This window comes from Bidens hawaiensis, unplaced genomic scaffold (genome assembly GCF_021521415.1).
Source record: "Bidens hawaiensis isolate Kalapana, Puna unplaced genomic scaffold, B.hawaiensis_p1.1 tig00004478_1, whole genome shotgun sequence".
In the NCBI taxonomy this organism is placed as follows: domain Eukaryota; kingdom Viridiplantae; phylum Streptophyta; class Magnoliopsida; order Asterales; family Asteraceae; genus Bidens; species Bidens hawaiensis.
The window spans coordinates 6,437-77,280 of NW_027491271.1; the positions used below are offsets into that span (position 1 = coordinate 6,437).

The window sequence follows — 70,844 nt, forward strand, 5'->3', positions numbered from 1 at the left end:
AAGGGCTAGCTTCCTAATCTCATGCAAACTCATAATTAACAATCAATTATCTACTAATCAAGTTGTAACTTGTGATTAATCAATTAAACTATCAAATCTATACATGAAACAATCAGATTATCAATCAATTTATTGATTAAAACAAAAGGAAAAGAATTAATTATTCGGATTGAAATACCTACAATTGACGTGTTAAACAATTGAAATAATCGATGATTATGGTTCAGAACAATTGGTTTGGCATGATCTGCAATTTTCATTCGTTAATTTCTATTGAAGGGAGGTTTGTGTTGAGATCGTTGCACATGGAGGCTGTCAAACAGGGAAGCGTCGATAGTTGTCTTTAATTGGAGGAAATTTACAAATATAACCCTAGAGTTAGGAGTTCTCTAGTTCTCTTCATAAAATAGAGTTCTCTCATGATCATCTCCCTATATATATATGTATATATATGCTCTGCCATTTTGAAATTCAATTGAAGGTGTCAAAGCAACAAGGGCTATTCTCTCATACACCCATACGAAAATAATTTCAACAATATATTCAGGCCATGAATGTTTATGACTTTAAACGATTGTAAGCAACCCAAGCAACAAACTTGACTTGTTAATCATGCCTGCATTTTTTCAAATCTTGTAAATGACTTAGAAGATGCAAAAATATGTTGGTACTCGGAGAATTAGGATTCAAGGTACCACTAACAAGAGCAACATATACACTACTATTTTGAGGCCCGTGTATTACACGGGTAGTTCTTAAAAATACAATATTTAATAAATAATCAGTATACAAGAAACAATAAACCCGTCAAACACTATTAATACAGTTGTTGTACAATAGTCTTTAAAACAATTTTAAAATAAAAGATCATTATAAATATCAAATGTTTAAAAAAAATATGAAGTAAATATTAAATTAACAATTTGTGAAGCATAAATTTTAAGAATGATAACTATTATTTTACCAAAATAAATTTGTTAAAAATGTGGGGTTTAATGTAGGAGTGACAAGTGGCAAAACTTATAGGCTTTTATTAGAGAGTATAGATTGCTCATATGAGACAACTTCAATTGTTGTCCCTTGACATCACCTTCTTTGACACACATCCTCGACATTTCATAACACGACCACTGTTGTCCAGAAAATGATAATATATTACCAGTCCCTGTAATGAACTCATCTTTAATCGACAGCCCCCGCAAGACTTGTACATCTTATAAGGTGGTTGTGGTATCCCCAAACTTGAAGTGAAACATGTGTGTTTCTGTACACCAACTTTCAATAAGCGTGGTTATGAGATGATTTTCAACCAATTTATAACTGCATTCGAGAACATCCCAAAGCTGGACTCGTATGTAGCACATCATGTTCTCTGTTATAAATTTATGTCTAATGCAATCACATAGTTTATGATCACAACCTAAAAGTTTTAGTGGCTATTGACCAAAATGTGTACTATAAAACAATGTTGTAAAAGTAGGTCTACAAGGCCGAGTACTCGCTGCAAGGTATGACGCCGATGAGAGTTTCTTTAACTCCGCCTAATTACTAGCAATCGATCAACGATGCTCAACCTCAACCAAAATTACATCTAGTCGGTCAACTTGGGCCGATTTTGACTTAAAATTTTAAACATAGTTCATATCTATATTATTGAAAAAGAATATCACTTTTTTTTAACTATTAATTAGCAATTATTAGAATAAATTAGTATTAAAAATGTATTTATCTTATTTATATTAATATTCACTTATTTTGTTATAAATATTAGTAAACTTATGATATTTGGCATATATATAATTTCCAAAAAATAATTTTCATTTTATTTACCATTTCCGAGTACTCCGATTACACCCAACTCCTCAGTCGGCCGCCTAGGGTCCGCCTATCGAATTTTGCAACCTTGCTACAAAATGACTAGTAGGCTAGGAGATTCAACTAAAAATAAGAAATAAGAACTGCTTAGACTAGGAAGTACTTGTGGGTCTATTTTATGATCTCACAACACTAGTATGAAACATAAATTTTTATGTAGTATTTGAATGTTGTGTTTATGTACGCACACAAAATATGTATGCCACCAACACATTCCAAAAAACTTGATAACGTGCAGCATTGGAGTATAAAGACCCACCAACACATGATGTATTTGGCAACCACCTTCAACTCAGCCACCTACATTAACCCACAATATAGTCTGCAATAAAACCTACCCACACATGAAAGAAGTATGTAACATTTAAGACTTGTAAAGTACATGTGAAAAAACAAACAAACAAGGCTCACATGCGACAAAGATAAACAAAGCTAGGTTCAATGTCACGGCTCATGGCAACCAACAAACCGTGGTTTAAAATCCCGATTTTTTGTGTACCAGAACCACCAAAAAGATTAAGCATAGTATATTAGGGTTATGGTTTTTAAAGCAAACCTTAACTTATGGTGCATAATGAAGTTTAAATGTACGCTTTTCTTTGAAAGTGTTCTCCACCATGACGTTGAACACCCATTAATTTACTCAATCATTTTGTTTATTATGAAAATTAACAACATTTTTCTTTCTTTCACAAAACGTGGTTTCTATCAACAATGACACCAAAAGTAAATTCTCTGGAAAACCAATGTTTTGAAACCTTGACCAAACGGACTGGACGGTTGGAACATGACACAAGCATAAGGGTGGCTCGGTTTGATATGTTTGAACCGGTTTCAGTTAGTTCAAGTGGTTGGACTAGCGGGCCAGCTTGATGGTCATACCAGTTTTGAGTAATCATTTTTTTAGTCATGCAACCTGTGACCATTTTTTGTTTATTTAGGAAATAACTTACTAACTCATGAAAAAAATGATGCTATATCTCATTATATCTAAACTAAATATATTTATAACTCACTTGTTGGTGTATAAGAATTTATACATCTTTACAACACAAAAATATCTCCAAATAAGCGTAATCTCGATAACTATATTAGAATAAATAACCACTAATGTTTATAATTTCTATCTATAGGTAAATATAGTCCTAAGGAATAAAAAAGCTGAAATACGAAGAAAAACGGAGATACACAATGAAAACTAACTCAACACACCCCATGGTGAATCAAGACATGTCCATGCCTAGATCATACGGAGTAAAGACAAAAATCAGGAAATCAAGACATAACCATGTTAACCTATACACACCCCATGTTATCAAAAGCAATAAGAAAAGACAAAATAGAATGTTCTAAAGAAAAACACGATCATGCCTTCAGTACAAGAGAAAAGGACAAAATAGGAGAAGTTTGAACTATTGTGGAACTCAAAACGTTTGTGCCTTTCTTAGCACGGCCGTCTTACCCTTGAGTTGTACGATCTGACATTGACAGTTAATGCAACATGACAAAAATGGCGACACAGCCATGCCTTGAGGGTCTGATCAGCCTATAAATTGAATACTCTTCTCCTTCATTTAATGGACTTAAACAACCATTGGAGGATCATTAAATACTCTCCAACCACTTCCTTTCATCACCATTGATAAAGGGATCAATTCCATTCATCCAACCCTTAAAAATTAAGGAGATTAAGCTTTTGGGAGAAGTCATTAGCATCAAAGATTAGTCATCCAAATTGGTTAGATTGTTTCAATTTAATCATGTTTGTATCTATTAATTTGATAATTATCATTATGTCTATTAGTGGCTAAAATTTCATAGTATCATCTTGGTTTATAATGAACCTTAATTGAAGTTTAATAATGATTGTAAAACATGTGTTCGGTTTTTAATAACTAATGATTGGGTTGCACTTATCACTTAATGAGGAATGTTAAAATACTCCTAAAAGATACCCCAAGTGCTAAGCTTGACGATAAGCTGACAAATTGCTAGTCTTGTGAAGCCTACAATAGACCCAAGACCCCGAACTTGATGATAAGTCAAGAAACACTATTCTTGTGAGGACTTGGCTGATAAATTAAGAATCCTTAGAATCAACCCCCAAACGCCGAGCTTGACGATAAGTCACAGAACTACCACTCTTGTGAGGGTTTGGGGAATAACTTAAGAAACTTTTAAAGAGCCGCCAAGATTCAGAGCTTGATGATAAGGCGAGAAATCGTCATTCCTGTAAGGGCTTGGTTGGGTAAAAACATGAATCATAATACTTACATGAACCAAATAGAATATTAATAGTGATTTACCATTTTAAAATGAGAATTATCAATAATGTTGTGAAAACGGATTGTTGGTGTTCATCCGCTAAGATCGGTCAATTACTCGTTAAGTGAGTGTGCAACATAAGCGATCTAAAGCAACTCTTGAGTGATTATTACATGAGTTCTATAATTGTTCAAGAGTTGTGCTAGTTAACACTTGGTAATTCAAGGTTAATCCTTTAAGAATCAACTAATAATTGGTATTTTAGGCATAATACAAGGGTTATTTTACTAAAATATCAAGAACAATTCACTCAGGTTCTTTTTGGTTCATTCAGATCTGAATGAGCCTTTGTCCTTGATGTATATAAAATTATACATCTTTTTAGCATCAAATAATCTTAAAAAACTGCAACTTCTATCATATAATATAGTTAAATTAACTACTTATCATGTTAAAATGTATTTTCAGGTGAATCTAAGCCTCAAACGAAGAAACAAATGAAAAGCCAAAGAAAACCAAAGAAAACAGCAAAACACACCCCCATGCTTCAGAGAACATGGGGTTGTGCTTCTTAGAACATGGGGTTGTGCTTCAGGAAACACGGAGTCGTGCTTCTGAGAACATGGGGCTGTGCTTTTGGAAACACGGGGCCGTGCTTCAGGGAACATAGGGTCGTGCTCACCTTTCAGAAAAGACAAAAATCTACAAGAGATATAAAATAGTGGACAGCTTAACACAGGGCCGTGCTTCAAAGGACACGGGGTCGTGGTCACCTTTCATAAACGACAAAAGAAGATATAATAGACACCCAAAAACACGAGGTCGTGCCTCAGGAAGCACGCCCCCGTGCTGAGTCACTATGTACGATCTGACAGAACATTTAATACGACTGGATGCGTAGACACAGAGGCGTGCCTCATGGAGCACGGAGCCGTGCCTGAGTGCCCAGACAGTCTATAAATAGTGTAGCATGTTGCACTCATTTTGTGTACTTGAAGAAAACTTCTATACGAGTTTATCTTATAAAAACACCCACTTTACACTCATATTGAAGGTTTTGTGGAGAGTTTGAAGGCTTGGAGGTTATCATCACCATCATCAAACATCATCATCATCATCATCATCCATCACCATTGAAGAAGGAAGATTCATCCACATTTGGTTAGATTGTTCTAGTTTGATCATGTGTTTGTTATCTTCATCTCTTTTAATGTTCATAACCATGCTCATTATGAGCTAAACTTCATTTATCATCTAATTTCTATGAATAAGCTTTGTTTTACTTGATGATTATGTTGAACATGTGATTTAGGTTGGTAACCATTCAGATGTTTTTCTGTTTGGAACCAAACAGTCTGAATGAATCAGATGTTTACATCTGAATGGTTTCATTCAGATGTAAACAAACAACCCCTCGGTAATTTAAGGGATTGGGTTATCTTTAAAGTGAGTTAACTTATCTTTATCAAAAATCACTTGCTTACATAAAATGATGTTTTAGTAAAATAGGTCAAGAGTTATCTATTTCTTTAATTATCATGGAATAACATGACTAACGATGTTATTCTCACATTTAATCACCATATGAAGTTTAAAATCACATGTCTACTAATAAAATATTAAACAAGTTAAGAGGAGTTTTAACCAAGATGATACACTTTTATCTTTGATCTTCTTTTAACCTTAAAATATAAAAACCCAAAAATATTGTCTTCTAATTTATTTTCCTTAAAACTCATTACTGAAACCAAAACAAAAATCAAAACCAAAATGATCTTTAATCCTGTTAAATAAATACAACGATTAAGTAGTAAAACTCTATAAGTGTGTATGTGAATCGATACTTGGTTTTTACATATACGATATGTACACTTGCCTATTTGTGTGTTGTTTAGTTAAGATGATAATTAATTTTATAAATTTAAAACTTAACACTGTGTAAACAAACATTTGTAGAAATTAATACAATGCGTTTTTCATACTATACCTATTGCACACCACTTATCTATAAAAAAGAAGTATTATTTGTAGTTCACAAGTTTGAATTTGAGACCTCCCATGTCATATATAAACAATAAACTTCTTACAAACTCTTTTAGATAGTATTAACTAATATTTTATTCACTACATATTATATGAATTTAATATCCTATCTAACACTTTAATACTCTTCTTCCCATTAAATTTGTTTTTTTCATTTCTTGTTTTCAAATAAGAAATCTACATTTCTTTAAGTTTATTTAAATATAAGTAAAATAGCTAAATAGTTTTTTAAACTGAGTACTCCGGTTCTATCATCCAGTCATTGTTTTGAAACCCGGCCCGGCTCGACCGGTCGGACCGGGACCCGCTGGTATTCCGGTCCGGTTCGCACTCTAAACCTGTTTTCTAACAACCCGGCCGGGTTGGACGGTTTCCGGTCAGACTGGAACCGGTGAACCGGCGGTTGAACCGGTAAATCCTTGTTTTTAATTAAATCAAAAATGAAATGGAGTTTGGACAAGCCGGGATTTGAACCTGGGAGACTTGAAGTAAGAAAGCCTTGACTAATAACATATTAGCCAACCAACCATGCTTCATTGTTGTCTTTTCAATTGAAAAATTAAATAGTATATACTTAAAAAGCAATGCTTAAAACATAAATGAACATTAAAGTACGCTATTATTAATATTTTTTGTTATAATTATTTTTTTATATGTATATTATCATATAAATATATAAATATTTATTTATATTATTTATTACGTCATCCGGGTCAAACATCGGTCCGCCCTTCCGGGTCGGTCCGACGTTTGACCCGGTAAGACGTCCGAGCCAGGTCTGAAAACATTGATCCAGTATAGCATTTGACCAAGTAAGATGTCCGGTTCGATATCTGATCCGAGTACGAAAACATCCGTAAAAAAACATACCATTTTTAAAAAAGAAATAATAATGGAGGGAGGGAGATCTAAACAATTGACGGCAGATTTCCCGCCATTTGAAGCAGCCACAAAACCAGTTGAATTGATTCATTCATTCTTCTGCTTCTCATCCACAGCAATTAACAATAATAATAATAATAATCTAGTGAGTGAATTAACTCAGGCAAGGAAAGATGAGTGGGAAGATGAGGATAAAGGTTACCAACAAGTGTAAGATGCGTGGTTACACCGTCAAAGTGGAAGCCCTAAAGCTCATCCTTTCATTCATCTCCGACTATCAAGACCAAGACCAAGCCCTTGATCTCATCCTCGACGAGCTTAAACTCCAATCATGTACGTATTTTCCACTTCCATTTACCAATGCCTGGATTTAGGCTAGGGTTTTTTATTATTATTATTATTATTATTATTATTATTATTATAATTTTGGGGCTTTTGTGTAATTGACACTTTTGGTGGAATTGGATAGGGTATTGGTTCGTACGGGTGTTAGTCGTGTCGGGATGACCGGTCAAATTGTTTAAATGACAACCCGAATTCAGTTATGTTTAAATAAAAGGGTTTAATCAAGCTACAAATTACGGGTGTAAACCATCCAAGCTCGAGCTTCGGCTCGTTTTAACTTAAAAATGATTGAGCTCAGTCGCTTATTGTTTATTAAATATTTAATTACTTTATTTATTAGTTTTAAATTTTAATATGATATAATGTATATTAATTAGTTATTTTTATTGTAATTTTTATCTATTGCATAAGTAAAATAAAAAGCTAGGCTTGATTTGTGAAACTCAGGCTCAAGCTCGTTTTAGCTCGGCTTGATTCAAATCTTTAAGGAGCTGATATCGAGTAGCTCATACACAGCTCGGTTGGTTTACACTTCTGTTGTAAATGTGTTAATCAGGTTGGTAGGTTGTAAAAAATGGGTTAAACGAGTCACAAATGCATTAGTGGGTCGATCTGATTTTAAATAGTGCAGGTTGACATTTTAACGAAATAGGTTAAACGGGTCAACCTGAAAACGAGACATACACCAACCCAAACATCATCATCATCATTATTATTATTTTTCAATTTTGATTCAAAGTTGTTGCTTTTTCAAGTCCTAAACTGTTAAGATTTAATATGCATGTAAAATTTATAGCTGTCATTATATATAAAAAACATGATGTAGTTTTTTTTGTTTTTTTGGGGCTCCTTTTTTTAATTTGGAAGTGCGATAATTTTTTGTGGAATTAACTTATTATATTGATAAAATGAGATAGTGGAATCTTCGATTTTGGATAAGGAGCCGGTACAACGTGCTGTAAACAACCTTCAAGCTGCATCTGCATCTGTAGACGATGATGATCTTAGTACAAATATGTCAACGGCTTTCAGTGTAATTGACGCCTTCAACATTCCAAGGTTTCGCTATGATCCCGTCAGAAAGATGTTTAGCGAGTAAGTCTTTTTTTTTGTTGTGGTTGCATTGCATTAATTATACGTTGTTTGTTTTCCTATTAACTTTAAATGGTCAAAGGCTAGGAAACTTGATATTTAAGTTATATGGTAATTAACATGATTGTCACAATTTATTACATAAGTTACACTATACATCCAAGTGTAATATCATTTCTATATATACCATGTTACTCTATTATGCACACAATAAATACCAGTACAGTTTCTGATTTCATCTACTACTATATGTATTAATTACATTTGAATTTGCAATATGATGCAAATGTACTGACTCATTTTTGAGGAACTCTTTTTAAATCCATGGTATTATTTGCTGTATCATGGTGGCCTACAAAAACTCTGTTATATTTTTTAATAGCAAAAACACAAGTCTTGCCGTATTCAATTAAACAACATCAATTCATTTAAGATGGAACTTTAACTGAAAGAAATATGTGCCATTTATATATCTTTTGTTTGATGTAGACACACAGGGGCACTTCCAATTCATGGTGATGCTCTTTCAAAAGCTTGGTTGTATAGGGATCGGTTTCTTTTGCTATCTCAAAGGCTGTCACGTATTCCACAATTCTCTAGGCCTTCATTTAGTAGCGAATTATCTGAATTTGGGAGCTGCGAGGTTTTTTTTTCTCATTTACTCTTTCACACACATGCATATATATGTGTGTGTGTACATGCATGTAAAGCGATTATTTCAGAACCAATAATATGTTGAGACTTGAGAAACACTAGAACCTTAGAACCATATTAAAATTTATATATTTAACTATTTAAGTACTTATTATATAAATTGAATAGAATACACGTAGATTTCAATAATTTTAAGATAGAAAAATATAATATTGATAGTCTTTTATCTGAATGAACATATGCACATGCACATTTATATTCATCGGTTCGCAGATTTATATATTATAAAAAAAGTAATCACGAGAGAGGACATAAATTCAAAGGAACGAAGAGAGATAAATAATATTTGTTTTCCAATTATATTTTTATCGTTGAAGTGAAATGTACACTGTCTACTGCAGGTTTTGCGGTTTTCAACATACTATTGGTTCTAAAATAACGTGCCTCTATATATATAGTTGCAGTTTGTGAATGGAGTGTTTGTCTAAAAGTTTTGCTTATTCACGTATTTTGTAGATATCTCAAATTCAATCTCTGGTGGGACGAACAGGAGTAAGTTGGGTGATGGGTGTTATATCTCAATTTGAAGATGGGGTCTTCTACCTAGAAGACCTTACAGGAGCTGTTCAAGTCAACCTCACCAATGCTATATCCTTAATCATTTGATTTTTGTTGCTTAATAATTATGTTACATTTAATTAACTTCTTAACATGGAATTTGATTATAGTTGGAGACTAGTAATCACTAGGGGTGCTAAACGGGCTATGTTTGTGAACTGACTCGACACGAACCCGAAAGTTTGACCCGAACGCGAAAATCTTGTCAGACTGTGAACTCGAACACGACAAGCATATTCGCGGGTTGACTTGAAAGTCTTTTATTTTTATTGTTTATCTAAATGGGTTTGTGGGTTCGACCTGTTACTGACTCAACTCCGTTTATACCAAATTTTTAACTTTTATTTAAAACAAATATATACATGAAAATTGTACTAAATTTTTTATATTGTTTTATAGCTTACAACGTGTCTTAGTCATTAGTATGGGTATTTGCTACAATACGCGAGATGCACAGTAACATAGCTTTTTCTTAACATTACTTACAAAATAACAACAGGATATTTTACTGAGAACAGTATAGTTTTAGCTCAAGGGGAAATGCAGTTAGATGGTATTTTCCAGGTCAGCATTAACGTATATTTTTTCTGGTAATAAAGTCCACATTCATTAAATGTTCATTGCTAACTTATAGTTATACTTCGATCATCATGCAGGTTCAAACATTTGGTTTTCCTCCATTAGAAGACCGAGAGAAGTCAACCTCATTATTTACCGGGCTTAATTATTTTGGTAGTCAAGCACTTGCAAAAGAAGACACTGTATCCTTTCTGAGTCCCTTAAAGGCTTATAACTGTAATTTATTTGCCACGTCAGCTTGAATTCTAAATTGTTTTGTAAGTTTCCTTAATTGTGTTTCCAGCTCAGACTTGCAGAGATGGAGTCAAGGGCGGTTAATGAAATGTTTGTTATACTGTCTGACGTTTGGTTGGACCATGAGGAGGTATTGAGTTTGTATTAATTGGATGTGACAGTTTGACTCGTTTATCTAATGGGTCGATTTGGGTCGTTTTTTTATCTCAAACAGGTCAATGATAAAAGTTAAAAGGAAACTTATCAAATGGATTTATTGAACCAAAAGTTGCTCAAAATCTATATTAAACTATTAGCGAATTAATATATTTTTTCTGAGCATGTTTGAGACAATATAATCATTTATAAAGAGGTTTAGACTTGTACAAAAGTTTTTAGGGTCAACCCAACCTATGCAAAATATATCAGGGGTGTGAGTTTCTGACATGAGATTGAAACACACCACGAACCTAATACCAAGTTCTGGGTTTGGTTTTAGATAAACGGATTTGGGTAAATCTGCGAACTCGTTTAGGCAACATAGTGGGTTTGTGGGTTGACTTATTCAACCATTTTTTATTATTTTTAAAATTGGTTGGGCATTTTATATCAACATTTAAAACCTAAAAGAGAAATTTAACTGTTTTATATATTTTAAGTGAACCGTTGGGCAGGTAGTTCGTTTATGTTAGGTTATTTAATAAATAGACGGACATGAACAGACTATTTTGTTCAATTAGTTAAACTAACGGACATGAACACAACTCTTGGTTGTTCATATATGTCTGTGGATGCTCGGCTTGTTTACAAGCCTAAAATATCGTATTAAACGGGCCGTCTTCGTCTCAACCTGTGAATATTCATGTCATGCGTGGTTTCATATGCCTGACACGATTTCCAAGATCGTGTCAGGCTGGACCCGCCAACCCGCGAATTCAAATCGTTTAGGATCCCTACTTTGACCAGAATGTTTTACCACCTCTAGCAGTAACCTTTTGCATGCACCATCTAATATCCTGATTATATTTTTTATTAGAAAAGACCATTGCAAAGCTCGAGATCGTGTTAGACGGTTATGAAAATGTTGAAGTCGTTCCTTCTCTCTTTGTGTTTATGGGAAACTTTTGTTCACGCCCTTTTAATGGTGCATTTAATTCTATCTCAAGTATCAGGTGAGTGATTCTCTCTGTATTAACTATAAGTCAACTATTATTATATTTGTTCTGAATTAACTTAAAAGAAACAATTTTGTGACAGATCGAATTTTGCAAAACTTGGGAAAATAATTGGAAGCCATCAACGATTAAAAGAACACAGTAAATTCCTTTTCATTCCGGGACCTGATGATGCAGGTGAAGAACGTTGAATGTGTTATTATTTACTAGTTTTGTTTGTAATTTTGTTGATCAATTGTTTTCTGTTTTTAATTTTAGGGCCTGCAAAAGTTCTACCTCGGTGTGCTTTACCTAAATATATAACTGAGGAGCTTCATAAGCATATCCCGGATGCCATATTTGCAAGCAATCCATGCAGGTTAATCTGCAATTATTTCTCAAAAATTTCGATTAACCGAATTCGTTTAACGTTTTTGAGTTCGGGTTTGTATATATTTATGACTAACATGATTTTCTTTTTGGTTTCAGAATGAAGTTTTGCACCCAAGAAATAGTATTTTTTCGCCACGATCTACTTCACAGAATGAAGAAATCTTGTTTGATTCCTCGTTCAACAGAAGAAACCAGTGATGATTTTGAGCATGTGAGTTACAATTCTCTGACATAATTCAAATACTGTTTCGGGTGGGTAACGGGTCATTTGAGTCAAAATAGGTCAGGCTGCTAGCTCTTTTCTGTGTCTTTTGAAAAATGCTTTTGGAAAACTGCTTTTTAATCCTTTCGAAAAGCTAAAATAAGAAAGTTTTTTGTGATTGCCAAACACATTTAAACTTTTTGGCTTTATGAAAACACCAATAAGTCAATAAGCATTTTTCAAACTCAATTCCAAACATGCTCTAAATATTATTACAAAAACTGCATTATTTTCTATTTACAATGTTGTAAGACCCTGACCTTTTGTTTTGACTAGAATTTTTTTATTTGACCCGTCTGATCAGTTATAAAATTAATGAATCCCGTTTAGGGGTGTAAACGAGAAGTGGCTCGTTTAACTTACAAGAGCTTGAGCTTGGCTTGTGAGTAGCTTTTCAAGCTCGTTTGGGCTTGGCTCGGCTCGTTTATTATTTTATTAATTAGTTTACATACATTTATATTTATTTTATATATATGTTCTGAATATAAGTTTTATACATAACATAGCATATATTATTTAGTTATTTTTTTAGAATGTTGCACATTACAGTAATAATCATGTATTAAATTTATGTTATACAAGTAACAGGGCTCGTTTAGTCTCGTACTCTTGTGAGCCAGCTCGAGCTTAGGCCTGTTTTGTTAAACAAGCTTATTTTACGCTTGAGCTTGTTTAAGCTCGACTATTCGAGCTTTTAGCGAGCTGATCTTGAGTAGCTCTAATCCCAATTGACTGTTTCATATTAAGGGTTGAAAGTGCCATGCCATCATATAATCTTGAACTAATTAAAAAATATCTTTTCTTGCATGCAGCTTGTTGCTACCATAACACATCAAAGTCATTTGTGTCCTCTTCCTTTGAGTGTAGCGCCGATTGTATGGAATTATGATCACTCTCTTCACCTCTATCCAACTCCACATACGGTAAAATTCTAAAATTTATTATGTTATCCGCATGACCATTTATATTTTGCCATGCTTATTGATGATTACAACATTCACATCTAAAATGGAAAGAACGGAGATGAAACATTATATAGTTATTATTGCAAAATTTACCATCATGAAGCCAGTTAAGGTGTGACACTGTGTTTTGACCTATTACAGATTGTATTAGGCGACAATAGCGAGCAAAAGGCCTTCAAGTACACGGGTGTTACTTGCTTCAATCCCGGTTCTTTTTCAAATGACTTCACTTTTGTGGTATATCGGCCTTGCAATCAAGAAGTTGAACTGTCAGCTCTGGAATCTTGAATGTAACATACTCGACCGATCATTATATTCTCAAAGGCCACTGTTTTGTGACAAGAAAAAACTAATTTGTTTTTATCACATAAGTGTTATTGTTAGTAGTGTTTTTGTTTCGTATAGTGATTTTATTTGGGTTGTTACGCACACCTGATATCTAGCTTTTTGTATGGTGTGTTTTCGTTAGACTGTTTATCATTGGTTCATAACTTTAGATCTCTATTTCATGCTAACATTAACGAGTCAAAATGGGATTGAGTCAAAAATTGTAATTTTTGTGTGGGAAAAATCATCCTGATCATAGGTGATTCTTTAATATATGCATGCTACAAGTGGTGTTGTGACAACTAAGATTATATACATTATACATGTACACATGCTAAAAAAATATCACATGGTTTGGTGTGTTATTTGCATCTTTTAGAGGGCTGTGAACAGTTTTCTGTGTAATTATGTCTGATATCAACTTATTTAAGCTCAAGTCTACATGAACTAAAGGTGTTGCGTGGCCTTTGGGACGACCTTAATGTCTATAAGTTAACTTATGCGATGAGCTAGCAATGGAACTAAAGGTGTTGAGGCCTACGGGCTATCGATCTAATTTGACACGATTTTTATGCAAGGAATGCATTACCATATAATAGAAATTAAAAAAAAAAATGCACTACAATTGCAACCTTTTAGTTATGTCTATTTCTTTTTCATGGCAAATACAACTCTTAAGTGCTGGTTGCACCAGGCGGGTTGATCCAACTCAACTTGAGATCCACCTCACCACGTTCCACATGTTGCAATCTGAGACACACATCTTGAACGACCGTGTCGCGTTTCCACATTACATGGCTTTGTTCCACCAATAAATTTGATCGATCAGGCTGTATTTTCTTTAGAACAGTCCCACTCGGGAAGTTTTTTTGCTTCATCTTTAGTGCCTCTAGAAACGGTTTGATGTCAACTTTTGCATCGCCCATCTTGTCATCCTTGCTAAATGTGTCATGGTCGTACACTGTCTGCAATCATGGGTACATACATAGGTTTAACATATCGTGTTTAGGTTGACTTGTTTAACCTATTTATTACAACCAACCAACATGTTTTTGACATGTGAAAAACATACCAACAAAATTGGAAGATCATGTTCTTGAATATTGGTAAGAATCAAATCTTCGTTCCACTCAGGGTTTGAAGAAACACTAAGTGACCCCGGCGGATTACGGATAATCTTAGGGTTAAGTAGATGTTTCCCACGAGGGTTAGGTCCTGCAAAGATGGTTATTCTTCTGATGACCTGCAAAACAGACACCGTGAGCTCGTCACTGAGAAGGGGGGGTTCCTCCTTGTGACCACCCTCCGGCGTGAGAATCAGACTAGATTGCTCTGAATATCAGTGTATATTAAGAGAAATAGCTAGAGATGATAAGATAATATAAGATGATATAAGATGATATAAGATGATGATACCGTTCCAAGGTGTTGGAGTATTTATAGCCGAAGGTAGGTTTCCAAGCAGGTACGGCCAGCTGTATAATATTCCTTTTCCACCAACTGTGGGCTACGTACGTGCCATGCTGGTGGTTGGTGGGTAGGCAGCGGCTGATAGTGACATGGCCGGCTGTGTACTATTCCTTTTCCACCAACTACAGGCTATGTACGTGTCACGATGAGGGTTGGTGGGTAGGCAGCGGCTGATAGTGACATTTTGTACTGGAGCATGCTCCTCCTCGTACTATTGTCGGTGAGCTGTCACCCTGTGATTGGTTCATGGGATGCTTTGCTCAGATTTTGTCTATTTTGTCCATACCTTGGCAGGTATAGTACAAAAGATCTTCCAGAAGCGTACGGACTGGCTCATTTGGGCGGGAATACTCCCGCCTTGCTCATTCCTTCTTCAGGTGACATTACTGAATTATTGAGAGCTAGTGCCTTGTGCGTGTAGCCTTACTATTAGTGCAGGTAGCCTTCCCTGATGGCTTGTATCCGCAGCTGCGGGAACAGGCGGGGTACTTTACCATTGGGAGGCTTTTCCTGCGGGAACAGCTGGCGTACTGCGCGTAAGGTCTTCATCTCTCTGAGCATGGTGGGTCCTGTGGAACCAGTTGGTCTTCGCGCAGACGTCCCTCTTCAAGGTGAGTCTTGCGGGTCCAACTGGGCTCTGCTGGGACCTACCTCTTCAAGCCCCCCCTGTCCATTGTTCTTCTCATGAATTGTCAATAAGTGAGGTGAACTTTTGGACTTAAGCAAGGAGTTTTGAAAAGGGTTTTTAGTTTTAAGGTTCTCCGTGGGGATTCTTCCCGCGGTTTTCCTAATGTCACGTGCAGAAATTCCCGACTTTTCTGCTTGATCTTTGGGTATGATGCGGGTAGGTGTGTAACCTCCTCGTAAGTCAGGAGCGTTGAGTTTCACTTGTGTAGATTCTCCACGAGGTTTTGGTAGTTTTAGACATAGTGATCAATTATGTTAAACAACCAATTCCATCTTGGAGCTTCAAACAATCTAGTTCTCAACATTCCCGCTATGCGGGGATGTTATTTCCCTTTCCACAAGCATGGCCCAGAAGATCCTTCTTGGTTTCAATTCCCTGCAAGTGCTAAGTATGTGAAGGGTTTCGCCTTGACACTGTACCCGCACTCATCTTATAGTTTCTTGATTTCCAAGGTATTCTTGGCTTCAATTCCCTGCAGGTGCTAAGTATGTGAAGGGTTTTGCCTTGACACTGTACCCGCACTTGTCTTATGGTTTCTTGGTTACCAAGGTAAGGGGGTATATTCCCTCTTATTTTTGAATCTTTGAATCTTTTTGAATCTTTTTGACTTGCTTTATAAACGTTATATGACTTGCTCATGCATACTTTAGTTTAACTTAGCAATTTTCCAAGTGTTTTGAATAAGTTAACCTTTCGACGCGTGGTTGTCAATAGGTTAGTGTTTAGTTTCCTCTATCATGATTGTGCGGGTAGGACCGTCACTTTCACTTAGGATGACCAAACTTCACCTGTAACTGACCTGCGTGAAGGTTTTCCTCATCTTTTTAGAAATTGTCTAAGTGTTTTGAATAAGTTAACATTTTGATGCGTGGCTATCAATAGGTTAGTGTTCAGTTTCCTCTATCATGATTGTGCGGGTAGGATCGTCACTTTCATTTAGTGGGATGGCCAAACTTCACCTATAACTGACATGCGTGAAGGTTTCCTCATCTTTTTAGAAATTTTCTAAGTGTTTTGAATAAGTTAACATTTCGACGCGTGGTTGTCAATAGGTTAGTGTTTAGTTTCCTCTATCATGATTGTGCGGGTAGGACCGTCACTTTCATTTAGTGGGATGGCCAAACTTCACCTATAACTGACCTGCGTGAAGGTTTTCCTCATCTTTTTAGAAATTTTCTAAGTGTTTTGAATAAGTTAACCTTTCGACGCGTGGTTGTCAATAGGTTAATGTTCAGTTTCCTCTATCATGATTGTGCGGGTAGGACCGTCACTTTCATTTAGTGGGATGACCAAATTTCACCTATAACTGACCTGCGTGAAGGTTTTCCTCATCTTTTCCTTAGAAATTTTTACCGTTTTTTGTGTTTATGCGGGTTTTGCCGCCTTCCACACGCAACGACTTACTTTCCCACTTATTTATGCGGTGAATACCAGCATATCAGTGTGGTCAGATCATAAGTAAATGTAAGACTATCAGCGTCAATGTGATAAGGAGAATCATTTCCATTAGAAGTGGCTCTAGGCCTTTTCTTTACAAGTTTGGAATTGATCTACATGCAGCCTGTGTAATTGAGCTCCCTTCCATGTTCTTGGGATGGGGGTGCCATCGAGCCTTTCGAGCCGATATGCACCTGGTTCAGAATCTCGTTGTTTACGCAGTATGTAGTCTCCAACATTGAAGCTGCAGTTTCATTCGTGTTTTCCCCAACTGGGGTTCTACACGCATTAGCCTGCTTAGCGTCCATTACGCCACGAGGTGTGTGAGTTTCCCATCTCTGACAAATGCTTCGACGACGTCCTTCAAGGATACGCATTCCTCCGTGGTGTGGCCTTTTGTCCTGTGGAAGTCACAGGATTTGCTTTGATCAGCGTTTAGACGCTGTCGGATTATTGGAGCCTCTGGCCATGGGAGCCTTTCGGTGGCAAATATCTCGGTGACGCTTTTGGTGAGTGGCGTCCATCTGGAGTTCCGGTTCGACGACTGCATGTTATCCCTTCTGCCTAACCGAGGGTGCGAGCCGGATGAGGTGTCAAAGTTTACCCTTGACTGCCAAATACCAAGCTTCCTCTTTTTGTTTTGTCGGGCGGTATGAACGTTATTTTCTCTCGTCCTCTGGGTGTAGAGGTTTGTGCTCTGGGGAAGATCTCTACCCAGTTGCTTCTCCGTTTCCGCAAAGCGTTTAGCTGCTGTCATGATGGCATCCCACGTGGATGGCATGCCATCTTTACCCGTCAAGGTGCGGATGAGCTCTGGGTCTTCCGCGCCCTGGATGAAAGCAGCGCGAACAAGATCTTCGCTAATAGTGCCCAGACTTAGCTTCTTTGAATTGAAGCGCGTGATGAAGTCTAGTAAAGACTCATCCTCCTCTCTAACGCAGTTGAGGATCGTCCACTGCTCTTCAGTATATTTTCTTTGTTGACTGAAGTGCTGGCTGAACTTGTGTTGGAAGTCCGCCCAATCATAGATGTGGTGGACCGGTAAACGATCAAACCACGCCCTGGCCGCTCCAACCAGCGTCATCTGGAACATATAACACCACGTGGGTTCCGTCCAGTTGCTGACGGTTGCCCCCGCTATGAATCTGTTCAAGTGATCGTCTGGGTCGGATATACCATCATAAGTGCCGATGTTGGACATCTGTTTGGCACTCTTCGGGGCGATTGCTTCCGCAATGTCCCTTGCAAACTTGGACGTTCCCGCATTTGCAACAGTTGGTCTAAAGGTTTTGGAGAAGTCACGTGGGTTTCCCCCCGCGTTCCTTGGTTTGAAGGTTTCTCCAAAATTCCTTCTCGGTTGGAAGTCCGTTTCCTTGCGCTTCCCTTTCGCCATATGACGAGGGTTTGCGTCACTGTCGGACTCCTCCCAATCATCGTCCAAGTACTCGCACTCATTGCTCATGTTGAGCTGTTGTCGAGTGCTTCCGAATTCGTCAGCCTGTTGGAGTGAACGTAAGCGTTCATCCAACTCAGCTTGGAATTCCTTCTGACGTGCTTCCGCCCACGCTTTAACTTGATCAAGTGTTTGGCGGGGGAGCCTCGTTTGTTGTTTCTCCAACTGGGTATCAATGAATCCCAGGGGAGGATTGTTTACTGCACTTGCCCCGGCTTGGGTAACCGGGGTAGTGTTCGTAAAAATTGTGTACTCGCCGGTGTTCCCCCCAGTAGCTGGGGTTGTGGTTACCGGAGTTTCTTGGTCACTCGTTGGCCTTGGCATCGGAGTAACCTTAACCATCTTTCCAGTGGTTTTGAAAAAACTGAAAAAGAATTAGTTCTAGCTTTTATGCACGGATGACGCCAATGAAGAAACACTAAGTGACCCCGGCGGATTACGGATAATCTTAGGGTTAAGTAGATGTTTCCCACGAGGGTTAGGTCCTGCAAAGATGGTTATTCTTCTGATGACCTGCAAAACAGACACCGTGAGCTCGTTACTGAGAAGGGGGGGCTTCTGCCCACAGGGTTCACATTCTTCTGGACAATCCGAGTCTTGAGTTTCTATATATATATATACCAACTTAAACAACATTTAATATTAAGATCATTAATTATAAATTCACATGCATATATATTAATTGAACAATATGAAAGATGATGTGACCTGATTACCCATCTTGATGACGACATATGGATCGCTGGATTTGCTATCACGAATGGCGAGATGGACGCCTCTTTTTATCGTGATTCTAAGAGCACCCGCCGGAATATCCATTAATCTTCTTCCTGTTTTTGGAAATTCTCTTGGCTAAAATTGCCCACGCAATGATTGCAGAATCTGAAACGGAACAAAAGAAATGGTGGTGTTGATCATTGAATACATGATGCGATTGTAATGAAATCGTGTCGATTTTGGATCGTGTGTGCAAAAACATTTATTTGTGATATACTAAATTTGCGTTTTATAATCCATGGATGAAATGTATTTCATAATTACTAATCTCTAGGCTTGTATGTGAAAACATAAATTACCATGTTATTGTTATGAGAAAATCACATATATTAACTTTTATGTTAAATTTATATAATTTCACGCATAGGCTGCAAGATCGAGCTTGAGCTTGGCTCATCGAAATTGTGACATGCGAAACTTGTGATCTTTATCATGTAAATGTTTTATACACTTGTAGAGAATATTGTGTTGTTTTATTGTAAGTCCTACATCAGTGTAGATGAATAACGCCCTGATGTAGAGGAATAACGCACTCTTCATTACAAGGGGGTGTAAACCTTCTCCACCAAGGCATGTTTTTGTAATCGACGAGCAATACTTCAGGTTAAAACAAAAACATGAGTTCCTGGATGAGTAATACACCGAGAGCAGATCATGCAATATATTGGCATGGTTTACTTGGCCTATTATATTAATAATAACATTATAAAGTGTTACTCGTATTCACGCATAAATATGAAACATGCTTAATCAAAACGCAACATGATTTTTAATGAGCTCAATACAGCACGACACGACACGACATAAATAACGATAAAATTTAGATTTGGGCCAAAAAAATTAACCCTACAACCAAAACCAACAAGATTAAAATCCCTAGCATCACATTTCATATCATTCCGGGTTAAAACACAAGAAAATGTGACAATGGTCATTCACATGTACAATTAGTGGTCACAAACACATGCACGTGTGATTAACATGCATGAACATCTAATCCCAAAATTCAAATCTCACACACAACATGCATGCATTTCCTTGGATTAACAAAAACAAAAAAAATATCTCAATTTCCGATTAATTGCACCTTCTTTCTTCTCACTTTTATCATATTAACAACAACATAATAATCGTATGGGATTTAAAAATCAGGTTTTGGGGATCTTGTTGTCTAATGGACAATCTGTTGGGTCTTCTTAGAATTAGGGTTAAAAGAGGTATAAATCTCGTTATTCGTGATTTTCGATCCAGCGATCCTTATTGCATTTTGAAACTGGGCGATCAGGTTATTATTATTAATTTTTTCATGAACGTATTCAATTTGATTCGATTACATGCATGCATGGTGATAACTGTTTGTTTGTGTGTTTGATCATGTAGAAATTGAAGACTCGCATTATCTATAAAGAGCTAAATCCCGTGTGGGATGAAGATTTGACTCTTTCAATCGAAAATCCTGATCTTCCGATTGAACTGGTACGTAATATGATATCCTGAACGAAGATATAACCTTGTGTTTATGTTTATATCTTAAATTGTTCATATACACAATAATTATTAATTAGATTCACAAAGCAAAGATTAAAAGAGCTTGAATTAAAAAATTAGCTTGTTTAATAAATGAACCCGATCCGAGTGGGCTAGCGAGCCTAGTGTGTATATATATATATATATATATAACTCTCTTTTTATATTGAAAATATGTTTCTTACAAAAAATATGGTAAAATAACTATACGTTAATATGTTATGAATAAAAAATATATGATTAAAACATATATAAAAATTATTATTCACACATATCATTTTTCTAATGAATAATAAACGAATTGAACCTAACGAAAACAAAATACTCACGAGTTGAGCTTGAGTTTTAGGAATTGACTCGAAACAAGCCGATCACATGCTTGAGTTCTTGTAATTAATGAGGGCCGAGCTCCAGCCTAGTTGGCTTGGGCCCAACTCAACTCATCTACACCCTTAGTCAAGACGTTAGTTCTTTATGCCATTTTAACTTGATATTGATTTCATGACCCTTTGTTTATGAAATTTGTACGAGTTGAGTCAGATTATGCTTTATCTTTAACTGGTAACTTGTGAATTAAAAGATTAGCTATAAACAAGTTAAATTAAAAATAATTTTTTTTAACTAAAAAATATTTCAAGACAACCCAACCTAACATGTTCCATTGTGTAAGAATATTTACCCATTTGACCTTATTTGTTTTGACTGTTACCAAGCCCAGCCTTGTATAACTTCATTATAATCCAATGAGGCATAAGTCACCTAAAATGTATTTTTATATAATCCACTAAGTCATTTAACCAAACACGCATATTATTATTTAGTATTATAAGTTATATCATATTTGACTCAAAGAACTTAAGTATTCGTTAAAAATGTAATGCGACAAGAGAACCCGACTTGTTTCATTGTGTAAGAAACTGTATTCATTTGGCGTGACCCGTCTTGGCTTGTTAGATAACATGTATGACTACTCAATGTAGTTTAACCAGTCATAAGCAACTGAAAATGTATAGTGATATAATCCCACTAAATCATTTCCTAAAAGATAAATTAGATTATTAAACAATTAATAAATTTTCTTATCATTATACATTTCATTAAAGATAAATTAGACTATTATACAGTTTTATTAGTTTTTTTTGGTAAAAAAATGTTTCAAGAATCCGACATTTTTTAATGTGTGCCATGATACAAGCATTAGAACCGAATTTATTTAATTTGTTACTCAACTCGTGTGACCTTACTTTAGTCCAATGACATCTGTGGATCCTTTTAAGACTTATACGCTTCTCACAGGTTTTTTAATTTTACCTAAGCATATGAATCATATTCTTATACGCATGCATATATGTGTTGCAGGAGGTTTATGATCATGACACGTTTAGTAGGGACGATGAAATGGGAGATGCAGATATTGACATCCAACCATTTCTTGAGGCACATAAGATGCACTTGGACCCGCATACGGTCACAAATGGCACTATTCTAAAGAAAGTTGAGCCATCCGAGTCAAATTGCCTATCGGAAGAAAGCTGTGTGACATGGAAAGATGGTATGATCTCTCAAAATATGCTTCTTAAATTACGGAACGCTGAATCTGGAGAAATTGAACTTGAGTTGCATTGGATTGACCTACCGGGAGCCCATCACATTTAGAGTGTGTTTTAGAATGTTCTATATGTTGGTAGGGTTAACCATCAACAACGGATCTAGAAGGGATTAGGGTATTATTTTTTCTATTTTTTTTTTGTAATTTTTGTAGTGTAAAATAAAAATATATAAGTAAAAATAAAATACAAAATATTTGTAATACGTATTTTGAATTACGTTTTTATAACAATGGTGTGTGAAGCATGTTAAATTTTTGATTCGTTAATATTGTTAACGAATCAAAGTGAGCTACAAATGTTCCTTGGTTGCATGGAACTAATATGCTTACAAACCCAACAAGTCCAAAAATAAGAGATCGACCATTTTGAAATGGATCACAAAAAAGGAATGTGTCAAAGAAGCATGATTGATTTGATGATATTTTTGTTGATTCATTTATGTTCCTAAGAAAAATCCAAACAACACTTGATAATATTTGGACAGATAACATTTTACTACCCTTTTAAGATCTTGACAGATTTTGGTTGTCTTCTTATTTAACATTATCTTGAAATAATTTGTATGTTATTTGTATTCTTGTGACTTTTAGCTTAGTTTCATATTCATATGCTCATTGACTTGTTTAAACAATATTTCATTAAGATTTATCATTTTTGAGCTCACTAATTTCTTTTAGGACTATTGGTTTTTATTGGTCCCAAGTATTTCATTTTTGCCGGCGCTGGTCCCAACTATCACTTTAACTGCCAACGGTCCCAACTTTCACACATGTGTCTGCCACCAGTCCACGACTAACCGAGTACTAACTCCGTTATGTTTTAGATGACGTGTCCATCCTACGTGTTAAAAAACCTTGACGTGGCTGCCTGCGTGTATATTAATAACAAAAAACCCTTCTCCTCCTTCACAAATCTGCAAATTAAAGTCAAAATCAAAACCAATGGGGTTAGGGTTACTAGCTTCCAAAGCTCTCCGATCCAAACTCATACCAACAAACCCTAGACTCCTCCGTACCATCACCTCAACACCGGACCTCCACAAACCCGAATCCGCAGCCGAACCGGATCTCCCGAAGCGGACACCGATTGCCGGAGCCAGGGTTCATTTCCCCAACCCGGATGACGTCATCGAGGTCTTTGTGGACGGCTATCCGGTTAAGATCCCGAAAGGTATGACGGTGTTGCAGGCGTGTTCGGTTGCTGGTGTGGACATACCGAGGTTTTGTTACCATGACCGCTTGTCGATTGCCGGGAACTGTCGGATGTGTTTTCACTAAACTTTAGTAACCCTAACCCCATTGGTTTTGATTTTGACTTTAATTTGCAGATTTGTGAAGGAGGAGAAGGGTTTTTTGTTATTAATATACACGCAGGCAGCCACGTCAAGGTTTTTTAACACGTAGGATGGACACGTCATCTAAAACATAACGGAGTTAGTACTCGGTTAGTCGTGGACTGGTGGCAGACACATGTGTGAAAGTTGGGACCGTTGGCAGTTAAAGTGATAGTTGGGACCAGCGCCGGCAAAAATGAAATACTTGGGACCAATAAAACCAATAGTCCTTTCTTTTAAGGTCTTTCTTATCATTTTTTGAAATATTAATCTCATTATATAATTCTGAGTGAAAAACACACAAATAATTATATTTGTATTATATAACTCATCATAATTTACATGTGAGTTGGTATTTTAACTTATCATAATTGATATGCGAGTTATTTTTATCAAGAGGAATTGCTATTCGAAGGCTATGAAATAAATTCCTATCATTTGCGTCATCCTCAATCTTCAAATACTATTACTTTATTTTATTCAAGATATCTGTAATTATTCTATAGATGTAATACCTTAAAAATATCATGTATAAAATGTCTCTCTTAAAAAGTGTAGGGACCTAACGGTATTTCCAGACAAAAATAATTTGAAGTTTTACAATGAAAAAAATTGAAAATTTGCTAGTAGTCGACCACTACCCAAGCCATAATAGTTCGCTATGACATGGCTAAGGAATCAATCTCATGTTGACACATGACAGATGATGAAGTGTTAACGTTGACGCGTGCTAGGTGAGCCAGCATGATGGCAACCACAACGAAAGCCGCAAACGGTCCGCCAAACATAAATATCTTCTGAGTAGCTAGATGCTAGCGCGTGCCTAGTGACACAACTGTCAAAGTTCAGTGGCAGATTCCACCGATACGTTTAGCTGTCCACTAAGGGTCCCGGTAAGAACCTAAAATAGTGGGGTTTAGAAGTTAGTTTCTCATTCTAAAATGATGGATGATCTTACTAAGATTGTGGTCATGATGTATACACAGTATTAGACAAACGAGTATGCTCACCCCGCACCCCTAGGGCGCCTGAGTTGGTCGGTTGGTGCAACATGGAGCATCACGTTGCGCATAGCAACACCATTGGGTGGTGGTGTTACTCTTTATGTGGGTGATGACACTATGTAGGATGAATGCCATCCATTTTCTTGTGTTTTATAGGTTATGCTTTCAAAATATTATATAAGGGTTAAAAGATGAAAGAAAAAAAGATGATGATAATTTGACGCTAAGGTGACACATAACAATGAAAAATGAGTTATTAGTATAACATATAGTTTTGTTGTAGCTTAAACAACCATGATGACACGACGTGTGGCCCCTTTAGAGTTAAGACGCTTCGTAATTTTTATAAAGACATATTATTTAAATTGATATGTCAGTCATAACGACAAAAATCTTAACCATATCCCCATCGAACCATTACACTTTATATCAGTTATTATATTGTCTCTTTACTCTGATCGCCTACTGTTCCCGTGTTACCTTCGTCAACCGTATTAAAAAAAACATTTTTTTTATTAGAATAATATAATAACCGATACAATGTGATTACACATATAAATGTTGTTATCAAATAATTAAAACTCATATTAATAATAGAATTGATTAAGAATCACAAACCCACAATAAAACAAAAAAAATAAAATAAAAAATCAATGATTGAAACTTTCATTTCACAAATAAACCAAACAAATAAATCTAGATCCAAATTCCAAACTCACACCATGATCCATTAAATTAAAACCACATTCAATGAAGAATCAGAAGAAACCGTAACGTGTTCCGATATCACCTCACAACTCGCCACCTCTCTAAAACAAACCATACCATGCCACTAAGCCCCTATAAGTCAACATGACGTCAGCAATCGTCACCGGCGATCGTTACCTGGAATCTCTCGTTCACTTCGTCGAGAATCACGCCGGTCCGTTAATCGAAGGCACACTCGTACTGAAGTTAAATCCAGTAGGTCTTCACTACGTCCAGTCACGCCTCGAGTCCTTGACGGAGCTTGAGCGCTTACTCGCCGGAGCTCCGGTGGATTATCTTCGCGCCTACGTTTCGGATTTAGGTGATCACCGTGCGCTTGAGCAGTTACGGAGGATTTTGCGCTTACTCACGGCGGTTAAGGTCGTCTCAGTTCTGCCGCCGGGATCGTGTAGAGATCCGACGCCGGTGTGCTTGTTGCCGTTTGGTAGGTTGAAGGTTTTGGAGCTACGTGGATGTGATTTGTCCACGTCAGCTGCGAGAGGGTTGCTGGAGCTTAGGCATACGCTGGAGAAGATTATCTGTCATGATTCCACTGTATGATTGGTTTAGATTCTCAGTTTATGTTTATTGTTAAATTAGGTTTGGTTATAGTTGATAATTGTGAAATTGAACTTTGAAATGTTGTTCTGTTCTTGTTGAGGTGAAATAGGATGTGAATATTCTGATTGTTATAGGATTAGGTCTACTTCTAGTTAAGAATTGTGATAATGAACTTCGAAAAATGTTGTTCTGTTCTCGTCGAGGTGAAATTGGATGTGAATTTTCTGATTGTTATAGGATTAGGTTTACATCTAGTTGAAAATTGTGAAATGGTACTTTGACTTGTTGTTTCTGTTTTTGTTGAGGTGAATTAGGATGCGAAATTTCTGATTATTATAGGAATACGTTTACTTCTAATTGAGAATTTTGAAAAGGTACTTTTGACACGTTGTTTCTGTTCTTGTTGCGTGAAATGGGATGAGAAATTTCTGATTATTGTAGGATTAGGTCTGCTTCTTGTTGAGAATTGTGAAATTGAACTTCGAAATATTGTTTCTGTTCTTGTTGAGGTGAAATAGAAAGCGGATTTTTTGATTATTATAGGATTAGGTCTACTTCTAGTTGACAATTGTGAGATAGTACTTTGACTTGTTATGTTCTTGTTGAGGGGAAACAGGATGTGAAATTTCTGATTATTATAGGATTAGGTTTACTTCTAGTTGAAAATTGTGAAATAGTACTTACATGACATTGTTTCTGTTCTTGTTGAGGTGAAATAGGATGCACTTCGACATGTGTTTGCTAATAGAATTGCTGAGATAGAAGACTCTCCTCAGTGGAAGCGATTATCATTTGTTTCTTGTGCTTATAATGGCTTGGTTTTGATGGATGATTCCTTGAGACTCCTGCCTGTTGTTGAAACCCTTGATTTGAGTAGGAACAAGTTTGCTAAAGTGGATAATCTATGGAGATGTAGCAAGTTGAAGCATCTGGACCTTGGTTTTAATCAGTTGAGAACAATTTCATCGTTTAGTAAGGTAAGGCTAATTAGCCATTTTTTAAGTTCTGCAATTATTGAGTTGTTGTATATTTACGTGAAACAGTTGTATATTGATAAACCAAATGCTAAATATGGGCTGAAGCAAAGGGTTGGGATACTTGGCTATCTAACAATCTATATGCACAACATTTGTATGGTAGTCAAGTGGATAAACATACTCTCATGTATACGAAAATCATGATTTACGGGTACCCAGTTACAATATTTATGCTTTAAACAACTTTTTCTTGTCTACAACACTCACTTTGGAAATTTGTCAACAATTTTGGATTAGAAGTTTGATTGAGCTTTGAAATGTGGCAGAGATGCTACATGTATTTACAGTTGACATCCATCATATTCACAAAGTTGAAATTGTTGGTCTTTGTCTTGTCGTCTTGATGGTTATGGCCTTATGGGAATGTGCAAAATAGTGGTGATTGAAATTCCGTTTTATGTAGGCTCTTGTTTTTTCGTAATTTGCACACTTTGTCCTCAAAGATGAAAATCGCATGTGATTAAGAGTAGTTTTATACTTTTATTACAAAAGCCTGATTCAAATTACTAAAGCTTTTCAAGCATATTTTTGGTACTTCTAATCAGATAGTTAATTTGCACTGGTTTGGTTTGGGAGCATATCCGCATATGATAGGTGGCCCCTAACCATTGAAACCATAAGTCCATACTAGATCAAGTGAACCGGTAACAAGGAGAATAACACTACTCAAAGTTCAACAGGTGTTTGGTTATTGTGTTTGTAAATCAACTTAATAGTTAAGCACATATTGTCCTATGTAAGCTCGGGCTTGGCCCCCCTATATATTGATGTGATGCTAGAGGACTCATATAATTAATAACTGTTAAACAAAATACAAAATCAGCTTGCTTTTGTGAGGCGGCAGTCTCTCTTAAATGACCTACTTTTGAGAGTTAGTTCTGTCCAAGTATGCTTAAGTTTATCCCTGGATCAATAATTAAATCAAGCAGAAACCATCTCATAATCCCTACTTAATAGTGTTACAACATTATGGAACTAGTATTGTTGCCTTAATGTTAGGACGGAATGCTATTGTTGCTTACTTTATTTATGGAGATACAGCTGTTGACTATTTTACTAATTAACTCTTGGAGTTAGTGTCACTTTATTCTGGTTAATTACTAATATAGACAATGATTGTATTTTAATAATCAAATGAGGCAATTATCAGAGTTATATAAAGCCACTGTGTTTTTTTGACTTATTGATGGGAGTATTGAGTTCATAAAGTTGGTCAAGTTGATTGTTTTAGGGCATGTTTGGGATTGAGTTTGAAAAATGCTTGAAAAAGCCATTTTGAAAAGCCTGGAGTTGGGGCTTTTAGAAAACTGCTTTTTAAACCTTTCAAAAAGCTAAAATAAAAAGGATTTTTGTGATTGCCAAACACATTTTGGCTTATTGGCTTTTTGAAACCATCAAAAAGCCAATAAGCATTTTTCATACTCAATCCCAAACATGCTCTTACTTATTTCCTAATACTTGAATACTTGATCTCTCTTAATAACATCTTGGGTGCACCAATGAGTAAAAATTATCTTTTGTATGCATTATTCTTGTATGCAGGTCTCATGTCAAATTGTGAAACTAGTGTTGAGGAACAATGCTCTTACTACCATTCGTGGGATAGAGAATCTAAAATCACTTGAAGGGCTTGATCTTTCCTACAATATTATTTCCAACTTTTCAGAGTTGGAACTCCTATCTGGTCTTCCATCACTTCAGAATTTGTGGTTAGAAGGAAATCCAATATGTTCTGCCAACTGGTACAGAGCACAATTGTATAGCTTCTTCTCTGATCCCGATAAAGTAAGAACTGGGAAAAAAAATACGTATAGTATTGCTAATATCTTTCACAGTTTCACCATTTTGTGATCGATATGTTATTTTGTGTTTTCTTTTCTTTAATTTGCAGCTGATATTGGATGACAAGAAGATCTCAACTAGAGAGGTTTGGAAGAGACAGATTATTGTTGCTAGTAGGCATAAGCAACCAGCTAGTTTTGGATTTTATTCACCAGTCAAAGATGATGCTGAAGCAGAGGGGAGTGTTAACCCAAGAACGGTTAGTAATTAATAATGCGGTTTTTGGATTTACGTGTGCTGATTGAAATTGTAATAATCAGATAAATCAATTGTTTGAGTGTTTGACAAATCCTGATTATTAGCAAGTAATAGGTAAAAAAGACATTTTTTGTGGAAAAGGTGAGGTGGAATTTTACTAAATGTCTTATCAAATTATGTTAAAAGAAGGGGTAAATAGGTAAATTTAGTATGTTGTTTGTGAATTAGTTTATTGTAATTGGTATGAAATTCATTCCCCATAACTGATTCTTAAACAATCACATAGTCAGTAGAATCAGTTTGTTCAGAAATTCAAAAACTGATTATTTCATCTTCAACTCAAATCATTTCAAAAGGCAAATCCATGTACACCCTTAAGTTCATAATTTGGAAGTTGCTTGACTGTGATTACTTTCTGACCTACTTTCAGAGGAAGCTGTCTCGTGTTGCCAGTATTGAAAGCGAAACAGCAAGCACGGATGCAAATTCTGATAACGATTCTATAACTTGTGATGATGAGGATCGGGACAAACAGGAGATTCCTGATTCAAACAAGGAAGCTGAAATAGTTGATTTCATGCAAAAAATCGAGTTCATGAAAAAAGAGCATTCCGCTTTATGGCTGGAGGAGTTTCAAAGATGGATGGCTCATGTTTCTGATGATCATGTGAAGAGTGAAATACAAGCCCTAGTTCCTAACAAGGGAAAAGATTCCAGAAAACAAAGAAGGTTAAAACATTTTGGTAAAAAATCAAGATATATATCATCTTCTGCTGAAGCTTTTGATGATGATCATGATATGGAGCGTGAAGAATCTTATTACCCGTATGATGATCTGTCTGTCAATACTGTATTACATGAAATTGAAGATGGGTCTATTTCAAGTCATAATAAAAGGGTTGATCTTACTAGAATAACTCAGCCACCAAAAGATGAAGGGGCAAGTTCTAACAATGGTATCAAAGTTGAAGGACCTGAAATGTCAATCTTGGAAACTGTAGATGATATTATTGAAGCACGTTCTCCCTCAGTACATGCAGGATCACCACCTCATTATCAAGAAGATATTCTTCAACGCCGCCAAAATTTAGAGGAAGAATTTCTGCAGCTATCTGCTGAGTCATTCTCTATAGCTTCTTCAGATAGTTACACCAGTGATAGTGGAGATGATTATGGGGAAAACGGATCACATGTTCATAACGAATCAACAACTGCTGATCATTCAAGAAGTATGGATAGCTTAATGTTTTTATCTTCTGAAGATTTACAGAAGGCTATAGAAAGTGACTCGTGTTCTGTAAAGCATGGGGATTCTGAACAATTAAGCAGCAATGTTTATGAAGGAAGTCGGCATGATGGTGAAATAGTTGGTCTCATGAAGCAAGAAGCAAATTGGTTAGAGAAGAAAATGGGCAAACGGAAAACAAAACCAAGGGTTATATCGTTAAAGGAGAAGATGATACAAACAGAAACAAATGGTTCACATAAGTTGAACTGCAGTGCACATGATGTACACGAGCCAAGTTGGCAAGAGGCTAGCATGAGGGAGTACCAGATGTTGGTTGACGGTAGAGGTGACAAATTCAACCTATTTTGTTATAAATAATTTTATTTTGGTTATGTTTCTATATCTAACGGGTCAAACGGCTAAAGTCAGAAAAATTTAAAAGGAAACGTTCAAATGGGTTGAAATCGCCAGGAGTATTTTAATGCATAAATCTATTATATTATTGTTGAAATGATATAATTTTTGTAATCGTATTTGACTCATTAGTTATTTAGAAAGAGGCTGCATCGTTCGACGGGAAGTTTGTTTATGTTCGTTCGAACGTGAACACAATTTTCTGTTCATTTAATTACACGAACAAGCATGAACAAATGTCTCATTTGTTTATTTACTTATTTACGGTCGTTCATTTATCTCCGTTCGTTTATATTTGTTAATTCGTTTATGTTTATTTGCATATCCTCTTAATTTTATTCATTACTAATACTAATTTGAAACCAATTTGATTTTCATATTTTTAAATAAATTTTGGCATGTTTATTTACGTATCCACTTTTTTATTCGTTTATGTTTATTTACATGTTTATTTTTGACATGCTTGATGTGATGATTATGGTATTTTAGACTATAATTTGGATAGCCAGTTTACTTTTAGCTCGTGTTGGGTATGCTCGTCATTTATGTTCATCATTTGTGTTCGTAAACCGTTCGTTTAGAATATGAACAATTGGCCATAAACGGGCACGTTCATCTTCTAAACAAACGAACACACACAAGAAAATGCGTGTTTTAATTGTTTTGTGTTTGCTGGTTAAAGTTGAATGAACAAACACGAACAAGCCCCGTTCGGATAATTTACAGGACTACCACCCATAATGTTTCTATTCATACAAAAATTTACTGCTTTTGATCCGTTACATGATCCGTCCAACCCGTCCAATTTTCTACCTCTAATTAACAGGATTTACTATTGATGCAGGAGGGATTTTTCTGGAAGATAACGTGGCCGGCCCCATGACAAAAGAACTTATCCATAAGAACTTTAACGTGGATCTTGCAGATTTTGGGATTGAAGAAACATGCTGGCAATATGTGTCTTGCAAGTGTTTGCTTGAGGATCCATCTGGGTGCAGTAAAAGGTACTGTTTTCATTAACACTCGCTATATTTTATGAGTGATCTTGAATGCGAGTTAACAACTTACACTCATCATTGGATAAGTTTTATGTTTTACCGTCATTATAAATTTTACTCTCTGTGATGTTATATGGTGGGCTGAATGCATGTCAACATCTTGTATTCTTGTATGTATCATGAATTAAACAACTGCAGTTTCATTTGTTAATCTGACAGTGGAATGGCGTTATTGCTTAACTGTGAACAGAAGTTGTATGTTGTGCTTCTCAATGGCCGGCATGATGGGTCAGGTTAGGTTCGTTGCGGTATGACCATTATGCAAATCAGAATTGGTTAAAAATCCTTTTTTTTTTATAAATAACAATGCTACTTATGCAAGTGTTTTTTATTTCTATTAAGATAATTTTGTTGTCATTTTGTAGGATCTAGCCCGAGTCTAGTAGGTTGCTTCGGTACAGAAGATGTCAAAGAGGTTTTAGTAGGCTTAGGACTTCAGGCAGTGAGGTGAGTATGTCAGCATTTGACTCGCTTCCTGTAGCTCCAAACATTACTTGACAAATGTTTTTTGGTCATAAGTAACATTTTAATGTTTTGAAATAGATCCAAACTATATATCTCATTTTTTTTTGAGAAATGAGTTTGGTATCTATTTCCAGCATATTAAATAGGCTTGTCGTTTATACCTATTAATTAACTGGTTGCACCAGCCGCCACGTGTCACAAATTCTTTATCCACAAGATTCTTTTTCCGGCTTCTCTTATTTACCCCTTTGTATTTATAGTAATGTAACACAATATATAAAATACATTAAATTAAATTAAGTATAGTAACTTATGTGAGATATCTGACTTCAAATATATTAAATTATGAGTTAGTAACTTGTACGTAATCTGATAAGTATTCAATGGAGAGTCAAAGTCAAGAAGTCATAGTCAAAGGCTTGATTAGGGGAGTCAAGGTCAAGGGCTAAATTTATGGGAAGTTTCGAACACTTAAAGTAGAATAAATAGGCCTAGGGTCATATCTTTCTTCATATCTTGTTTATTTTTTGTTATCAAGTTTATCTTGTATTTGGAGACTTACCCATCTCGAATTGGTTAAATTGGAGATTAGCCCCTCTCGAATCGGGCCAACTATGTTATTATTTCAATAAATTAAATAGTACGTTTTCTGGGTTCTATCATTTGGTTCCATTGCCTGGAAATCGAATGGCATCCTCGACCCGGAACAACCCAGATGGAGGTGGATCGAATTTAGAGTCTATTGATGTTCAATTGGCAGCAATCGCTGCTAAACTTGAATTTCTAGAGTCTCTCAAAGAAGATGTCGCAGTGCTCAAATCACACGCCCTTTTAAAAGAAAAATCAGGTAGCGGTTTTGGCCCTGCAAAATTTCAAACTCCGGACGAATATTTATGCAGCATCAAACAAACTGGAACTGTTCGCGAGTAGAGTCTTGAATTCGCCTAACGGTCTGCTCGAGTGTCAGATTGGCCCGACCACTGTCTACTTGGGGTGTTCCTAAATGGGCTTAAAGACGAGTTGAAGATTGGTGTTCGAATTCATAAACCTCGAACGGTTTACAATGCTTTCAGACTTGCTGCAGAATATGAAGCCAAGTTGGGACAGAACCGGTTAAGAGCAGAGTCACCTTGGGTTCCTGCTAGATCGTTATCCATTACGTCCAATAGCAATTTACCTGTTTCCTTTACACCTTCAAGTACGGGTCACTGATGTAAAGCAGAAACATTTAAAATGCTAGAGCCTGTAGAAGAAGAAAATCAGACTTGTCCAGCAAAGGAAGAGCTAGAGAATCACGAGGACAATTTTCTTGAAATCAGCCTACACGCCGTTACAAACAATTTATCAATTCCTCGTGGCATGTCTTGCGAATCTATTGCAAGGCCCTCATCAAAGGTATTCGTCACACTTAAGGTCCTTCCGGATACTATAATTTGGGAAATCTACCTCCGACAACATTCCATTTCAGCTTATTCTTGGGTCTATGTAACTGATAAGCATACAATTGAATGGCTTATTGCTTGGCTACCAAATCCAAGCTGGAGACAATGATCAGCCATGTTCAATGAATCGGGTCTATGAAGCGGGTGCAACCACCATTGAGTGGCTTATTGCTTGGTTCGTCAATGTAAAGAAGATGGTTGTAGTGAAAGTCTTGTTTATTACTTGAAGTGTGAGAAATACATAAACAACTACATCTATTTATACACAAATAAACCCTAGCTATCAACCCATAAAAGGCCCATGGGCTTTAGTCAACTATATGGGCTAAAACCCTAATTATAACTAAATACAACTAACACTCCTCCTCAAGTTGGAGCATAGATGTTAATCATGCCCAACTTGTTACAAATAAAATCTATCTGAGCTTTCCGGAGCGGTTTAGTTAGAATGTCTGCTAGCTGAAAATTTGTCTTCACATGAACTGGTTGAATGGAAGGAGGATCAGTTTGTGTGCCTACTACTCGATCTCTGATAAGGTGGCAGTCGACCTCAATATGTTGTCCTCTCATGAAATACTTGATTCTTGGCTATGTGAATGGCTGACTGACTATCACAGTATAACCTCATCAAGTCATTAGAAACAACCCCGAGCTCTCTGAGAAGACGACGAACCCATGTCATCTCTGATGTTACATCTGCCATGGCTCTATATTCCGATTAGGCACTCGACCGGGAAACCGTGTGTTGCTTCTTACTCTTCCATGATACAAGATTTCCTCCAACAAACACACAATATCCAGTGGTAGATCGTCGAGAAATCGGACAACCTGCCCAATCTGCATCTGAGAACCCTGATATCCGACCATCTCCTTCTGTGAAGGCACCTACACGACAATGACCCTGATCGGAGTATAATATACCCAAGCCAGGTGAGGTCTTAAGATATCTTAAGACACGAATGGCAGCATCCCAGTGACCGGTGTATGGTGTAGCCATAAATTGGCTCAGAACACTGACAGTAAAGGAGATATCCGGTCGTGTGACGGTTAAATAATTAAGTTTACCAACCAACCGTCTGTATCGCTCAGGATCTTTCATTGGATCTCCTTCCTTTGGGAGGAGTTTCTTTGTAGGAAGCATTGGGGTATCAACAGGTTTACAACCCAGTAAGCCACATTCAGTTAACATATCAAGAACATACTTTCGTTGGGAGAGAAGTATTCCTTGTGGAGAGCGGGATACTTCTATGCCAAGGAAATACCTCAATCGACCTAAGTCGCTGACCTGAAACTGAGACTGAAGAAACTGCTTGAGTTCGATAATCCTGACCTCGTCATCACCTGTGATTATAATGTCATCCACATAAACAACTACGATAATCCTCTTTCCTTTCTGGTGTCTAAAGAAGACAGAGTGATCGTAGGCACTCCGAGTCATCCCAAACTGTCCCATAACACTAGAGAATCGACCAAACCATGCCCTGGGAGACTGTTTAAGACCATATAGAGAACGACGTAGTCTGCAAACTTTCGAGGCCTCCTCCTCAACAACGAACCCTGGGGGCTGCTCCATATATACCTCCTCCTCAAGAACACCATTAAGAAAGGCGTTCTTGACATCAAGCTGATGGAGCGGCCAATGATTAATGGCAGCAAGAGCGATACAAATACGGACAGATGGCATTTTAGCAACCGGAGAGAAGGTTTCATCGTAATCAATGCCATATGCCTGAGAATACCCCTTTGCAACCAACCGACCCTTTAAACGGTGTAAAGAGCCATCCGGGTGTAGTTTAACTGTAAACACCCAACGACAACCAACAATACGCTTCCCTTTAGGAAGTGTTTCAAGATCCCATGTATGATTGGACTTTAGAGCCCCAATTTCATCTTCCATAGCCTGTCTCCATCCTAGGTGAGCGAGAGCTCTCGTCACATTCTTGGGAATCGGGTAGGAATCAAGGGTAGTGGTGTACGCATGAGATTCAGGAGATAGGTGGGTGTAGGCAACATAGTCCTGAATTGGGTAACGAGTACATTTCCGGGGTTCCTTGCGTAAGGAAATAGGTATATCGGGAAGTGGGGCACCAGGAGGATCATAAACGGGTGTAACAGAGGTTGTTGGATCGGGTAAGGATGTATTAGTGAGAGGTGTGGATTGCTCAGATGTAGACGGAGTATCGGAGGGTATTTCGGGGTCGTGGCCAGGGTGTGAATCAAGAGTCGCTGATGTTTGACCCCTACCCCGCCTTGCATATGTGAAAAGCAGTGGCGGAGATTCTGTCGGTGGGTCAGAATCAGTAGAGATTGGATCGGTAGAAGGAATTGACACAGGAATGGTGGGGATGAAGGGAGATGTGGGTATATCGAGGTCGGGAAACGGGTCAGAAACAGGAGTGGAACACTCGAGAAAGTAAGGAGACTCGTGAAAAGTGACATCGGCACTGGTAAAGTATCGGTGAAGTGATGGGCTATAGCATCGATACCCTTTTTGAACCCGTGAGTAACCAAGAAAGACACAACGAATGGCTCGGGGATCAAGTTTGATGGTTTTTGGACTATGGTCATGAACATAGGCGACGCAACCAAATACTTTAGGTGCGAGAGGAAATGGATCATCGTTGGGAAATAGTACAGAAAACGGTGTTTTACCATGAAGAACGGTTGAGGGCATGCGGTTAATCAGATATGTTGCAGTGAGAACGGCATCTCCCCAAAAACGATGAGGAACACGTGATTGGATCATGATTGTGCGAGCAACATCCAATATGTGACGATTTTTGCGTTCGGACACACCATTTTGTTGAGATGTATAAGCACACGATGATTCATGAATAATGCCGTTGGTTTTTAAGTATGAAGAAAAGTCGGTGGAAAAATATTCTTTAGCATTATCAGATCGAAAAGTTTTAATTGCGGTGTTAAATTGGTTTTGAACATAAGCATTAAATTCTCGAAATATGGAAAATACCTCACTACGAGATTTCAACAAATAAACCCAAGTAGTGCGAGAATAGTCATCAATAAAGGTAATAAAATATTCAAAACCCAACGTAGATTTGATAGGGCAAGGACCCCATACATCAGAATGAAACAGTTCAAAACAAGAACTGACTCGATTGGGCACCCTAGGGGGATAGGGACGCCTGGTATGTTTACCAAGTTGACACGACTCACAATGAAAATTAAAAGACGAAAGTGGTAAATCTGGTCGCATTTGCCTCAGAACCGCTGTAGAGGGATGACCTAACCGACAGTGAGCCTCCCTGACAGCGGAATCACATAAGTTTGCTACAGGATGCGAAAACGGGATATACGATAGAGACCTCCTGATTCAAAACCAGTACCAATTACCCGGTTTGTTCCTGGTTCATGAAAAACGCAGTGAGTTGGGTAAAAGGTCACAGAACAGTTGTTTTGTTTGGTAATCTGACTCACTGAACAAAGACTGGTAGGAAATTTAGGAACAAATAGGATAGAAGACAGTTTTAGGTTTTCCGAGTTACTGATGGATCCTATGCCGAGAACGGGACATGAAGATCCATCGGCAAGACGTACCGGTGCATGGGAAACATTTTGAAGACTAGAAAAAATACCCCGATTCCCAGTCATGTGATGTGTAGCTCCAGAATCAATCACCCATGATAAGTCAAGGCTAGAAGGTTTACCTGAATGTGCCGAGCTGGTTTGAGGATGAGGCAATTGGGAGGTAAGAAACCGTTGAATAAGATCATGCTCCTCTTTAGTAAATGTATACATGTATGTATTTTCGCCCATAGTGATACACGAAACTGAAAATTGACTGTGAACAGTAACAAGTGCGGGTGGAGGGCGGGAACAGATTCCGGCGTAAACAGTTAATCGTCGTGAACAGTTAATCCCGGCAGCGAACAGTAATTCCGGCAGCGAACAGTAACTTTCCGGCAAACGAACAGAAATTCCGGCAGTGAACTGTGATTTCCGGCGTGAACAGTATTTTCCGGCATGAACAGTGATTTCCGCGTGAACAGTGATTTCCGGGCGATGAACAGTACTCCAGTGTGAACAGTGATTCCGCGTGAACAGTATTCCGATGAACAGTGATTCCAACGTGAACAGTGCTCGTCGGTGAACAGTACTTTCACGGTCGAGAAAAAAAAAAGATTTCGTGACAGGACATAATAACAAGGCAGGGGCTTGTTTCAGATCTGAAGGCTGCTGGTGACGGCTGGTCAGACTCGGGTTCCGGTCAGATCGCGGCTAGGGTTTGGATCGAGAGCCGTAGCTCTGATACCATGTAAAGAAGATGGTTGTAGTGAAAGTAATGTTTATTACTTGAAGGTGTGAGAAATACATAAACAACTACATCTATTTATACACAAATAAACCCTAGCTATCAACCCATAAAAGGCCCATGGGCTTTAGTCAACTATATGGGCTAAAACCCTAATTATAACTAAATACAACTAACAGTCAATTTCCTTCTTTCCAACTTGAGGACAAGTCGTTTAACCGGGCGGGAAGTATTGATAAGTATTCAATGGAGAGTCAAAGTCAAGAGGTCATAGTCAAAGGCTTGATTAGGGGAGTCAAGGTCAAGGGCTAAATTTATGGGAAAGTTTCGAACACTTATTTAGAATAAATAGGCCTAGGGTCATATCTTTCTTCATATCTTGTTTATTTTTTATTATCAAGTTTATCTTGTATTTGGAGACTTACCATCTCGAATTGGTTAAATTGGAGATTAGCCCCTCTCGAATCGGGCCAACTATGTTATTATTTCAATAAATTAAATAGTACGTTTTCTGGGTTCTATCATAATCTCAATCATATCTCATCTCAAAATATCGTCTTATTGTTCCTGAATCTTTATTGCTAATTATTTAAAATATTTTCTTTTTTCAATCTGGGTAATACACGGGTTTCTAACCTAGTTTACTTTTTTCAACCTAGTTTACATATAAAGAAAGACAACAGCTTTTGCTTACTTGATGAAACGTTAACTTATTGTGTCACCTTTTTTGTCCTATATGTAGATTTTGATCTTACCATTATTGATGTCATAGGGTGTCCACTAAACGAGGGGCAAGATATATGTTTATAACTAGAAGCATAGAGAAATCAAGGATGCTTGTATCAATATTGGAAGTCTCTCATGCGAATGCCAAGAAGAAAGGGTAAGAATAAGGTGATTACGAACTTTAATGAAACTGAAAACTTTTTTTTTTCTTACTGGGTGTTGGATGTGCATTTTGATAGCAATTATATGATAGTGAATAACCTAAATCAGATATTCAGTTGTAATAAAAAAATGCGCTGTTAAGAATAGTGCTTATTTGACCCCTAGCTAATTAGATTATCAGAAACTGAAAGTGTAAATCAAATTTTTAACAAGTGATTAGAATGAGATAAAACAGTTTCAAAAATCAAATTAAATTCAAAACACCTGCTAATGATGGCTTTGTATCTGTATGTCAGTTTGGATAAGATCCAGGTTGCTTTGTTTGAGAGAGACGTATGTGGTGGATCAAAAACAAACATCCTTCAGTATTCAATGGTGCTATTTTGGAAAAGTAATTCTGAAGGTATTTTTTTTAGTTTTGTGGACTCTTGTTACTCATTATTCTAGATTCATAGAAAGATTAAATGAGTAATACATTCATGCATGTGTCTTTTATCTTTTGCAGAAATCATAACATTTATATAAGAATATTAGGTGGCAATATGGGTGGGTTGGATAAAAGGTCAAAAGTTGGGATTTGATCATTATTACAAAACTTAAATTAGTGTTTCAGACTTTTATGCTCCTATACTTTTAGTTAGTCTTATACCTTGTATATTATGAAAAAGGCATTACTTTAAAGGTCGCTTTCCTGTATCAGATAACCAATGGTTTTCAAGATCATTGTTTGTTCTTGGAGGGCATATGATTGTGTGCATTGAGGATGTCTCTCAGTTCGGCTTTGATTCACAAGACACATATACCCCATACTTCTCCCTTGATACATGCTGCTCTATTGTCAATGCTTTGGAAATGGTAAACCTTCACCTGATTTACATGGTCTATTTTACATTCATGTGCAAAATATAGCCTGATTTTGATGATCAACATTGATCTTTTATGTTCAATACAAAATGTCTTTTACTTGCAATAAATAACGAGCTGGAAATAAACGGCCATGGTAGCATATACTGTAGTATTGTCTTGAGGGGCGAGATGGGTGGGTTGGGTAACGGGTCAAAACGGGTCTGGGTTAAAACGGAAACGGGCTAAACTGGGTTGGGTTGATATGCAATCATTTTTTCTCCATTTTTCGTATTTTCTAAGGAATTAATGCACTAATCATGATCAGGACAATAGCATTACCAGTTTACTACAATTAGGGGTTTTTGTTATTTAAATCAGACTCCGGAAAACCCGAAACTCGATCCGCCCCGGATTTGGATAATGAATCGAGTTCGGGGTCGGGTGTTGAGTATTCAAATTGGGACTCTTATCAGAATCGAATTCTTGATTTGGTTTCCGAATCGTATTCAACTCTTTGACTCTCAAACCAGTTCGACCCAAATATTCAAATTATATATGAATAATATACTTTTTACATTTTTTAAATAAATAAATACCCAAGTTTTTCAATTATATATATTATTTTATTTTAAACCTTTTTCTCATTTATTGTTTTAATTGAATCAATCCGAATCCGACCTGAATTCGAATCGATTTTTTATTTCGGTGCGAACTTGAATTCGGTTAAAAAAAATTCATGTTCGAATAACCCAATTTGAATAGTCCGAATAACCTGAAAACCTACCCGATGAACACCCCTAACTACAATAATAATCTAATTCCTTGAATATAGTTGATGTAGGAGGTTATATGTGTTAAAAGTTAAAAATCAATGTGGGCTGACTAAAAAATCTGTTTGGCCCATTACTCTCTAATCTCACCTTTTAATCCACCAAATTTGAGATCAAACACAATCCAAAATCCATATTGTCCCTGCAAAATAAGTAAACGGGTCAAAATTACCACCTCTTATCATAATCGATCTATTAGTTGGCCCATTGTCTTACTGCTCACAAAACCAAATTAACATCCTTCTTTTTTCAGGTTATAGACACGAAAGAGAGCTTTTGTGTGACATTAACGCTCAACTCTGTTACATCAGAGCTCTCCCGGTTAAACCTATCCCGAAAACCCGAAAACGGATCACTCAACAACCGGGGTGTAGCTGTGACTTGGAAACTGAGGTGGTTCAGTGAAAACGGTTTATTCAAATTCGTTGAACTCGTGAAGGCGCTCCATGACGGTGCGGGACCCGCGTCTCATTTGAACATAAAATACACGTCTTAACTCTGGTACATGTACTTGTTTGTAGAGTATGGTTTAGGTCCTTTTGCATTCATTTATTCGTTGATTCTGTTTTTGTTTTTCCTCTTATGGTTAGTCTTTGTGAATTGAGATAGTGTTTCTTGAAAAGATAGGTGGTTTTGTTTTGTACAGAATAATAATAATGTACAGTCTTCTTAAAGTGAGTGGAAGTACTATTTGTTTTTTTTACTACACGTGACAGTTATGATGATGATCATCATCATCGTACTCAGTATATCCCACCAATAGCAATGTATGGTAGGGTCTGAGGAGGGTAAGATGTAGACAGCCTTACCTCTATCTCATAGGGATAGAGAGGCTGCTTCCGGTGAGACCCCCGGCTCGATAGTAGTTTTGCATCAAGCCTTGGACATAAGGCACATAGCACTCAATCATCGGGACACCGGCTGATTGGTGCATGTGCCCTTGTCTTTCGGCTATCAACGCCACCACATGATGCCTGATTAACCTTCCGCAACTTTTAACGTTATTTTCATGAGATTAGTAAAATAACGTCAAAATTAGTGCAATTTTATTTTTGCCCACCCGAGGGTTCACACATATATACATTATATGCACGCACACAAATTAGAGCATCTACACGTGACAATTATGATATGACCCATTATTCAATAATGGGTTGGTTTTGGTAATTTTTGCTTGTTAAATGGGTTAATTCGGGTGTGCTTTTAAATTATACAATGGGTTGAAATTGGCTTTGCTGACTTAGGAAGTGTCCAAATGGGTTGGCAGTTTGGCATTTCCCGCTGCCATCTTCACTAGCAGCCATAAAAACAAATATAGCGGCTGACCATTTTGGTCAGAGCTCGTTTCAACCCTGTGTCCATTTTGGTCAGAGCTCGTTTCAACCCTGTGTCCATTTTGGTCAGAGCTCGTTCTGACCCGAACCAACTTTATACTTATGTTCATTCTGAGGTTCATAACTTCATATATATGGTGTATGTTGTAGCAGCCCACTGGTTACTAAATATGTGAAGGTGGATGATTACCCATGACTCATGAGATGTAATGTTTCATCGGTGGGTTGGCAAGTTTCAAATCCAATTTTATATATGTTTCAGTTGATAATCATTTTGAGATATATGTCAGTATATAATATACATGATTGATATATCAGTGTAACAATGATAAGAACAGTGTAGAATGAATAAATTAAGAGGGTGAGTATTCTAGCATGGGTATTTGAGAGTTTGGTTAGTAGGTTAAACCTCAGATAAATGGTTAGTAATCATTTTTAGTTTCTCTTAACAACATAAGTACATAACACCAAGGTCCAAGGCAAACCAATACTAGGGTTTGGTTCATGTTTGATTCCAAGGTTTGGGTTTGAGGCGTTTAATACATGTGACTTTTAGCATAAGTCGGGTAATGTTTGAGGCCTTTAAAACATGCAACTTTTAGTACGAGTTGAGTTAATTCAAAACTTCTAGAAGTATATAATATTGTAACACATTGATAGTGTCATGATTTAAGACAAAATTTGACATTTCAAGTAAAAGTTAAAAGGGGATTTGAAACCACTACGCCAAATAAAAAATATCACCAAGTAAAGACTAAAGATGACCGTAACATATTATTAAGAGTCTTGGATTTTTGTTAATATCACTAGAGTCTAGGATTGAGTGAAAGGTTTGGTTGGATTTGACATCGGTGGTTTTTAAGCAATCTTGTAAACTAAAGATTCCAGTCAAATTAGAAGGAAAAAAAAAGAATGTTTGTAAAATCAAAGTGATGACAACACCCCTATATGCTAAATGGACTTAATAAGATGTTAACAACCATATGCATATTAAGAATATGAACCTATGAGATTAGAGGGGTACAAAACCGGCTAATTTTTCAAACCGTACCGGCTAGTGTTTTGCATGGTCAAAACCAGTTTGACCCATATCGGTTTAAGCGTAGAACTTGTGAAACTGATCAAAACCGGTTTAACAAGTTTTAAGCGGTTTAAAACCGGTTTGAGGCAATTCAGTTTGGTTTTAAAACCGGTTTAGATGAAACTGATTTTAGATATGAACCAATCAGGTTTAGTTTTCGGTTAACCGGTTCCAGGCCAGTTTTTTTTACACCTCTCTGTATGAGATGATGCTAAATGGACTTAATAATATGTATTAACTAAAATTATTATGGAGAAGGATTTGATATTTTGATAAGATAATGAAGATTAGGCAATCTTTCAAATCCTACTCTCTAAAATCTAAATCAATGACAAAACATTTCAAATCTACATCAAACAAGTTTCTTATCAAATGCATGTATGATAAAAAAATCAGGGATTCATAGCATTTGAGACTATACATACATACGGAAGTTGGGCCTAAATTTGGATAATTATGTTAGTATTTATACGTCGTATCCTTTAAATTGATAGGTTAACTCAACTTCTATATACAAACACTTTTTATTTTTATTACCTGTATTCTGAGTATTTGGATTTAAATCATTATCAAATCTATACTTACTAAACCGATAACTAATACTATTAAATATCTATATGTAAATACCAAGTAATTGCTTTAAAAAAAACAACATTTTAAATATTTATATGTAAATACCAAGTAAGATCTTATTACCAGAACCCTCTATTGTTGGAAAATCAAAAACTCGCTTAAATACTTGGGCAAGTATTGGTGAACGATATGACTAACTAAACCTTAACTCTAAATAAAATAACATACAAATACTTTCAAGAATCTTAAATAACATATTACCCTTAAGCTATCGTCCGGTATACTTAACAAGTAAAATACATCTAAATACTCTTTTGAATTTAACCAATCAAATAATTAAAACAGGAATACTTCCGTCTACACTTTTTTATACTTCCAAAGCACCCACCAAGTTAACAAAACATATAAAAACACAAAACATGAAAAAAAACAAAGTAAAAGATATTACTAAACTACCCCACCCACCCCTTTTCAGTACACACTTGAATAATAATAATAATAATAATAATAATAATAATAATAATATTACTACAAACACTTGACACTTTGTTTCTCATCCTACAAATATTCATTCTTCAACATCATCTTAACCTCTCCAAACCTTCAAACATTTACCATCAGTATGATCACTCTCTCAGACTTCTACCATGTCATGACCGCAGTTGTCCCACTTTACGTAGCCATGATCTTAGCCTATGGCTCCGTAAAATGGTGGAAAATCTTTACACCCGACCAATGCTCCGGCATTAACCGCTTTGTGGCGTTGTTTGCGGTGCCGCTGCTTTCGTTCCACTTCATTTCCACTAATAACCCTTATAAGATGAACCTGAGGTTCATCGCGGCCGATACCCTCCAGAAACTTGTCGTTCTGGGAGTACTGGCCGCGGTGAGTAATCTAACCAACTTGGTTAGTTTGGAATGGTCGATAACGTTCTTTTCGTTATCGGCCTTACCGAACACCCTTGTGATGGGCATTCCTTTACTTAAAGGCATGTATGGTGGCGAGTCGGGTAGTTTGATGGTGCAAATTGTGGTCTTGCAATGTATCATTTGGTATACATTGATGTTGTTCTTGTTCGAGTTTCGTGGGGCCCGGTTGCTCATTTCAGAGCAGTTCCCGGGTGGGACGGCTGGGGCGATCGCCTCGATCCATGTCGATTCGGATATTATGTCGTTGGATGGACGACAAGTGTTGGAAACTGAAACAGAGATTAAAGAGGATGGGAAGTTACATGTCACGGTCCGGAAATCCAACGCCTCGAGATCCGACGTGTTCTCGAGGCGCTCGCAGGGGATAACGCCTCGCCCGTCTAATTTGACAAATGCAGAGATTTACTCTCTGCAGTCGTCTAGGAACCCGACCCCCAGAGGGTCGAGTTTTAATCATACTGATTTTTATTCTATGGCGGCGTGTGGGAGGAACTCAAATTTTGGGGCCGCTGACGTGTATGGGCCTCCGGTGTCCAGAGGCCCAACTCCTCGGTCTTCCAACTATGAAGGGGAAGGCGGAGGAGGGAGTGGGGCTAATAAGTCCCGCTTTCATCACGGGGTGCTGGGTGGGAATTACCCAGCACCCAACCCTGGTATGTTTTCTCCGTCAACGGGGAAACCAAATGACCCGTTGACCAAAAAAGTCAACGGTCATAAACCTGACGAGGGTTCGAATGATCTACACATGTTTGTTTGGAGCTCGAGTGCTTCCCCGGTTTCTGACGTATTTGCGGCCCCCGAATACGGAGCACTTGACCATCAAAATACAAAAGATATAAAAGTTCCCATATCACCCGTAAAGGGTTCTTTTTTCTCCTTTTTATTCTATTAAGATATTTGACACAATATTCGCTTTTTCCTAAGTTAATAACGTGTTACTTTTTTTTATCTTAGGTAACGGAGAAGAGTACTTGGAGAGTTACGGAAATAACAACATAAACATGGAAGGGACGGGTGAAGGGCTCGTTGTGAGCAAGGCAATGCCGCCAACGAGCGTGATGACTAGGCTAATATTGATCATGGTGTGGAGGAAACTGATTCGAAACCCGAATACTTATTCGAGCTTGATTGGTATCATATGGTCTCTAGTATGTTTCAGGTACAAGCTAGCTAGCTACTAAATACATGTAGCATATGTTTTTTAATCTTATGTATTAATGTAAATATATGTTTGTTTAATAAATTTGGACAGATGGAATGTAGAAATGCCTGCAATCATATCAAAGTCCATTTCAATATTGTCTGATGCAGGGCTTGGCATGGCTATGTTCAGTCTTGGTTAGTACTAAACTAACATTCTCTTCGAGTTAAGTGCCATTTTAGTACATGTGGTTTGACCAACGACGTAACTTTAGTACTTATTCTTTGTTTTGTGCAAATGGTTACCTCAGTTTTAAAAAACTTGCATTTTAGTACCTTTTTTAACCCCGTCAATTTTCATCCGTTAAGTCCAGGGTATTTACGTAATTTCATAAGTTAAATGAGGGATATTTTGGTAATTTCGCTACTATATTTTTGTTTTCCATTTTTTCTCCTTTTCTCTCTCCTCGTCTTTAAAACTCTTTCCCCCAATTCATCATCTTATAAACCCTAATTCCTTAAACTTCCAATAAACATTAATTCCTCAAAATCGATCATAATTATGTGCAGGTTCGCCAACCATCATTTGAATATCCTATACATCATATAATCCCCTTCTTCTTCTTCTTCACAAAACACAATGGTGGTCGGCATCGACACACCCAGCCTAGGCATCATATAATCCCGCCTCTCCAACAACGACACCGACACACCCAGCCTCGGCATCCCACTGTACCAATGGTGGTCGGAATCCCCAACGGGCCCAGCGTCAATTTCTCCGGCAGACCCATCTTGACCTCTTTCTCCGGCAGACCCATCTCCGCCGCCACCGGATACCTACAAGCCATCCTCACGACATCCCGTTCAACCGGACGTTGTGGGGGTTGATTGCTTCTGGGCTGTTGAAGATGATGATGAGGGAAATGGTATTTTGGTCATGGATATTTGTCTTCTTAGGTGAGATGAGGTTGTAGTGGGTGTTGCTTATTACTGAGGAATGAAGAAGATGATGAGGGAAAGCGTTTTAGAACACTTAGATTTGTAGATGGAGATGAGTGTTTGAATATGGATATTGAGGATGAATTTGGATGATGGATGAGTGGATGATAAATATTCTTATTATTATCATAATATTTTCAATATAAAAAGAGGAGAGAAAAAATAAAAGAAAAGGACAAATAATAATGAAATTACGTAAATACCCTGGGCTTAACGGATGAAAATTGACGGGGTTAAAAAAGATACTAAAAATGCAAGTTTTTTAAAACTGAGGTAGCCATTTACACAAAATAAAAAATAGGTATTAAAGTTGTGTCGTTGGTCAAACCACATGTACTAAAATAACACTTAACTCTATATCATGTCTTGTTCCACTTAGGCTGAGGGGTGTGGGGGCTCTAACGGGGGCGCGAGTGGGGGCTCCAGCCAATAATATTGTGACGTGTGGCAGAGAGAGAAACTGGATAATGGGGGTGCTGGAGCCCCTGGCCCTGGTGTGGAGGGGCTCCAGCGGATTTTTTTTTATTTTTTTATAAATATATTCAAAAAACGTATTATTAAAAAAACTCATAAATTATTAAAAAAACACACATTTTTTTTAAAATTCAAATTACAAAAAAAAACATACTAAAAATTAAACAAACAATAATACTTAATAATAACACTAATCTAATACAAGATCATCGGGTCGCCTCGCCCACAAATGTTCAACCAACTCATGTCGAAGATCCCCGTGTATCTCACGGCTCTTGATATTTGCTATGTTATGAAGTCTTTTTTGATCACTGATTGTGGACGGTTGTGGCGGAATGTCACCTTGGTAGTTTTGGCAGATAGCTTTGCCCTCGTCTTCTAACGTCATGTTGTGTAGGATCAGACACGTGTAGACGACGGTTGCGGTCAAAACTCCCCCTACATGTGTAGGGCTTGATTTTGCAAGAGATCGACCACGGTTGCGGTCAAAACTCCCCTTACATGAAGAAGCAAATCATCCTCTTCGGAGGAGTCGGAATCAGACGAGTACGACGACATTATTTTAAAAAAAAAAATTGGGAAGATGGGTTGATTTTGGGTTTTATTTTGAAGTTGTGGTGATTGATATGGGTGAAATGAGGTATTTTATAGATGAAATGGGGTATTATACAGGAGTTTGGGATATTATATAAGGATTTTAAGGTTTTTTCTTTTAAAAATAATGAGCTCCAACGGCTATTTCTCTCGAGCTCAACGACTCTTTCTCTCTCTTCTCCCGCGACCACACTCACGCCTGCCTGGGGGCTCGCGCTCGCGCCCCGTTCGCGCCCCGGTGGTGTGGGGTTAGCGCCTGGGGGCGCGAGCGGAGGGGCTCTCGCGCCCAGGTTAGCGCCCCACACCCCTCAGCCTTACATGCAACACCTTATAAACCTATGATTATATCTCCTTATTTTATCTTTATTTTGATGTGACATATAATTAATTTATTATGTATAAACTTATGTAGTTTTTTTAATAATATATATTTTATAAAAGCTGTTAAGAATAATAATAATAATAAAGGTGTGTGATTTTGAAAAAGAATCTTTCTAAAAAGAGAACCTTTGTATTTCTTGGACTGTTTAAATTAAAATTAAAAAATAGTATATTTCTTGGATATTTAAGTAATTTATTTGTTCAAACAGGTTTATGTTTTAATAAGCAGTTTTACGTATAAATGTATAATCAATGTTTGTTTAGTAATATATAAATATAAATAGATATAATTAATTTATTAGTTACAAAAGGTATTTTTTAATGTGACACACACTTTAATAGTTTGGTCATAATTTGGTCTCTTTTATTCTCCTCACGCGTGAATGATTTTGAAAAATGTATTCAAGTTGGTGATGCATGCCCATTTGAATTAAGAAGGAAAACGACATGGGAGTCTTATGTTGTCTGATTCCTTTTGAATTTTTGTACCTTCCCTCTGCTTTAAAAAAACAAATTAAATAAAACAATTTATTACATATTTATTTTAGACTATCATATTATTATGTGAATACCAGGGGTTTTTATTTTTATATTTAAGCAGTTCGTGATTTATAGCTCGCTTAAAAACAATTCGAGTCAAGCTAGTTCAGTTTATAAACAAGTTGAGATTGATCAAGTGGAAGTTCGCTACGTTAAGCTAATAAAGTATATTAGTTATGACCAGATTCTATTTAAAATAGTCTATATAATATGGCTCATGAGGTCACTAAAAGCCACCTAAATATAAATTTGTATCAATAAATGTTAGTTTCAGTTAAAACAAGTTAGTTCATCTAGTGACAACTGGTTGTTTTTTTACAAGCCAAGCTCAAACTTATACTTAAGCTGTTAAGAATAAACTTATATAGAAAAACTTAAGTAAATAGAAGATGGTTGAATATTATTATTAAGTGTTGAAAACTATTCTAATATTTTTGAAACTATTATTATTTAAAAAAAATATATATATATATAATAAAAGAAAGAGAGAGAGAGAGAAAGAGAGATATTGGAATTAGTTAGGCACGGCGGTGATGATGAGTATGAGTACGAGTACGAGTACGAGTACGAGTACGAGTACGATTATGAGTATGATTACATTGCAAAGAAAGAAAAGGGTAGTGGTGTGGTGGGGATGATGATGTAAAGTTGTTTTAGACTGTCGGGGCCAAATCAAAAGTAAAAGACTTAACTTGACTGATCATGGCCGTCAATGGGAATCTACATTTTCTGACCCCTAAGGCTATTTTCGTAATATCACATCAACACATTTTCTTTATAATTATTTCATATTCTTTTTCTTCTACTTTTGTTTCCTTTTTTTCAATTTAAGACTGCTACATTATACCTTTATTTTTATAAAGATTTATTCCTGTCTGTTTTATTATGTAAATGTCTTTTAACATGAGTAACTTTTTGATTTAGAAAAGTTACACCTTTAGCATTTTTCGTTCTTTATTTTAGTGCTTAGGCTAAACGGATTCGAATAACTAACGGACCTAAATGTTTCATCTTGTTCATTGTAGTCTTTAAGAAAACGACACATTTAGAACCTCAAGTTCACTAGTTGTGTTAAATGTGTCGCTTTCGTCTCAAATCCAAAACCTCTACTAGAAGGATTTAGTGTCTTCCTTGCGTCACCCCTTTAATTATTTAAGTTTAAAACTTATTTTGTTATTTCAATTTTCAATAAGGGAATCTTTTAATTTGTTATTATTAATTTATAAAAATATAATTTTTTTTTGTAAACAGGTTTGTTTATGGCATTACAACCAAAGATCATAGCATGTGGAAATAGAAGGGCAAGTTTGGCGATGGGTGTAAGATTCCTTGTGGGTCCCATTGTCATGGCAATCGTCTCTTACCCTGTTGGCTTACGTGGCGTCCTCTTACGCATTGCCATTGTCCAGGTCATCTTTTCTTCTCCCTTCTTTAAATAATAATAAAAATATTATACTTTTATACCATTTTATTTTATAAAAAAGATGAATGATATTGAGGGTCATGTGAAAGTCACGTGGAGGCATATCCATGCCTTGATCAAAGCAAAACAAAGCGTGCATCATTTTATTTAATTACACATTAATCCGACACTACCATTTTGTCTGCCACTCTTTCTCCTTTTTATTGTTTTTTTAATCTAACATTAAAAGCATACATGTCTACTTAAATAAATAATTATTCTCAAATAATATTTTGTTTTTGTTATCCAAATCTATGTATAAGATCAAATCATGAATTTCATATATGTTATCTTTTTAATATCTTAAAAGAATTCTAAACAATAAACTATAACTTAAATTATATAAAATGAACTAATATTTATCTAAATGCAATATTTAAAAGAGGAAGGACACTTTAAACTCCAAAACCACGTGTTAATGTAAAAGTAAAGTCGGATGATATGATGATTTTTTAACTTTATTAAAAGATTGATTGATATGATAAATAATCAATATAACTTCTCAATTAAAAAAAAGTTTATTAAGGTTGTTTTAATATATTGAAGTCTTTGAACCTCTTTACAATACATGTCTAAGCGAAACCAACGATTAACATTAGTTAACATGATTCACGTATGCTCTTTTGATGACGTAAAACACTATCTCGTCAATTACTGAACGATTTCAATTTTTAAAACATTAGTTCATTTTAACATATGTTTACACATGAAATATTACTTTATCAAAGTATGACGTGTTTAAAGGTTACCAAAAGAGCAGTGTTTTAGCGGTACTCAATTATAGTGGATGTAATTACCATTTACAATGGTTTCTTGTATTAATAAGTTTGATTCTTGTGCAAATATAGTCCCTTAAGTTTGTTGTATTGTGATAAAGTTGTAAAATAAAAACAAACATGCAGGCTGCTTTGCCACAGGGTATTGTCCCCTTTGTCTTTGCTAAGGAGTACAATGTCCACCCTGATATCCTCAGCACTGGGTAACCTTCTGCTTTGCTTTTCTTTTCTTTTCTTTTACTTTCACTTTACTTTTTCCTTTTTGCCCCAAAATATATTCCTTTTCTCACTTTTTACATCAATATCTGGATTTTTTTTTCATTTATTCTTTATTTAGCTTTTATACCTTATTAAATATTAAAGTTGATTTTTAGCTAAATGAAAAAAAATTAAACATTTTAATAATTTGGAGCTTTACAAAAATGGTTTTCTTAATGTCCCCAAACTTTACAAAATAAAGTATCTGAATATATTAAAGTTAGGATATTTTTTAAATATTTAAATACATGGTTAAGATGCGTTTGTTTTTATCTGCATTTTGATATAAATGTTATCACAAATGAGCCGTATCAAGCCTAATTATTTTCATATGATTGTTGTAGGGTTATATTTGGAATGCTGATCGCTTTACCCATCACGCTTTTGTACTACGTTTTGTTGGGATTGAAATATTAGACAAGGATGTCGTTATCATAATATGGTGGAAAAATACAACACGCGCATGCTCGAAAGAAGTTGGTTATGTAGTCGTAAGGTTCTTAGTTGCTAGAAATAGAAAAAAGATGGTGGTTGCTTAAATGAAATTCGTTCCACATTGTTTTGTCGAGTTAATGTCACACGACAAAATGTTAAACTCGCTTTCGTTAATTAGTTTATGTATTTATGTTGATTTACATTATTTTCATATCAATTGTGACCCTATTCAAAAGGTGGCTAATTAGCACCATCAAAAAGGGTTCATAAGTTGCAACAACTTTAAAAAGCGAGTCAACTGAGTCAAACAAGTTTACAAGTTTGAACTTTTAAATGTATAAAAAATATTATAAACGAGTCAAAACTCTCTTAGTGAAACAATAAATTTGATTATTGTTGGCCAATAGCCTTTAGTTGGGATTATTAAAATCCAATAAACCTTTATAAAATCATTGTATAAATTTAATCGAAAAATAAAGAAAGACGATATACCCGACCCTCTAAAACAGCCGGGTTCGGGTTCTTCATGCTTGAAGAAACCGAAAAACATAAAACAAAAAAATAATAACATATAAGAAAACAAAAACAGAATGACAATTGACAACAATAATACAACATTTTCAATCATCATTAAAACTTCAAACCTTTATTTTCCCTCCTGGTTCGCCGTTGTCGTCATCATCATCATCGTCGTCGTCGTCTTCACCGGGAACAAAACTCGGGAGCGTTAATAATGTGTTCAACCGCGAAACGCCTTCAAGGGCAGACCAGTCTTTTCCTGTTTCTGTATTCATGGTGGATGATGACTCATCTTCATGCATGTTTGTTCCTTGGTTCGGTTTGGCGGTTGGTGATGAATCTAAGCCAAGAAACAGGCACACAACAGCACAATCATCAACTTTAGAAGTTGGGAATTTGTGCATACAGGAATGAACGGCTGATTCCACTGCTGCTTGAGCTGCACGAGAATGTGGTTCGGTGGAAGCTACAATTTCAATCACTTCTTCGTTTGAAAGCACGTCCCAAACCTGTCAATGTATTAAAAGAATAAATATAAATTCGTTCTTATGATTTATGAATGGGATGATTTAAGGGTGCGGACAAGCTAAATCGCTTGTGAGCTGCTCGAGATTGGCTCGTTAAAAGCTTGAACTGAGTCGAGTTTAAACAAGACAAGCCCAAGCTTGAGCTAAGGGGGTAAATGAGTCGAGCTGAGCCTGGGCTTGCCTAAGTTTTAGCTCGGATCGTTTAACAGACGAGAACTAGAGCTCGACTCCTTTCGAGTTTTACTTCTAAAGCTCATGCTCGGCCCATGAGTTTCCTTTACAAGCTTATTTACTGATTAATTTATATATGTATTTTTAATAGTTTATATATATATATATATTTATAATTGAAAATCTATATATAAATAATATATGTATATTTAGTTAATTTTATCTTAATTTTATAGATAAGTATAAATAATAATAAATATACTATATATATTAAATATAATTATATAATTTTGGCTTGTAAGCTGGCGCGAGCTCGATAAGTGAAGTTTGGATCGGGATGTTTATTAACCAAGCTCATTATATAAATATATCTTATATAATTACATAATTAGAATAGATATAACTAATAATGGATATTATGTTACATTCATTATTATAAATATATATAATAAATATTTATGTACACATATGAAGTCATTAATAAATGAGCTTTGGATATAGAGCTTGAAACGAGCCTGGCTTGAGCTCAAGCCGATCCTGGGATTGAAATATCTCTCACAAGCCATGCTAAATCTTTGAATACAGAGCTTGAAATGAGCACAAGCTTTGTTAACCTAAACGAGCTGAGACTCAGCTCAGCTCGTTTACACCCATAGGTTGATTAGAATCATGCTTGTTCCCTACCGGTCAAACATGTAAAATGATAACTATTACCTTAAACTACATATTTTTAAAACTATAAAAATCTTGTAATCATATCAACTATCAATCATTTATAAAAAAGTTTAATATTTGGAGAAAAAGACATTTTGCCACCTATAATCATAACGGTTGCAACAAGATTAAAATTTTCATACCCCATCGGTTGCAAGGACAACAAACTCGTCTTGTTCCGTAAGGCATCGATATGAAACTTGAGGGACAGAAATGAGACCAAAATCCTTGAGACAAAAATCCCCAAAAGCGCGAGCCATGGCCAGCCCAGGAGAGTCATGGTTCGGTAGCCAAACTCTAGCCACTTCCGGCTCATCCCGTAATGCAAACACGCGCCCTTTACATTTACGGATCCGCTCAGCTTCCTCTGCACATGTAAAACAATAAATCAGTAAAAATAACAAACCAACTTATACTTTTAAGGAACCGGGTTCTATATATTTATTAGGTTTTTATGTCAAACAGGTAAAAAGTGTAATTAGCTAAATAGAAAACATATCAAACGGGTCAAAAGATGAAAGTATGTTTCTATGTCTACCTAGTACCTCCTATATCATTTTGTTTAAGAGAATTACATTACTTATTAATAATTAGAAGAAAAAAGATGAACACGTTTCATGATCGCAACCTTTTTCAACCCACGCTAAAAGATTTTACACATTATCACCCTTTAAGAGGCCAGCCTCACTTTACGGGTGTTAAATGGGTCATGTTCGGCAGGTTGAACCCAACATGAACTTGAAAATCGTACCACACGCATGTACCAAAACATGACATGAGATTCAACCCAAATTTTTTTTATTATTTTTTTGTTGCATTTAAATATATTAAATTGTATTACTAGATTAGGGTTTATTAGTAAGAGCCCACGTGCCCATTATGTTAGTCAGGGTTTTGTTATGATGTCCATATATTGTATCTTAATCCTTCAATAATGATCAACCAATATTTTACCATCTTACAAAATACTCTAAAATACTGGTTTACAACAAAATATGCAAATGTATATAATATAATTACATTTACACTACAAAACTTGATTCTCGTTTCTCCTTTAATTTTAATATTTCATAAAATACTTAATATAATTTACAACATATTACACCCCCAAAATATAACTATCAAATTAATCGGGTTAAACTGGTCGAACCCCCTCGACACAAATCCAAACAAGAGATGGACCTCGAAAATCATGTTAGACACATGAACCCGATGACACGAACACGACTTGTTTAACTTGAAATATTGTTTTATACCTTTTGCCTTTTAGTACGCTGAAATTACAAGTTTACGATAAAAATACAGATATATAAAAAAATAATTGCGTTTGAACTAGCAAACTTGATGCACATTTCTCCTTTTAACTTTTAAAGTTTGTCATAAAATACTCAAATCAGTTTGACTTATGACATAAACCACTTTAAAAAAAAATAAGTATACAGCTAACTGGGTTTACATGTCAATCTACAAACAGGCCAGGTTGGCATTAACACAACCCGTTTAGCTAAATGTTTGTGTGCGCTCGACCCAAAAATGAGACGAACCCGTTTAGCCTAAATCCAAACTCACAAAATCCGTGCTAGGTTCATGTCATGTCATAAATTCACACCCTTACCTATTTTACCACAACACCACCTATAATATCCATATTCCATACTGCTCAAAACTCCATCAAAAAATAAAATAAATACAAACGAATAAAGAACCTGGAAGGCTTGGTTTAAGATCCACTGTCAACTGAACAGGTACACGCGAGTCATCTTTACCTCGTGTACACAACACAGCCCTTGAGTCCCCAATGTTTCCAATTATAAGATGTTGACCCTAAAGTCAAAAAAAAAAAAACACTTGCTTAATTACATTAAAAAACCCAAAAAACCGAATTAACTTTTTTCAAAATTAACCATCTGACCTGTTTAATCAACGTTACAGCAGTCGTCCCGCTACAAAAACAATCAAGATTTTCGTACATACTTAACTCTCTATCCATCACCTTACACGCCTTCAAAAACGATTCCTTCAATGTTTGAAAGATTTCCGGATTCTTATCGGCTTCTTCAAAAGTCATTGAGGTCTCAACAGGTGAATTAAAGGATGTTTCTTCAGAGTTTAAGGTTCCAACAATTTCACGAAGCACATCATTGGCGTTTTTAAGATTAACTTCCCAGTGTTCACTTAGCTTTAATGGTAGCGAATCTCGCACCCTTTTAGCAACCATGTGACCGAATGGACCGTGACCGTCAAACACACCACAGAACACTGTGTCGGTTCTTGACCCGAAATTCTGAAAAGTTGCAGTGTTAGAATAAATATGAATTACATGGTTGAAAATCACTTTCAAAACATACATTAACCCCCCCCCCCCCACCCCCAATGTGAGTGTACTTAGGCCTGTAAACAAACTGAGAACTTTCAGTGAACAGTGTGGTGAGAAGTTCGTTTATATAATAAACAAACGAAATTGAACAAAAACAAATTGCTCATTAAGTTAAACGAACGTACACGAACACATGTCTCATTCGTTCATTTATGTTAGTAATTATATTTGTCCATTTGAATTCGTCTATTTATTCAGTTAGTTTCAGTTCGTTAATATATTCATTTAAAATTTTTGGGCCCATTACAACCCAGTCTAGTTTTAATAATCCTTTAGGCCCAATAAATTTGTCAAACACTATCTCTTAGGGGTGTGCACTAAACTGAAATAACTGGCATAACCGAGCCAGCCCAAAACTGATGGTTTGTCTTATGGTTTTCCAAAAACCGAATCGGTTTTTTTTATTGAATTCATGAATTATAAACTTTATTTCTGAATGTTAAGTATTATTATTATAAACAATAATGGTACTTTCTTTCCATACTTATAGTATTATTATTATTTGTACTACTACTATTATTATTATTATTTTATTTTTTTTTTACTGTTGAACTTTGATTTCCTTATATTGCCCCATACATATGTATCCTAGAGCTGAGGGCCTCTCCGAAAGCCACCTCTTTATCCCTTTGGATAGAGGTACGGTGTGCCTATATCCCACCCTCCCCAGACCCTACTTATAGCTTTGCTGTTGGTGGGACTCCACTTGGTATGATTGATTGATTGATTTATTTCTGAATGTTAAGTAACGATAAAAAAATAACAAATGGTGTAGCCCAAAGATTTGTAGCCCAAGTGTGTAACAAGCAATTATCATTAACTGAAAACATCAGGCCCAAATTCATTATTTTGAGCCATTTTTTGTGGCTCAAAAATTTCAAGCCAAAATGGCAAAAACAAAAAAACCAAACCAAACCAAACCCATTGTGAACAACAAAAAAACCGAAACAGAGTTGTCTTAAAATTCGGTTTCGTTCGGTTTGAGCCAAAACCGTCCCATGCACACCACTCTAAATCAATCAATTCGAAAACTAATCAATCCAAGATCAGAAGAACAAACCTCCCAAACGATCATGGCATCTTGATTGGTTCCTTTCTTGCCTTGTTGAGTAAAAAGTGAAGCAACCTCACTAGACCCGTTCAAGAACATCCGGCTTGCAATTCTATGAAGTTGTTCTTCCTTGCGCCTATCAAGCCAAGGTGGCCTTTTTCTTGATTTTTTTCCATTTTTACCCCTGGGAGTCGGTATTGGAGATGTCGGGACAGGGTTCCTGCTTTCTGTAGAGAAGCAGGACCCCATCCTCAGGGCCTGGACAATGCTTAATATGCACTCCAGACCACCAACCGAAACCAACACTCGGTTCTCAACTGATGGATCCGTTGTAGATTCCGTATGCAAACACCAAATTCTTGATTTCTTACTTCTAGAAATGAACAAGCAGCAATCTGAGAAATATGTAAGTTACTAACTTTAGTGCAGTTTATGATTTTAAAACATGTTTCTTCAAGTTTTGAACATAACCAATTGGAATTAATCCACAAAGATAGTTCTTGAAAAGTAGGGGTGTAAATGAGCCAAGTTTATGACTTTATGTAACTTTTATTATATATTATTATGATAAAAATAACAAAATGATATAGAGTTGAAAAAAAAACGCGCTAGCACACCGTTAAAAAAAAGCCGCTAACGCGCAGTTATAATTTTCTAAATGCAATGTTATAATTATATTTTGTATACTTTTTAGCAGAACTCTTCACATAATATATACTATGTTATGTATAAAATTACAACTATTAATATGCGTAAATATATATAGATTAATAAAAAATAGTAAACGAGCCCAGCTCAAGCTCTTGTAAGCTAAACCAGCTGAGCTCGGGCACGGATCGACTCGTTTGCACCTCTGTAAAAAAATTGGAATCAAGAACTCAAAACCCTTAAAACACAATTCTCATGAACTAAATCAAGAATATCACTTCAATTCTGAACATACCCAAATGCAATTAAGCTATAAATCTTAGAAATCAACAAATTAAAAACTTCAAACTAAAATTAGATATCAGTTCTGAACATACCCAGATGCAGCAACTAAGCCTCAGATTGCTTGAAACCAATAATTGTTACAAACCCAATTGCAATTAATGGAATAATAATAATAATAATACAGATAGATATAGATATATAGCAGAAATAAATAAATAAATGTATGTATGTACCTGAATGAAGCAGATCCCAAGTTGCAAAAAATATCCAACAACCTTTAAAAGATTCCAAATTATTCAAATATTAGGCTGAGGGGTGGGGGGCCTTTAATGGGGGCTCCAACCAATAATATTATAACGTGTGACAGAGAGAGAAACTGGATAAGGGGGGTGTTGGAGCCCCCGTTAGAGCCCTGGTGTGGAGGGGCTCCAGCGAATTTTTTTTTATTTTTTTATAAATATATTCAAACAACGTATTATTAAAAAAACTCATAAATTATTAAAAAAACACACATTAATAAGAAAAACACATTAATATCTAAAAATAAAATAAAAATTAAAGTACTAAAAAAAACATTCTTTTTATTCTTCGGCTTGGTCTTCTTCGATCAACCTCTTTCGGATACGTTCCTTTTGCTTTTCCATTAGCATTTGATCGACCGGATTTAGGTTACTGAAGTCTCTAGTAAGAAAGTCCAAATCTTTCATTCGACTTTTTTCCTTTTTGTCATTAGAGACCACCTCCATGGTTTTGTTGAATTTATTGAGGGATTCAACAAGATTGACGATGTTTACGGCTTCCCCCTCAGCCGGTTTTTTCCCCTTGGCGTCCCTTCCCAATGGCCGCCTCCTCGGCGGTGAAGACGTTTCCTCCTCCGCAATGTTTAGGTCGAATCCAACGCGGCAATCCGACCCGGTTGAAGTGCTATACGCTCCAGACGAACTAGTTTTAGTCCGTTTCGGCCCAACTTCCGCATCAACGTCCGGCGCCACCCGCTCAACCCACTTGGAACACCTTTTCAACCTCTCCCACAACTTTAAATCGTCCCACGTCTTCACCATCCCATACCTCCGCAAACACTCCTGCTTCCACTCTTCGACCGTGAAATTGTAAACCGCCAAATCATCACTGCCACTTGGTCTCATACGACCGCTGTTCCTGTTGAAAAGATTAGTAAACAAGCCGACAAATTTTCTGATTTCGGACCACCGACCCGAAATCATATCGGCGTTCCGCTCTGTACTCCCAACGAGCATGTAGAACGTCTCCCTAACCTTTGTCCAAAAAATCTTGCTCTTTTGGTAGTCGGCTGCAAAATGAATAAATAAATTAGATTTCCATTTAACTTTTTTATTAAAAATCATTTTTAAAAACGTTAAAACAATTACCGCAACGCCGATCCTCAGAAATTACTATCCAAGCCCGACACAAGGCTTCCTTCTCATCCGATGACCACAGAGTGGCTTTCCGTTTCGTCCTCGGAGTCGAAGCCGGTCCCGACCCGTCCGTTGCAAGTTGTTTTTTCCAGTGGACGCGTCTTTTTGGTCCCGTAGCTTCACCGTGTGATTCTTGTGTCTCCGGAACAACAAAGTTAGGAGACGGTTGTGTGTTGGATGGTTGAAAGCCGGATGATTCTTGCTGCTCCGAATAAAACATCGGTTGGTGCGGTGACGACCATAAATCGTCGTCAATATAATCTGAATCAAGGTTTGGGTACCAATTTCCAGCCATTTTTTTTTAAAAAAAGTTGAGAAGATGAATTGATTTTGGGTGAAGGTTTGAAGTTGTGGTATAAAAATGGGATGAAATGGGGTATTATATAGGAAATTTTTTTTTTTTAATTTAATAAGAGCCCAACGGCTCTTTTTCTAAAATTCAACAAGCTCCTCTCTCTCTTCTCCCGCTAACAGGCTCACGCCTGCATGTTTTTTCGCGCTAGCGCCCCGTTAGCGCCCCGGTGGTGTGGTGTTAGCGCCTGGGGGCGCGAGCGGAGGGGCTCTAGCGCCCCCGTTGAAGCCCCACACCCACACCCCTCAGCCTTATTATTGGGTTATTAATTTATGATTATGAGATGAAGTTGAAAGTTCAAAAGTGTTGGCTGTTGAAGTGTTGGTGATCAATCACTCCCATCACCAGATCGAAACATTTGTGATTGTTAAAATAATAATAATCAATGATGGACCCAACCCCTTTTATAATAATTTAAATATATGGTTAACACAAGGTGTTCGTGTAACTAATTTTATCATCATTAATACTTACCTTTTAATTACAGTTATTATTATTATTGTAATAGTAGTAGAAGTAGATAAGGATGACCAAGTGACTAGAATCCAGCGAATATTACACATAAATGCTTAGATCATGTGTTGCTGTTGGTGGTTAAAGAAAAGTGACGCCATGTCACTTACACGTACAACGTTTATCTAAATTTTAAAAAATAAGTGTTAACCAAGTTATAATCATAATAATGGTTAGACCAATAAAAACAATCAAAAATACCATGTATTGTTGGGATGAGAAAATGGGGGCGCCAATGAATGAGCGTAAGGTAGGAGTGTGCTGGTGTGATTTTGGGCTAAAACCGAACCGAAAACCAAAGTTTTGTTTTGTTTTTTGAATTTTTTCAAAACCGTTTGGTTTTCTTGATTTTTGGTTTCGCTTTTGGTTTCAACTCGGTTTTACTAATCGGGCTAGTAGTTTTCGGGCCAAAGAAATTTGACCCGTGATATTTTTAAATTGGGCCTAATATTTTTTAAAAACTAATAAATAATATAATGGTGTACAAGTTGGCAGACATATACATTTATAATGATTTTTTAAAATCAACAAAACATAACCGACTAACGTTTAAACGGTTTAACGAAAAAGTAACTCAACAAAGCGGCTTTGCTGGTTCGGTTTTTTTCGGTTTTTCCCAAAACACAGAACCGAACCAAAACGATGTCTCGGTTTTTACTAAAAAGTCAAAACCGAACCAACAGTTTCTAATACGATTTGGTATTATGGGTTCCGGTTTCAAGTCGTTTTTTTCGGTTTGTGCACACCCCTAACTGCTGCCCGGTTTGATGGGGGGGGGGGGGGTACGGCATGGTTATTGGCACCCACCATCCTTGCATGGCTAGTCGAGTAAAGGGATGACTGTAAATTTGTACATTTACATCTTAGATAATATTTAATTATTCGACTTTAATTAAATGATCATTGCTTGTAAGATATTTTTAGACACATGTTATCGTTGCACCTTCAAAATTGTATATTTAAGCCCTTGTTACATTGTATAGGCTTGTATGTTTTCTTTTCCGGCCTGTTATGCCGCATTAATACAAGCGACCCGTATGATAGGATGAAACATATAATATGACCAATATGGCTTTATAAGTGGTTACATTAGTTCTCTCTTTGTCAGTAAAAAAAACATACATGATTTGGCTCTTATACGATCCACGTTATCTTTCATCGCAATATCCTACGGCCAACAATCAAACCGCCCAAGCAAGAGTAAGTCAGCCAGTTTGAGAAACGATTTGATTCACAGTTCTCTCTTTGGGCGGTTTGACTGTTGGTCATTTTCAACAGTTTATAAACCTCTATATTATTGTTGATGCTCCGGTTCCATTGAGACCCTTTGGTATGCATACTAAGACGTAAACTCGGGTTAGTCTTAGGATTTTATGAAAACTAGTGTTGCCTAAGAAGGCGGTTCTTACAAGTCCACATGTTCGAGTGTGTGATTTAGTTTTGTATGGTTACATCTACTGTTGGTTTAATCAGTTGATAGAGTTCGGTTCTAGTCGAGAAACGGCCATCTTTGCAAATATAGAGAGTTGTAATTGCCATTTTCACTTGAATTTTGGCATAAAGAATGTACCCATGACTTGAATTCCCGACCCAATCCCAGCCAATCAAAAGGTGAAATGTCAGTTAAACAAGACTCCCGCTAATCAATACTTCGAGCAGCTCCTTTGGATGTCATGTGTCATGATTCCTGAAGACGACAACAGTGACTCACATAAGTTATTTATAACAGACGAAAGATTGTCAGCCAACTTATTGTTATCGACAAAATGGCAAAAGACGTCCTTTGTGTTTGCACGGTTTTTCAGTGGACGTCCTTTGACAAACTTAATGACAGAAGACATCCTTTATGTTCAAAAACGTTGCACGGTTCGTCCTTTTCACAAACGAGGGTTAGTTTTTCTTGTTAAATCCAGTCATGTGCAGCTGCAATTTAATCTTTTTTACCCTTATTTGTGTAATTGACATCACCAAAGGGTATTTGTTTCCTTCTTTCTTTATTTCTTTCTGTCTAAAACCCGAATCTTCCTTCCAGCTCAATCAAATCAACAACCATCTTTTGTAATTCGGGCACCTGTCTCCTCCTTTATGCTTATAATAAATTAATAATAATAATAATAATAATAAGCAATCAATCGTGATTTGAATTGATTGGAAATGGGTGCATAGTCGTCGACAGAACAGGTAGTAGTCTCACCGGAGCAGGTTCTGGCAACAATCGTCATCTTCTTAAATCTGCCACTTTCTACCACCGTTACCAAGCATCACCGGCCACCCATTAGTCGGAAAGTCGTTCACCGAAGAACCTTGTTCCAGCCACCTGCATATAAACCTCAACAACCGCCACCACCAATAAGCACCACCGTCATGGGTCACTGGTCACCGGCCGCCGGAAAGCAGGTTCCGATCACCACAGCCACGAATCAAATCCAAAGTCCATCAGAAAAGCAACTCCGTCAACACCACCACCACCAGATCAGTGGTGGCCAGCCGTCGTACTCCTCTGTAGTGCACCTTCACCTCCGATGAGTTAGGGTTTCCAGATCCGCCGTCAACAGGTTCCGGCTCGGTGAAGTTAATTGAGAAATTAGATGTGGATTGCTGTTCCTCAGAGCTGCTGAGGTAATCGGGTCGGATCTGAGATGATGATGGGTGGTGGCTGGTGTTTGGTTGTGGTGGTGGTGGCTGGTGTTTGGTTGTGGTGGGTTATGATTATTTGGGGAAGAAGATGATGATTAAAAAGAAAAACACTTTTATTTATTTAAAGTAAAATTTTAAGTCAATTGCACAAATAACCCCAAATAACCCCTGAGAGGGTAAAAAGACTAAATTGCCCTCACATGAGGTGCACATGACTGGATTTAACAAGAAAAGTTAACTCTCGTTAGTGAAAAGGACGAACCGTGCAACGTTTGGTGAACATAAAGAATGTTTTCTGTCACTAAGTTGCTAAAAGACATCTATTGAAAAACCGTACAAAAATAAAGGACGGCTTTTGCCATTTTGTCAATTGTTATCCAACCTGACCATAGCAATGATGCCTATGTATTATCTAAAACTCTTTTAAGTTATGTAACCTTTCTATATAAACTATAAAAGATGCAAACTTGCGATTTGTGAAGGTGTTATTGAAAATTAAGCAAGTTCAAATCAGTTAAGAAGCAAATTACCTCTAATACAGCCTTAGCTTCACCGTCAAATGTTTTACAAAGAATCTCATAGCTCTTCTCTTCTCCAATTACTCCCATCTGCAAGATAAAGGTCAAGTAATATGAACTAATTTAGTAGGAACATATTATATACCTGTAAAAGAAGTCAAACAAAATGCAATGTGTGTTTGTGTGTGTGCATTTACTACTTTATGACATCTTTCTGATCAGGCAAACATTTCATACCAGCTGATAGACTTTTGAAGGAGAAATGCTTGATATATTATATCTGCACATCAACATTACAGATATAGATTAAGCAACAATAGTATGTAATCACAACAGGTCAACAGTCTATATAGTCACTGCATTAATATAACTTTGTGATTAAATAATAATGCTAAACACACGTTTCAAAGTAGTTGTGAGTACTGAGGTAAAGAATATTCAAATGATTAAAGAATATGTAATTTTATGTTAAATTTTATTGCATACTCATCTATATTCAATGCATGTGTTACCTTAGCTTATTTAAGTAGAAATTAATTGCTGAAGTGTTTCGTTTTTGTACCGTAAGCACCACAGCACCCATGCCATTCTGAAAAAATATAAAAACACCGAAATTAAATACTAAAATAATAAGAAACATATCATTATATAATCTCACAGTGTCAATTAAACACTTTGCTTGAATATAAAACAACTACATGCAAGAACTTTTCAGTTCAAGAAAACCATAATCTAGAATTAATGCTCAAAGGATGAAAGCAATATTGTGCCAATTTCGACCCATTTACTTTTAAACAGGTCCATATGTGTTATGTTTATCGCTAACAGGTCAAATTGGTTATATAAAAATAGCTTAAAAACAAATCAAACTAAATGAAAATCAATTACGTTGCACGCGATTAGCTCAACTAGTTGCATCAGAAACTTTCCAAGTCCCTTTCCCTGAAAAGCCGGTTCAAGCTGCAATTCATAGACATAAAGTACAGGTATTTCTTCCTCAATAACGAATCTATAATGTACAAATCCAATTATGGATTTGTTATTGTATACGAATATATATAATGCTTCAGGAGATGTCATGTCTCTACGCTTCACTTTTTCCTCTGTGGGCCACTCTTCTCCATATGACCCCTCCATATTCACCTGCTCAAAAGTAATATAGAATACAGATGACATATTTCATAAGGGTGATAACCCGTTTATGCGTAAACAAAATGATTTGAGATTTATTTTACTGCTAATGGTTGAAATATGTATAATTAAATAACAAGAGAAAAGGGTCATATGGGCTGAGAAGTTAAAAGTAGACAACGTGGATGATCATTCTAAGAAGAAACAAAAACTTATAATCATAGTTAATTAGTTGTTTATAAAATTGAAAACAAGGACAAAATTATGTTAGCAGGTCAATCAAATCTGACACATTTAGCCCAGTTTCAAAAAACTTTCCTTGTTTTGAACCTTCACCCAATCCCCACCAGTAACCGTGTATACAATTCAAGCCGCTCGTGAGCTACTCGAAATCGGCTTGCTTAAAATGTGACTCGAGCTGGGCCTAAACGAGATTGAGCCCGAACTCAAGCATAAAATAATCTTGTTTAATAAATGAGCCCGAGCCCGAACTTCACTTATTGAGCTTGAGATGGCCCGTGAGGCCGTGAACCTATTATTTATATAACTACTGTATTATTTAATATATTAAATCTACTTCTATAATAATTATTAGTATATAAAAAATGATGATTAAAATAACTAAATGTTATATAAAACAATTATAACTAAACTATAAATAAAAAGTAATGTTAAGTATATATAAATTAATTAACAAATAATAAACAAGCCGAGCCCGGGCTTGACAAACTGCTCAGGAGCTGAGCTCAATTTTAGAAATGGAGCTAGAAACGAGCTGAGTTCGAGCCTAGACAAGCTCGGGCTTGGCTCTCCTCGTTTACACCCCTAATCCAGGAACGCATTTTACCCAAGGGCAGACCAATTACGATTCGAACCTAACCCAATTTAATTTACAGTTGGGTTTTGGTTTCAACTGGAAAGTCTTAACTTAGTATTTGCTTAATTTGTAAGAGTAAAGATGGAAATGCTTTTATTTTTATTTTTTTAAGAAAATGCAGTAAGCATAAAAAACTCAATAGGAGAACGTTAAATAATTTATAATAAAACGAAACATAGACTCAAAAAATTATACCTTAAGGAGCTTTCGAATGTAGCTTTTCAAATGAGATGAGAGTTTATTCCCACGCCCCGACTCAAGGGTTAAAGATAAACCTATTAAAGAAGAGTGCATTAACAGGATAAACAAATAACATATAATAATTGATTAAAAAGGTTAAATGTAGCAACATGTATGAAATTTGACACAAATCATGTTTGTCCACTTTTATCTTGATTTGAACAGCTACCCCTTTATGAGGTCTCATCAAAGTTCCACAATATCCAATTCAAAGTCATTGCAAATCAAATGAATTACACTACTTGATATGTATGACGATGTTATTCTTCTGCTCTGTTGTGTTAAAACTATGGCACACCGAGTAGAGTATGTAACAGAACAGAAAGCGAAGGTAACCGTTTGTGTTGTCGTAATTTCGAAGGAAGTCAGATTCAGATGAGATTTAATAACGGAAGAGTAAGCGGATCGGAGGATAATATGAATGAACGTATATGAGTCAAATTGGTAAATTAATTGATCAATGGTAGACTACCTACCTGCTTCCTTGTTGATCTATCCGCCATTACTTTTTCATCATCCAACCTATGCCCTCGTCACCTACTCTACCTATCCTAACTAACCAATTATTTATTCATGGAAAATAAATGAAATGAAAGAAAAAGAGTATTGTGTTCTTGTGGTTTTCCAAATCAATTTGATGAGAGGAATAAAGAGTAAATTGAAATGAATTGTTTTCTTTTCAATTTAGAAACAAATAGGAAGAAAGGAAGGAAATGTAAAAGGGAAAAGAAAATGATAGATTTTTTTCTTTCCTTCTTTTCTTTTCTTTGAACTCGGGAACAGAGAAATGCTAACGCCGTTAATTAATTGTAAGTCATTGGAAATACGTTTTTGACGGAAAAAATCACAACTTTTTTCTAGGAAACTCAACCTAAACTCCACCACCACCACCACCAACTGATTCACCACCAACCGATTCAATAATTAGGTCTTTACTAGAAAAAAGATTCATAAAAGTCTGATCTAAGGTTACAAAGATGTTTGATACCAAAATGTTGAGTTTTCCGGCGACCTGCAACTAACGGTGTTAGCATTTTATTAGTTGCGGAGCGTTGAGAACAAATATGATAAAATATGATATCGTTATCAATTAATTCGTTAGTTGGGACAGGTAGTAACCAAAAAATAGTAGTTGAAATTAATAAAAAAAAACTAATAAACCTTATTTTTAATAGGGTAGAGAGGCACTAATCAAAATTCAAAACTCAAAAATGACATCAAATATTTAATATGAGTAAAAGATTTAAAAAAAACAAACAACATTTAGGTAGTATATAAAGCTAACATGAGTCTGTGCATTCGGCTTCCACTATTGCAAAGGAAACAGGATACAAGCAATTGTTACCGTCCGTCCCGACAGCAGTCAAAATCTGTCCGGGGTATTTCCCTTTCATAAAACAACCATCCAACCCCAAGAAGTTCTCTACCAAGCAATTTAAATCATTTAACCAAAGCAGCATAACACACACATATCATTCTAAATTGCCTTGTTTTAAGGTTAGGGTTAGCACATGGTTCAACATCTAATTTAATGGTACTACCTGGGTTTTCTTTAAGAAGCTCATCAATATAGGATCTGAGGTGGGTGTATTGTTTGGTGTAGTCACCATCCTTCCTTTGCAAGGCTATTGTCTTTGCTCTTCTCATCTTGGATTCAGAAAGTTGTACTTGATGCATATGCTGGAATTTGGCCTTCAATTATTTGGCAGATAAGTTGGGGGTGGTTTGTAGCTCAACCTCAATCTCTTTGGCAATAGTAGACATTGTGTACAAACCAATTGTTTTACTTCTTAGACAGTCGTGTTTTCTGGGAATGGCCTTCACACACCAATTATCCTCAACAGTTTGTCTTGAGATGTGCAGCGTCCAAGGGCAAGTGGGTTTCATTTCCCTTTTTTTTACCTTCAACTTTTCCTAACTTGCACATTTGACCCCTCACCAGCAACCAAATTAGGAGTCCCCAAACAAATCACCCTAAACCTTAAAGGATCATTCTTCTTGATATACAAATCTCTTCTAGCATGAATAGCATAACTCTTAACCATTTCATTCAATGTTTCCTTTAATGGTATTAACTGACCAACATAAAATGGACACTCATCATCATTATTCCTTTCCTTACCCTTGAACTTTCTTAGCATACTATTCAAGACACTCAGGCGCTCATCATCAGAGCTCTCATAGGTATCCATGCAAGGATTTAAACCATCATCATCACTAATATGATCAGCTGCTGCTTCTACCACATCAAAATCTACAATAGCTTTATACAACCTCATGTCAACTTCTACATCCTCCAAGGGTGTTTGAAAGGCAGCCGTATACTCAGGATCACTTTCATCTTATCGATCACTATCATAACTGTCATCATCTTCCTCACTAGAACTATCTTCAGCACTCTCTTCATCAACACTTTCACCACCCACTTCATGGACACTTTCACCACTCACTACATGGACACTTTGACCACTCACTTCATGAACACTATCAAAACCAAAACCAGGTACAAATCTAGAATCATAGACCACAATTTCAGTACCTATACCACTAGTCCTGCCATGTTCTACAAAAATCCCAACAATGTGAGCACCTATACCATCACTATCTCTAATCATATCACAAACATCTTGAAAATGATAATCTTCAACCAACGGCTTTAAACCCAAGTCCAAACTAATACGCGGATGTTTGTAATGAAAACAACAAGTTGTACCACAACCATATTGTAACTTACAAAGTATTCCAAGCAACAAACTTTTACAAAATTCAGAAACTTGAACTTCATCAACGTAAGTGATCTTCCCCCTTCGTATCTTCGCTGCCCCTCGGTAGCGAAAGACCCTCCATGAAAAAGTTTTATGGTGAACGCATTTGAGAAATTTTCACCTATAACAATAGTACATTCAACCCGTTAACAACACACAAGTAAATAAAACGAAAATTTTGAACACACAGCAACACCTTACCATATAGGTCGTACGGGTCACAATACTCACTGTCCGGCCTAATAGAATACGAGGTCGACATTGCGATGTGTGAAGTTGACGTTTGATTTTAACGTGATCGGAAAAATTAGGGGTTCAATGTTCGAAAGGTTGGTTTGTATTTGGGTGTTTGGGAAAAAACCCCTAAATCGGGGGTTTTATTGAATCAGGGGTGTGCAAATAAAGAAAAGTCTATATTACCCTTCGACATTAACAGTCAACGACGGGTCAACTGATGGTAGGAGTCAGAGGAACCCACCGGAGAAACATAGGGGCCCAAACTTCGCAAAATCTTTTTCAGGGGGGAACCCATCGAATGTGTATATTAACCAGGGAGACAAATTGCAGAATTCTCTATTACAAATAAAAGTTTTTTTTACTCTTAATCTAGTTAAGGATTTTGGTTATAACTTTTTACTAGTTAAGAAATATCTTTTATTGGAATTTTTCTTACCTTAGATCCATAAAAACAAGGAAAAGGGAAAACTAAAATGGTGAAAACTAATAAATTTAATTAAGCGGGCTCAAACTCGGGTTCATATATTTGGCTAGGCATATAAGACTAAACGAGCTTGTTATTACATAACAATAATAACTTTTTATTTGGCTACATAGATGATATATAGCTAAAAAGGAACTACAAACTTTTTGAAATTATGCATCAATGACCAGCTAAAGCCCCATTTATACATTTGAACTTGCTTTATCGTCTTGCATAATTGTTGTGAATTGGTCTAGTTGAGGAACCGTCATTTCAATTTTCGAAAAGAACAAAGTTTAAGAAAAAAGAAACGATTTTATGTTAAACTAGTCTGTTACTGTTTCACTTAACCTAAATGTTGTGTTTGATATCGGTGCAGTCTGGCCCGTGTCGAGCTTGGGCGGTTGAATACTTGAAGGGTTGAGTGGGCCGATCACCACTCAAACTTTAGTAGCCCATTTTATTTCTTGTAACTTGTTGAGAAAGAAACAAACCCTAGCTAGCCTTTATATAAACATGTATTGTCACATGTAATTCTCGAGCACCTTTAGGGGGTGTTTGGGATTGCTTATTTTTACCAACTTATAACTTATAAACTTTTTAAAAGGCAATAATTATAAAAAGCAATAAGGTGTTTGAGATTTTTTATATTGTAAGAGTAAAAGTTTCATAAGTTACAATGTTGTAACTTATTAACTTAATGAAAAGTTATAAAGAGGTAAAATAAGGAATCCCAAAACGAACCACGTTTAAACCTTCATGTTCATCTTTACCGCTTTCGTTATATTATTATATATTGTTTGTGTGTTTTGTGGTTGAACGTTGTGTTCCCGAGTTCATTTATGGAAAGAATGGAAATGAAAGGAAAGGAAAGTTTTTCCTTTCCATTCTACTCTTTTCCTTCCCTTTCACTTTCCTTCCAATTTGGAAAGAAACACTTTCCTTTCAATTTACTCTTCAAACATCCTCCTTTTCTTTCATTTCTTTCCTTAAATGAATCTCTGGAACACCCTTTTTGTTATTTCCTTCCATAAAAAAAACTCAAGAACACACCTCTTTTGTTTTTTCCATCCCTTTTCTTTCCTTTCTTTCTTTAAGTTATACTCAACCACCCTACTGCCGCCACTAGTTGTTAGTGTGTGAGAATAATTCCGCCGTCACTGACGCCTTGTTCTTGAGTTTTTTAACCAAGGAAAGAAAAGGAAAGAAGAGGGAAGGATAAGAAAGGGAAGGGAAATAAATTTTTTTAATATGTGCGTTCTTGAGTTGGAAGGAAATTGGAGGAAAGGAAAGGATAACTTATTGGGAAAAAACTTATCCTTAGTAATCATCCCATTTGTTTGAGGATAATTTATTGGGAAAAAACATCAATTTAATCCCTTCTAACTCCTCCTACTCCTCTCCACATTTTATGCATTAAATATGCTCATGCATTAGCATCAATATTATGAATGGGGTTTCACCAAATATTGTGACCCAATATCAATGTTTACTTGTGGCCGAGCAACACGAAGAGCCCTTAATGAAAAATCATGAGATTCGTTCGGTTGGTATAACCCCATTCTCATAAGCAAATGTGGTAACATATAATGGCCAAAGTGGAAGTCGCAT

General features: G+C 36.3%; 7 protein-coding genes and 1 pseudogene across 9 annotated transcripts; 5 read left to right on the forward strand and 3 right to left on the reverse strand.

Annotated features, from left to right (window-relative positions):
* Nucleotides 1–7,065: 7,065 nt before the first annotated feature.
* On the forward strand, nt 7,066–13,672 carry LOC143626687 (DNA polymerase epsilon subunit B-like). Its single transcript, XM_077096687.1, has 13 exons — nt 7,066–7,398; nt 8,328–8,505; nt 8,992–9,145; nt 9,673–9,804; nt 10,261–10,338; nt 10,431–10,535; nt 10,637–10,717; nt 11,608–11,738; nt 11,824–11,918; nt 12,000–12,099; nt 12,210–12,324; nt 13,188–13,298; nt 13,482–13,672. The coding sequence occupies exons 1-13, from the start codon at nt 7,239–7,241 to the stop codon at nt 13,626–13,628; spliced, it is 1,587 nt and encodes a 528-aa protein (XP_076952802.1). The 5' UTR covers nt 7,066–7,238; the 3' UTR covers nt 13,629–13,672.
* Nucleotides 13,673–14,243: 571 nt separating this feature from the next.
* Nucleotides 14,244–19,534, reverse strand: LOC143626686 (protein C2-DOMAIN ABA-RELATED 4-like). Its single transcript, XM_077096686.1, has 5 exons — nt 19,424–19,534; nt 19,282–19,320; nt 15,995–15,997; nt 14,740–14,796; nt 14,244–14,632 (listed from the first exon to the last, which is right to left on the reverse strand). Exons 1-5 carry the CDS (start codon nt 19,532–19,534, stop codon nt 14,342–14,344), a joined length of 501 nt encoding a protein of 166 aa, XP_076952801.1. The 3' UTR covers nt 14,244–14,341.
* Nucleotides 19,535–20,666: 1,132 nt separating this feature from the next.
* On the forward strand, nt 20,667–22,675 carry LOC143626707 (protein C2-DOMAIN ABA-RELATED 5 pseudogene; annotated as a pseudogene).
* Nucleotides 22,676–25,651: 2,976 nt separating this feature from the next.
* LOC143626724 (uncharacterized) lies at nt 25,652–39,288 on the forward strand. Its single transcript, XM_077096716.1, has 10 exons — nt 25,652–26,268; nt 26,994–27,251; nt 28,854–29,096; nt 29,203–29,352; nt 29,782–30,925; nt 31,838–31,997; nt 32,211–32,284; nt 32,417–32,498; nt 39,004–39,114; nt 39,228–39,288. The coding sequence occupies exons 1-10, from the start codon at nt 25,819–25,821 to the stop codon at nt 39,286–39,288; spliced, it is 2,733 nt and encodes a 910-aa protein (XP_076952831.1). The 5' UTR covers nt 25,652–25,818.
* Nucleotides 39,289–39,295: 7 nt separating this feature from the next.
* On the forward strand, nt 39,296–41,495 carry LOC143626708 (uncharacterized). Its single transcript, XM_077096699.1, has 3 exons — nt 39,296–39,522; nt 39,820–39,974; nt 41,049–41,495. The coding sequence occupies exons 1-3, from the start codon at nt 39,390–39,392 to the stop codon at nt 41,289–41,291; spliced, it is 531 nt and encodes a 176-aa protein (XP_076952814.1). The 5' UTR covers nt 39,296–39,389; the 3' UTR covers nt 41,292–41,495.
* A 2,849-nt stretch (nt 41,496–44,344) lies between these two features.
* On the forward strand, nt 44,345–51,992 carry LOC143626709 (auxin efflux carrier component 1-like). Its single transcript, XM_077096700.1, has 6 exons — nt 44,345–45,576; nt 45,668–45,872; nt 45,966–46,051; nt 50,093–50,250; nt 51,206–51,282; nt 51,682–51,992. Exons 1-6 carry the CDS (start codon nt 44,406–44,408, stop codon nt 51,752–51,754), a joined length of 1,770 nt encoding a protein of 589 aa, XP_076952815.1. The 5' UTR covers nt 44,345–44,405; the 3' UTR covers nt 51,755–51,992.
* Nucleotides 51,993–52,323: 331 nt separating this feature from the next.
* Nucleotides 52,324–58,370, reverse strand: LOC143626710 (putative protein phosphatase 2C 33). 3 transcript variants are annotated; one of them, XM_077096701.1, is made up of 6 exons: nt 58,298–58,370; nt 57,141–57,504; nt 55,616–55,987; nt 55,410–55,527; nt 53,847–54,070; nt 52,324–52,800 (listed from the first exon to the last, which is right to left on the reverse strand). In XM_077096701.1, the coding sequence occupies exons 2-6, from the start codon at nt 57,378–57,380 to the stop codon at nt 52,411–52,413; spliced, it is 1,344 nt and encodes a 447-aa protein (XP_076952816.1). In that variant the 5' UTR covers nt 57,381–57,504; nt 58,298–58,370; the 3' UTR covers nt 52,324–52,410. The 3 variants fall into 3 exon arrangements, with proteins under 3 accessions (XP_076952816.1, XP_076952817.1, XP_076952818.1); XM_077096702.1 differs by having other exon boundaries at nt 57,141–57,489; nt 58,298–58,357; XM_077096703.1 differs by lacking the exon at nt 58,298–58,370 and adding an exon at nt 58,157–58,276 and having other exon boundaries at nt 57,141–57,489.
* A 3,276-nt stretch (nt 58,371–61,646) lies between these two features.
* LOC143626725 (uncharacterized) lies at nt 61,647–66,271 on the reverse strand. The gene is made up of 8 exons (XM_077096717.1): nt 66,245–66,271; nt 66,105–66,147; nt 65,724–65,803; nt 64,409–64,663; nt 64,033–64,109; nt 63,758–63,800; nt 63,533–63,610; nt 61,647–62,052 (listed from the first exon to the last, which is right to left on the reverse strand). Exons 1-8 carry the CDS (start codon nt 66,269–66,271, stop codon nt 62,044–62,046), a joined length of 612 nt encoding a protein of 203 aa, XP_076952832.1. The 3' UTR covers nt 61,647–62,043.
* Between the last annotated feature and the right edge of the window lie 4,573 nt (nt 66,272–70,844).

Bases quoted from the DNA above. Each gene is read 5' to 3' on its own strand.
- LOC143626687 (XM_077096687.1), top strand. From the start codon at position 7,239: ATGAGTGGGAAGATGAGGATAAAGGTTACCAACAAGTGTAAGATGCGT. The intron at 10,339-10,430 runs GTCAGCATTAAC...ATCATCATGCAG, and splicing joins AGTTAGATGGTATTTTCCAG to GTTCAAACATTTGGTTTTCC. The intron at 12,100-12,209 runs GTTAATCTGCAA...TTTTGGTTTCAG, and splicing joins TTTGCAAGCAATCCATGCAG to AATGAAGTTTTGCACCCAAG.
- LOC143626686 (XM_077096686.1), bottom strand. From the start codon at position 19,534: ATGGATATTCCGGCGGGTGCTCTTAGAATCACGATAAAAAGAGGCGTC. The intron at 19,321-19,423 runs GTCACATCATCT...ATATATATATAG, and splicing joins TCATCAAGATGGGTAATCAG to AAACTCAAGACTCGGATTGT. The intron at 14,633-14,739 runs GTATGTTTTTCA...CCATGATTGCAG, and splicing joins ATGATCTTCCAATTTTGTTG to ACAGTGTACGACCATGACAC.
- LOC143626724 (XM_077096716.1), top strand. From the start codon at position 25,819: ATGACGTCAGCAATCGTCACCGGCGATCGTTACCTGGAATCTCTCGTT. The intron at 29,097-29,202 runs GTAAGAACTGGG...TTTAATTTGCAG, and splicing joins TCTTCTCTGATCCCGATAAA to CTGATATTGGATGACAAGAA. The intron at 30,926-31,837 runs GTGACAAATTCA...CTATTGATGCAG, and splicing joins GATGTTGGTTGACGGTAGAG to GAGGGATTTTTCTGGAAGAT.
- LOC143626708 (XM_077096699.1), top strand. From the start codon at position 39,390: ATGATGGCTTTGTATCTGTATGTCAGTTTGGATAAGATCCAGGTTGCT. The intron at 39,523-39,819 runs GTATTTTTTTTA...TTCCTGTATCAG, and splicing joins TTGGAAAAGTAATTCTGAAG to ATAACCAATGGTTTTCAAGA. The intron at 39,975-41,048 runs GTAAACCTTCAC...TTCTTTTTTCAG, and splicing joins TTGTCAATGCTTTGGAAATG to GTTATAGACACGAAAGAGAG.
- LOC143626709 (XM_077096700.1), top strand. From the start codon at position 44,406: ATGATCACTCTCTCAGACTTCTACCATGTCATGACCGCAGTTGTCCCA. The intron at 45,577-45,667 runs GTTCTTTTTTCT...TTTTTATCTTAG, and splicing joins TCCCATATCACCCGTAAAGG to GTAACGGAGAAGAGTACTTG. The intron at 45,873-45,965 runs GTACAAGCTAGC...AAATTTGGACAG, and splicing joins TGGTCTCTAGTATGTTTCAG to ATGGAATGTAGAAATGCCTG.
- LOC143626710 (XM_077096701.1), bottom strand. From the start codon at position 57,380: ATGGGGTCCTGCTTCTCTACAGAAAGCAGGAACCCTGTCCCGACATCT. The intron at 54,071-55,409 runs GTTCTTTATTCG...TTACATGTGCAG, and splicing joins TCTTAAACCAAGCCTTCCAG to AGGAAGCTGAGCGGATCCGT. The intron at 52,801-53,846 runs GTATGAAAATTT...ATACATTGACAG, and splicing joins TTGTCCTTGCAACCGATGGG to GTTTGGGACGTGCTTTCAAA.
- LOC143626725 (XM_077096717.1), bottom strand. From the start codon at position 66,271: ATGGCGGATAGATCAACAAGGAAGCAG. The intron at 66,148-66,244 runs GTAGGTAGTCTA...CGTTATTAAATC, and splicing joins ATAGATCAACAAGGAAGCAG to TCATCTGAATCTGACTTCCT. The intron at 64,664-65,723 runs GTATAATTTTTT...ACTTTTGAGCAG, and splicing joins ACATTCGAAAGCTCCTTAAG to GTGAATATGGAGGGGTCATA.